The sequence below is a fragment of the Chiloscyllium plagiosum genome, unplaced genomic scaffold, assembly GCF_037043375.1.
Source record: "Chiloscyllium plagiosum isolate Xiang-an unplaced genomic scaffold, Cpla_swu_hap1 HiC_scaffold_24, whole genome shotgun sequence".
Lineage (NCBI taxonomy): Eukaryota > Metazoa > Chordata > Chondrichthyes > Orectolobiformes > Hemiscylliidae > Chiloscyllium > Chiloscyllium plagiosum.
The window spans coordinates 25,190,390-25,262,478 of record NW_028270162.1 but is presented as its reverse complement, the minus strand read 5'-3'; the positions used below and the strand labels follow the sequence as shown (position 1 = coordinate 25,262,478).

The window sequence follows — 72,089 nt, the reverse complement described above, 5'->3', positions numbered from 1 at the left end:
CCCTGTCTCTCTCACTCCTATCGAGAATCACCTTTGCTATCCTTTCCACTACATCTCTGGAAATATTCGGCGGCCTATAGAAAACTCCCAACAGGGTGACCTCTCCTTTCCTGTTTCTAACTTCAGCCCATACTACCTCAGTTGATGAGTCCCCAAATATCTTTTCTGCAACTGTAATACTGTCCTTGACCAACAATGCCACACCTCCCCCTTTTTTTACCATCTTCTCTGTTCTTACTGAAGGTTACAGTGGCAGGACATTGCAAAAATGGATGTATCACCTGATCAATGGCTGGAATATGGGGTGTGACGATGCTGCCCCTTTAACAAGGTTATGTTGTCCTTTGGTTTTTTTTCCAAGATGGGTTGTAAAGTCAAATGGTGCTGAAAATGGCTAACAGACACTGCCCAAGGCAACAATCAGAGGAGGCCTTTAGGCCTTGTTAAAAACAGTTGTACAATGAAAGGGGAGTGGCTAGTTTTCCCAGTTCAGATACTTTCTAGTTTGGTTTAGTTTTAGCAGGGAGTTGGAAACTGCTGGTAGCAGGGAAGCAGCTGCAGTAAAAGGAGGTTCATGCTTCAACAGAGGTCTTACCTGAACTTTCTCTCGGAAATCTCTCCTGTCCATAAGAACCTGTGTTTGAATTTACCATTTGCCAAGTGGCTTGTTCATGGGATGTTTCAGGAATTGGAACAGTGTTGTTTAGTTGTAATTTCAAGTCAGTTGGGTTTTCAAATACTTACGTTATTCCAGATTCTGTTTTCTTTTGTTTGTGTTTCAATTGTAGTGCATAAAAACATTCTATTTTGCTTGAAGCGGAGTTGTTTGACCAGTTGCATCACTCCTGGAATATCCACTTTACGTCTATCATTTTAAAAAATAAAAGTTAGGGTCTGGGCTACCTTCTTAAAATATTTCGAGGGCATCCGGCCTGGTCCATAAGAGAGGTCAAGTCATGAGCCGAAACCTCAATACTTTGACAATGCAAGGAATCATAAATAATTTCTGCTTCTGGTCTTCACCTCTCCTGACTTCTGGGTGTTGAATGAGTATTCTGCACCATTGGTTCATCAGATTGTATGAGCTATCTATACCACTGCTTACTCTTAGGTAGAATTGCTGCCACCAAATTCATTTAGGGGGGGTTCCATGGGGTCTAGAGGAAAATCACTTGGTAGCCTAACAAGAAGGGGCTCTTGTCTGAACAAGATGTAGCTCAAGAAATTTGATAACTAAAAGAGATTTAGGGTAAAGTGCATCCTTCCAGGGTGATAACTAATAGAGTACCACAGGATCAATTATTTACAGAGTATATCAATGGCCTGGATGAGAAAAATAAATGTACTATTACCAAGTTTGCAAATGACACAAAAATAAGTGGGAAGGCAAGTGATAAGGATGACACAGTTATAGCCTGTAGAAGATATAGACAGATTAAGTGAGTGGGCAAAATCTTGGCAAATGGAATATAATGTAGGGAGATGTGAGGTTATGCATTTTGGCAAGAGGAATAAGGAAGTGAATATTATTTAAATGGAAAAAGACTGCAGAAAGCTACAAAAGGATTTGGAAGTCCTCATCTAGGAATCACAAAAAGTTGCCATTCAAGCTGGGAATTTGCGTTGCAGACATTTCGTCCCCTGTCTAGGTGACATCCTCAGTGCTTGGGAACCTTGTAGTGGTTTGAATCTGCTGCTTCCGGTTGTCACTTCCAGTTGTCCGCTGCAGCGGTCGGTATATTGGGTCCAGGTCGATGTGCTTATTGATTGAATCTGTGGATGAGTGCCATGCCTCTAGGAATTCTTAGAGGCATGGCATTCATCCACAGATTCAATCAATAAGCACATTGACCTGGACTCAATTTCCCGACCACTGCAGCGGACAGCTGGAGCTGACAACCGGAAGCGGCAGATTCAAACCATTACAAATACCGGAGGAAACTTCACAGAAGCGCTTCACAGGAGGCTCCCAAGCACTGAGGATGTCACCTAGACAGGGGGTGAAACGTCTGCAACACAAATTCCCAGCTCGGCGAACAGAACCACAACAACGAGCACCCGAGCTACAAATCTTCACACAAACTTTGAACAGCTACCATTCAAGTTTAGTAGGTGGTAGGAAAAGCAAATAGAATATTGAACTTTATTTCAAAGGGAATGAAGTATTAAAGTGGGGAGGTTTAACTAAAATATACAAGGCACGAGTAAGACCACAGCTGGAATTCTGTGAACAGTTTTGGATCTGAATCTAATGAAAGATACACTGGCATTGGAGAAGGTTCATTAGACTGATATTGGATATGGGGGGATTGCCTTATGAGGAGAGGTTGAATAGATTGGGTCCATTCTCGTTGGACTATAGAAGAATGAAAGGGAACCGTATTGCAAGATGCAAGTTTCCTGTAGGACGTGACAGAGTAGTTGCGGAAAGATTACTTCCTCTTGTGGTAGAGTTTAGCACCAGGGGGTGTAATGCCAGAATACGGGATTGCACATTGAAAATAGAGATGAGGAGGTGCTACATTCTCCCAGAAGGTTGTGAATCTGTGTAATTCTTTGCTGCAAAGGGCTATTGAGGATGGATCATATAATACCTCAGTCTTGAATATACTAATCAGTTAGGGAATCCACAGTTATAGGGAAAAGGCAGAAAGTGGAGTTGAGGATTGTCAAATCAGCCATGCTCTCATTGAATGGTGGAGCAGATTGGATGGGCTTAATGGCCTACTTCTGCTTCTACGTTAAATGGTCTTCTAATAATGATGACCAAGTTACAATAATGAAATAGATATTGTTACGGAGACAAATAGGAGGATGGTGGAGCTTACTCCTCTGAGATTCCAATCTATTCACCCAGCAAGACATTTTGCAGCAGTAACACTTTCAGAGCCTTACGTTGTTATACAACAGACATCACCGTGAGAGAGCGTCCAGTGAGAATTGCCAACAGTTCCTCTTCGGTGTTGAGTGTACTGACTGGGGGTGAAATTGTCCTCTCGTGTGAGTTCTCATAGCCCAAGGCAGAAGTGAGATGGTATGAGGATAGGGTGGAGCTGAAGCAGAGTGAGAGATCCATGATGGAGGTGGACAGAGGGCACAGGAAGTTGACCGTTTGCCCAGCTGCTCTAGTGGACCAAGGAACGTATGTGTCCAAAGCAGTTGACATCTCAGCAAAGTTTGAAGGGACCGTGTCTGGTGAGTCCTCAATTAGGCTGCACTTGAACCATTGACATTCTTTCCTGTGATGGGGAGGGCACAGCTTTCATTCAGTTATAACAGAAGACACAGAGAAATCCCAACAGGGTCTCTGGATAAGTTGTCATGCTCCCAGATATCCTGCCTTGTTACAGAGGCAGAGTGAGAGCATTTATTAATTGTTGGCTTCAAGGATACTAAATGCATGGTCAGTAGTGGATTGGTTGGAGGGGAAACATGAAAGATTGAAATCAGGAATGGTTAAGAGGCAAAAATAGGTGGTGCTCAAAGATCCCAGAGAATCTAGTTTAGTATTAGAAACCTGTCAGCCAGGTTTCTTCAATTTCCAAAAAAAGTAAGTGTATTGTAAATAAAATTTAAATACTTAAGGACAAAAGGATAACAAAGGAGAAAATAGGGCTCCTCAAAGATCAACAAAGTGACCTTTATGTGGAGCCGCAGAAAATGGGGGAGATACTAAATGAGTATTTTGCATCAGTATTTACTGTGGAAAAGGATATGGAAGATATAGGAAGTAGCGAAATAGATGGTGACACCTTGCAAAATGTCCATATTACAGAGGAGGTGGTGCTGGATGTCTTGAAACGACTAAAGGTGGATAAATCCTCAGGACCTGATCAGGTGTACCCTAGAACTCTGTGGGAAGCTCAAGAAGTGATTGCTGGGCCTCTTGCTGAGATATTTGTATCATCGATAGTCATAGGTGAGGTGCCGGAAGACTCTAGGTTGGCTAACGTGGTGCCACGGTTTAAGAAGGGTGGTAAGGACAAGCCAGGGAACTATAGACTGGTGAATCTGTCGGTGGTGGATAAGTTGTTGGAGCGAACCCTGAGGGACAGGGTGTACATGTATTTGGAAAGGCAAGGATTGATGAGGGATAGTTAACATGGCTTTATGCATGGGAAATCATGTCTCACAAACTTGATTGAGTTTTTGAAGAAGTAGCAAAGAGAATTGATGAGGGCAGAGCGGTGGATATGATCTATATGGATTTCAGTAAGGCGTTCAGCAAGGTTCCTAATGGGAGATTGATTAGCGAGGCTAGATCTCACGGAATACAAAGAGAACTAGCCATTTGGATACAGAACTGGCTCAAAGGTAGAAGACAGAGGGTGGTGGTGGAGGGCTGTTTTTCAGACTGGATGCCTGTGACCAGTGGAGTGCCACAAGGATCAGTGCTGGGTCCTCTACTTTTTGTCATTTACATAAATGATTTGGATGCAAGCATAAAAGGTAGGTTTGCAGATGACACCAAAATTGGAGGTATAGTGGACAGCGATGAGAGTTACCTCAGATTACAACAGGATCTTGACCAGATGGGCCAATTGGCAGAGAAGTAGCAGATCAAATTTAATTCAGATAAATGCGAGGTGCTGCATTTTGGGAAAGCAAATCTTAGCAGGGCTTATGCACTTAATGGTAAGGTCCTAGGAGTGTTGCTGAACAAAGAGATCTTGGAGTGCAGTTTCACAGCTCTTTGAAAGTGGAGTCGCAGGTAGATAGGATAGTGAAGAAGGCGTTTGGTATGCTTTCTTTTATTGGTCAGAGTATTGAGTACAGGAGTTGGGAGATCATGTTGCGGTTATACAGGACATTGGTTAGGCCACTGTTGGAATATTGCATTCAGTTCTGGTCTCCTTCCTATCGGAAAGATGTTGTGAAACTTGAAAGGGTTCAGAAAAGATTTACAAGGATGTTGCCAGGGTTGGAGGATTTGAGCTATAGGGAGAGGCTGAACAGGCTGGGGCTGTTTTCCTTGGAGCATCGGAGGCTGAGGGGTGATCTTATATAGATTTGTAAAATCATGAGCAGCATAGACAGGATAGATAGACAAAGTCGTTTCCCTGGGGTGGGGGAATCCAGAACTGGAGAGCATAAAAGAGACTTAAGGGGCAACATTTTCACATGTATGGAATCAGCTGCCAGAGGAAATGCTGAAGGCTGGTACAATGCAGCATTTAAAAGGCATCTGGCTGGATATATGAATAGGAAGGATTTGGAGGGATATGAGCCAAGTGCTGGCAAATGGGACTCGATTAGATTAGGATATCTAGTCGGCACGGACAAGTTGGACTGAAGGGTCTGTTTCTGTGCTGTACATCTCCATGACTCTGGATTGAAGACTATTGGCTTTCATTTAGCTCCTGACAGTGAGAGGTTTGAAAGTTATGCTGACTTTCTGACCTCTTCAAATTAGTTGGGACAGCTCAGAGCACTCATTCAGAAGCTTTGGGAATGAGGAGGCTGGAATACAGCAGGCTTCAGTGGCCCCAGCAGTCAACCTCCACAACATCTTTGGAATTCGGACTCCATTCCTCGAGGCCAGTATAAGACAATGCTCCCTCATCGAACAGGATCTGGCTGAAATCAGATGTCTTGTGCCTAACAAGAAATCAGTGTTCTGTCAGGGTGTAAAACTGAGCTATGCTTTAGCCACTACAATGACATTTGTAGGCAACTCTCTGCATTTGGGGAGAGTAGCCACATTGTACACCACTAAGCCATTGATTTATAAGAGGAATGGAGGAAGCAGGGGCAATACAGGTGGACTGTATCCTCAATGCGCTGTGCCCCTAAATTGGCTCAATTAAGGCAACCAGAGAATTAACAAAGTGGGTCTGGCTAGTGAAGCTGAAATGTTGCACAGCTAAAATATTCTAGCTAGTCTAAATCTCTGTTAAATAGTAATCCAGACAGGGAGAGTTGGTGAAATAATTCAGCAGTTATCAGCCTCTCAATGTCATGAAATAAGTCTCTAAGTAATTGAGGGTAGCATGTATAATCTTTGAGCTCTTTATCATATCTTGCTGAAAAGCCAATTCAAAGATGGTATCCAGATAACAACTGTTTTTGCTCAGAGATCACCCAGTGAAACCTGCTGTGTTTGGTCCAAATCATGTTGTTGTTTCAGTCCCATAGAACAACGTGTTGGATCTGCCTAATGAGATACCTGGAGCTGATACTAGGCAGATCTCGATTAATTGCCAGTAATTGGAAAACGTACGCCTTGGGTTCCATAGCCATGGGCAGAACTGATTGAATTGCAGTGGCAGCCTTTGCACATTTTGTACTAAATGCTGTGATAATGTTGCATAGTTAATAATATTTTGGAGCTCGGGCTGAGCAAATGGGACTTGTGTTATTAAGCATCACAGCTTGCGCCTATCTGCCTGATCATTCTTAGCAGACTCTTGCCAGGCAGCAGAATTTGAGCTCCGTACATAATGCCTCTTTGTGAAGTTCGCAGGGTGCTAAGGATTGTACACTAATGACAGCATTGTTCACACAAACACACTGATGGCCTTGTTAGGCAGAATGCTCGACAGCCCAGAAGAGTAAACAACACCAGTTTTTCCTCAATTAGGTAATAACAGAAAGGTGCTGGGTTGGAAAATATTTTCTCTGAGGCACATCCACAGATCCCAACTTCATTTTATGAAGCACATTAACATGTTCACTAAAACAAAAGGGATGACAGTCAGAAACATTATTTCCCAATAATTAGCCTAATGCAATTGTCTCCCCACATGCTTCCAACAGTAATCCAAAAGAACTTAAAACAGAATACACTATCACAGTTGTCATTTCTTTTGGCTGGCACATTTACCCAAAGGCCTGTCTGCCCTTAGTAGATGTAGAAAGATCCAACGGCAATATTTCAAAAAAGTTACACGTGCCTGTGTCCTTAATCAACATCATGGAAGCAAATCATCTGATCTCTATCACATTGCTGCTTGCAGTAGTTTTGATTTGGAGATGCCGGTGTTGGACTGGGGTGTACAAAGTTGAAAGTCACACACCACCAGGTTATAGTCCAACAGGTTTAATTGGCAGCACTAGCTTTCGGAGTGCTGCTCCTTCGGACAACAACCTGATGAAGAGGCGGCACTCCTAAAGCTAGTGCTTCCAAATAAACCTGTTGGACTATAACCTGGTGTTGTGTGATTTTCAACTTTGCAGCAGCTTTGTGTGTGCAAGTTGGTAGCCTTGCTTCCAACATTCCAGTGGTGGTGACTACACTTTAAAAGTACTTTAATTGAATTCAGTGTTCTTTGCAACATCTTACTGTTGTGAAAGTCACTATATAAATGCACGTCTTTTATTAGAACACGAGTTGCCTACTGTTTAAGCAGACGTAGGCCTGGTTAGTACTTAGTTGGGAGGGTGCCTGGGAATGTCAAGCACAATATTCTACCTGGTTATATTTGTGCCTGGATATCCTTGCAGCAGGAGTCCAGCAATGGTATTGCCACCTTTAGAGATAGGCATGCACTGCAGAGGATATACAGAGGAACCTCGATTATCCATCATTCGATTATCCGAATATTGGATTATCCAGTAGGATCGCAAGGTCCTGATGCTTGGTTAAACTATGTTGTCCGGCGTTCGATTATCCAGAATCCAATTAACTGAACAAAATAGTCCCCGCCGTGTCCTTCAGATAATTGAGGTTCTCTGTCATGCTTTATTTCCGGCTCCAACTCCCATTTTGATTTAGTCCCTTCCCTCTCTCCCGTCTGCATTTGCACTAGGCTTTCTTTGGAAGTATTTAATTAGCTACATGAGTGTTTTACTGGTGGTGTTACTAGATTGGGGAAAAAATGCTTTGGTGGCTTTGATGGTGGGGATGTCATTTAGATATGCATAAGAGCACTTCTGGGCAGAGAAGAATTAAAACAAACAAATGAGTTTTCCTTTCCACATGCAAGGATTTGCAATGAAGGACTAAAACCTGGTGCTTTGATGAGCTTGACCTGTCCTAATGGGACAGAATGTCAAATTTGGCTTGATAATACTCCTGTGAATAGCTTTGGGATGTTTTGCTGCATTATAGACAATAGACAATAGGTGCAGGAGTAGGCCTTTCTGCCCTTCGAGCCTGCACTCCATTCAATATGATCATGGTTGATCATCCTTAATCAGTATCCTGTTCCTGCCTTATCTCCATAACCCTTGATTCCACTATCCTTGAGAGCTCTATCCAACTCTTTCTTAAATGAATCCAGAGACTGGGCCTCCACTGCCCTCTGGGGCAGAGCATTCCACACAGCCACCACTCTCTGGGTGAAGAAGTTTCTCCTCATCTCTGTCCTAAATGGTCTATCCCGTATTTTTAAGCTGTGTCCTCTGGTTCAGCACTCACCCATCAGCGGAAACAGGTTTCCTGCCTCCAGCGTGTCCAATCCTTTAATAACCTTATATGTCTCAATCAGATCCCCTCTCAGTCTTCTAAACTCAAGGGTATACAAGCCCAGTCGCTCCAGTATTTCAGCGTAAGGTAGTCCTGCCATTCCAGGAATTGACGTTATGAACCTACGCTGCACTCCCTCAATAGCCAGAATGTCTTTCCTCAAATTTGGAGACCAGAACTGCACACAATACTCCAGGTGTAGTCTCACCAGGGCCCTGTACAGCTGCAAAAGAACCTCCTTGCTTCTATACTCAATCCCTCTTGTTATGAAGGCCAGCATGCTATTAGCCTTCTTCACTACCTGCTGTACCTGCATGCATACCTTCATTGACTGGTGTACAAGAACACCCAGATCTCGCTGTACTGCCCCTTTACATAAATTGATTCCATTTAGGTAGTAATCTGCCTTCCTGTTCTTGCCACCAAAGTGGATAACCATACATTTATCAACATTAAACTGCATCTGCCATGCATCTGACCACTCCCTAACATGTCCAGGTCACCCTGTAATCTCCTAACATCCTCCTCACATTTTACCCTGCCACCCAGCTTAGTATCATCAGCAAATTTGCTAATGTTATTACTAATACCATCTTCTATATCATTAACATATATTGTAAAAAGTTGCAGTCCCAGCACTGATCCCTGCGGTACCCCACTGGTCACTGCCTGCCATTCCGAAATGGAGCTGTTTATCACTACTTTGTTTCCTATCAGCCAACCAATTTTCAATCCAAGTTAGTACTTTGCCCCCAATACCATGCGCCCTAATTTTGCTCACTAACCTCCTATGTGGGACTTTATCAAAAGCTTTCTGAAAGTCCAGGTACATTACATCTACTGGATCTCCCTCGTCCATCTTCAGAGTTACATCCTCCAAAAATTCCAGAATATTAATCAAGCATGAGTTCCCCTTCATAAATCCATGCTGACTCTGACCTATCCTGTTACTACTATCCAGATGTGTCATAATTTCATCCTTTATAATAGACTCCAGCATCTTTCCCACCACTGAGGTCAGACTAACTGGTCTATAGATTTCCTGCTTTCTCTCTCCAACCTTTCTTAAAAAGTGGTACAACATTAGCCACCCTTCAATCCACAGGAACTGATCCCGAATCTATCGAACTCTGGAAAATAATCACCAACGCATCCACGATTTCTCGAGCCACCTCCTTCAGTACCCTGGGATGTAGCCACCTCCTTCAATACCCTGGGATGTAGACCATCAGGCCCCGGGGACTTATCAACCTTCAGACCTGACAGTCTCTCCAACACCAAATTCTGGCAAATATAAATTTGCTTAAGTTCAGGTCCTTCAGCCACTGTTACCTCAGGGAGATTGCTTGTGTCTTCCCCAGTGAACACAGATCTGAAGTACCAATTCAATTCTTCTGCCATTTCTTTGTTCCCCGTAATATATTCCCCTGTTTCTGTCTTCAAGGGCCCAATTTTAGTCTTAACCATTTTTTTTGCCTTTCACATACCTAAAAAAGCTTTTACTATCCTCCTTTATATTTTTGGCATTTTTCTCTGCGTATTTCCTTCTTAATAATCTTCTGTTGTTCATTAAAAGCTACCCAGTCCTCCGTTTTCCCACTTATCTTTGCTATGTTATACTTTTTCTCTTTTAACTTTATATGTTTCTTAACTTCCCTCGCCAGCCACGGCCACCCCTGCCTCCTCCTAGGATCTTTCTTCCTTTTTGGAATGAACTGATCCTGCATCTTCTGCATTATACCCAGAAATATCTGCCATTGTTCCTCCACTGTCATCCCTGCTAAGGTATTACACCATTGAACTTTGGCCAGCTCCTCCCTCATAGCTCCATAGTTCCCTTTATTCAACAGAAATATTGTCACTTCCGATTGTACCCTCTCCCTCTCAAATTGCAGATTGAAGCTTATTGTATTATGGTCACTACTCCCCAATGGCTCCTTCACTTCGAGGTCCCTGATCAATTCTGGTTCGTTGCACAATACCAGATCCAGAATTGCCTTCTCCCTGGTAGGCTCCAGCACCAGCTGTTCTAAGAATCCATCTCTGAGGCACTCCACAAAGTCTCTTTCTTGAGGTCCAATACCATTCTGATTCTCCCAGTCTACCTGCATGTTGAAATCCCCCATAACAACTGTAGTAACATCTTTGCGACAGGCCAATTTCAGCTCCTGATTCAACTTACATCCGACATCCAGACTACTGTTTGGGGACCTGTAGATAAATCCCAAGAGGGTCTTTTTACCCTTAGAATTTCTCAGCTCTATCCACACTGACTATACAAGGCACCCATAATTAATGCATGCAACTGCGGTAGAATATCACTGAATTTTCCCTGTGCTGTGTCTCATCCTAGCACATTGGATAGCCTGACCAGTTCAGAAATATCACAGTAATTTTTCACAAAAGTTACGTACAATAATGTTTCCATATCCAAACCTCTTGCACACAACAAACCAACTATAGCTAGACCAGGTCACAATCAAATTATAATCCTGACAAGCCCTCCTGAAGATTTAGTAATTGTGAAGACAACAATATGATCACAAATTTACCAGCAGCGTGATAAAGAGAGTTACATATGAAGAGAATCACATATGAAGAGAACAAATATTTGAATAAGCAGCGTGTTCTGTCAACACATAGCAAGTATCGAATAACTGCGAGGGGAAAAGACTATAACCCTTGGTGGTGGGAGGGAATAAGATACTAAAAAATATAAGCAAACATTTTGTTCAGGGATGGGCACGTAAATAGATTCCTCCAAATGACAGAAAGTTCACCAAGTTGAATGACGCGAAACTGATTCATAATTTGAAAAGAAAACCAGGAAGTTACCAGAAGATCAGGTCAAGGAAAAGAAATAGAGTATACTTATGTGATACTTTTCACAATGACAAGACTTTCCAAAGCACTAAAAATCAATGAAGTGTACTAGAGGGGTGTTAAGCAATTAAAATAGTTTCAATTATCTATTTGCATGTTATGAAAAATATATGAAAAACAGCATAACATTAACAATTTTAAAGCATTGTTGCAACAATCTAATGAGACGTGTTTCACTGATTAGATTAGTGTTTTTTTTAACCCATCTCTAATTGCTCAGGGTGCAGTTAAGAGACAAATCACATATTGTGGTGGTTGTGCAGTCATAGATAGGTAAGTATGACAGCTTTCCTTCCCTAAAGGGCATTAAAAATAACCTAACTGATTCAATAATGACAGCTGACAGCAATTTCACGGTCATCTTGTGCATCATGTCTCAAATGTTTTCCTGCATTGACCCAACATGGAACATTGGCAGATGGAACTCAAAGTGGGAAAGTGTGAGGTCATGCACTTTGGTAGGAAGAACCGAGGCATAGAATAGTCTCTAAATGAGGAGAAAGCTCAGAAATTTGAAGTGCAACGGGACTTAAGAATCCTAGTCCAGGATTTTCTTAATGTGAACTTGCAGGAAGGCAAATAGAACGTTGGCATTTTTTTTTGACAGGGTTAGAATATAAAAGCAGGATGTACTTCTGAGGCTTTATAAAAGCTCTGGTTAGACCACATTTAGAGTATTGAGAGCAATTCTGGGCCCCATACCTCAGGAAGGATGTACTGGCCCTGGGACGGATACAGAGGAGGTTCATGAGAATAATCCCAGGAATGAAAGTCTTAATGTATGAGGAACATTGGAGGATCCTGATTTGATGGAGTTTAGTAGTACGAGAGGATACCTAATTGAAACTTACAGAATACTGAATGGCCTGGACAGAGTGGATGTTGGGAAGACGTTTCCATTGGTAGGAGAGATTAGGACCAGAAGGCACAGGTTTAGAGGATCATAGAATCCTTCCGGTGTGGAAACAAGTCCACACCAACCCTCCGAAGAGTAACCAGACGTATTCCCTTATTCTATTATCCTATATTTACCTCTGAATAATGCACCTTACCCTACACATCCCTGAACACTATGGGCAATTTAGCATGGCCAATTCACCTAACCTTCATAATCTTTGGATTGTGGGAGAAAACAGAAGCACCAGGAGGAAACCCACGCAGACACGGGGAGAGTGTCTGAATGGAGTTTGCACAGTCACCAGAGGTTGGAATCGAACCCGGGTCCCTGACACTGTGAGGCAGCAGCGCACAGCCACTGAGCCACCATGCCACCCAAAGGGAATACCTTTTAGAATGGGAGAAAAGGAGAAACGTCAGCTGAAGAGTGGTGAATCTATGGAATTCATTGTCACAGAAGGCTGTGGAGGCCAGGTCATTCAGTACATTTAAGACAAAGATAGCTAGGTTTGCGAGTATCAAGGGGATCAAGGGTTACAGAGAGAAAGCGGGAGAATGAAGTTGAGAAACTTAACCAGCCATGATTGAATGGTGGAGCAGACTCGATGGGTTGAATGGCCTAATTTCTGCTCCTATGCCTTACGGTCTTAAAATGGAGGTCAATAAAATGGTCACAATTGCTCAGTGAGAACTGAGAGTGTGGATGCTGGTTAGAGAGAGTATTATAATTCAACCAGTTACATAGCCTCAGAGCTCATGATCCCAAAACTTCTGCTCACAACCTGACTTTGTTCCAGCCCAGTTTCAGGAAGGCTCTGTGCTACTGGATTCCTGGTAGCTCAAATTTCAGTGTATAGGCCAGTACAGTATATACTGCAACCAGATGGGTTTCCAAACCCCAAAAAGAAATCACACTTTTGCATATACCAAGTCTATAAGATGGAGTCCTTTTGAAGGCAAAGTCTGTTAAAATGAATGATTTTTAGTGAATATTGTGGCCTGGCAAAAAGAACATTGTCCACATCATATTATCTAATAACCAGCTGTTGGATAACACAACATGCCAGGAACAGAGTGCCAAGTTGGCACAAACAGACAACTGGGCTGATTTTCTGCTGAATTGGTAACAGATACTTGAGCTGATCAGCTCTGTGACACCCAGAACAGTCAATAAATGAGAAACCAGCTCACATCAGGGACGGGATTTGGAGAACTCATTGGCCTCAGGAGCTGGGGTGTTTCCTGTCCAGTTACCGATAATTTTAAGTCATTTCCCAACCTTGATAATTTGTAAGCAACCAGCGGAATTATTGTCTATCCCACCAGCCGAGAGTAAAAGTCAGTGTTCTGACTGATCTGCTGTGTATGTTCCGTGGAAAGAGTCACAGGAATGCAGAGTACTCGGTTAATGGTGAGATTCTTGTTAGTGTAGATGAACAGAGAGATCTCTGTATCCAAGTACATAGATCCCTGAAAATTGCCACCCAGGTTGATAGGGTTGTTAAGAAGTCATATGGTGTGTTAGCTTTTATAAAACACAGAAAAATACAGCACAGAACAGGCCCTTTGTCCAATGATGTTGTGCCGAGATTTAATTCTAATGTAAAATATAGTAACTTAACCAACGCATCCCTCAACTCACTGCTATCCATTTGCATGTCCAGCAGTCGCTTAAATGTCCCCAATGACTGCTTCCATCACCTCAACTGGCAACGCATTCCAAGCATTCACAACTCTGTGCAAAGAACCTACCTCTGATGTCTCCTTTATACCTTCCTCCTAATATCTTCAAACTATGATTTCTCAAACCAGTCATTCCTGCCCTGGGGAAAAGTCTCTGGATATTGACTATCTATTCCTCTCATTATTTTGTACACCTCGATCAGGTCTCCTCTCTTCCTCCTTCTCTCCAGAGAGAAATGTCCGAGCTTATTCAACCTTTCTTCATAAGGCAAGCCGTCCAGTCCAGGCAACATCCTGGTAAACCTTCTTTGCACCCTCTCCAAAGCCTGTGTGTCTTTCCTATAGCAGGGCGACCAGAACTGGACACAATATTCCAAATGTGGTCTCACCAGGGACTTGTAGAGCTGCAGCAAAACCTCGCGGCTCTTAAACTCGAACCCTCTGTTAATGAAAGCCAAAACACCATATATGTTTTCTTAACAACCCTCTCCACTTGGATGGCAACTTTAAGGGATCTATGTACTTGCACACACAGATCCCTCTGTTCTTCCACACTGCCAAGGATCCGGGCTTTAATCATATAGTCAGCATTCGAGTTCGACCTTCCAAAATGCATCACTTCACATTTATCCAGGTTGAACTCCATCTACCATTTCTCAGCCCAACTCTGCATCCTGTCCATGTTGCGCTGCAGCCTACAGTAGTCCTCTATACTATAGACGACACCTCCAACCTTTGTGTCATCTGCAAATTTACTAACCCACCCTTCAACCTCCTCATCCAAGTCATTTATAAAAACTACAAAGAGCAAAAGTCCAAGAACAGAGCCCTGCAGGACACTGCTCAACACTGTCCTCCAGGCAGAATACTTCCCATCTATAACCACTCTCTGCCTTCTGTCAGCCAGCCAATTCTGAATCCTGATAGCCAAATCTCCCTGTATCCCATACTTCCTGACTTTATGAATGAGCCTTCCATGGGGAACCCTATCAAATGCCTTACTGAAGTCCATATACACATCCACTGCAAGACTTTCATCTACCTGTCTTGTCACCTCCTCAAAGAACTCAATAAGATTTGTGAGGCACGACCTGCCCCTCAAAGCCATGCTGACTGCCAGGGATTTCCCTATTACTCTTCTTGAAAAGAGGAACAACATTCACCTCCTTCCAATCCTCCAGTACGACTCGTGTGGAGAGTGAGGAGCCAAATATCCTCGCCAGCAGCTTAGCAACCGCCTTTCTCACTTCCCAGAGCAGCCTATGTTCTGGTCTGGCCCTGGGTACTTATCAATCTTAATGTTTTCCAAAATTTCTAGCACATCAACTTCATCAATCTTGATCTGGTCAAGACCGTGTCCAAGCTCCTCTAAGTTTTCTGAAAACCGAAGCAAAAAACTCATTTAGGGCTTCCCCTATCTACTCAGACTCCACACACAAGTTCCCTCTGCTATCCCTGATCGGCCCTACCTTCTACCTGATCATTCTCTTATTCCTCACATATGAGTAAAACGCCTTTGGGTTCTCCCTAATCCTTCATGCCAAGCCTTTTTCGTGCTCCCTCATGGCTTTCCTCAGTCCATTTCTGAGCTCCTTTCTTGCAAGTCTGTAATCCTCTAAAGCTGTGCTAGATCCTTGCTTCCTCCACCTTACGTAAGCTGCCTTCTTCCTTTTGACGAGAAGTTCCTCTGTTATCATCATCCAAGGTTCCTTAATCTTGCCCCTTCTTGCCTGTCTCAGAGGAACAAATTTGTGCATCACTCGCAACAACTGCTCCTTCAACAGTCTCCACATGTCTGCTGTGCCCCTTCTGTGGAACAATTGCTCCCAGTCTGTACTTCCCAACTCCTGTCTGATAGCGTCATAATTTCCTTTCCCCCAATTAAATATCTTCCCTCAGTAACTGCTCCTTTCACTCTCCAAGGCTATGCTAAATGTGAGGCAGTTATGATCACTTTCATCAAAGTGCTCTCCCACCGTGGGATCTGACACCTGTCCTGGCTCGTTGCCAAGCACCAAATCCAAAATGGCCTCTCCCTTCGTCGATCTGTCTACATACTGAGTAAGGAAATCCTCCTGAACACACCTGACAAAAACAGCTCCATCCAAATCATCTGCACTTAAGAGGTTCCAGTCGATATTGGGAAAGTTGAAATCACCCATAACAACCACCCTGCTACTTTTGCATTTTTCCAGAATCTGCCCGCCTATGAGATCTTCAATCTCTCTCCTGCTTTTAGGTGGCCTGTAGAAAACTCCCAATGCAGTGGCTGTTCTCAACTTCCACCCATACTGACTCAGTACACAAACCTTCCACAGCAACCTTCGTTTTTGTAGCTGTGATGCACTCTGATTAGCAATGCTACACCCCTTCCTCTTTTTCCACCCTCCCTGTTCTTTTTAATCTTTCTAAACCCTGGAACATCAAGCAACCATTCCTGCCTCTGTGAAACCCATGTCTCTGTTATGGCCACAACATTGTAGCCCCACGTACTGATCCATGCTCTAAGTTCGCTCTTATTTCGGACACTCCTTGCATTAAAGCAGACACACTTTAACCAATCCCTTGGTTTCATCGCATGAGAAACCTTCCTGATAGATTCAGTATGTCCTGTCAGTGTGCCGTCTGCACCTGACCCCCTCTCAGACATGTGGCTCCGATTCCCACCCCCCTGCCAAACTAGTTTAAACCCTCCCGAATCACACGAGCAAATCTCCCACCCAGGACATTTGTGCCCCTTCAGTTCAGGTGCAACCAGTCCTTCATGTATAAGTCCCACCTTCCCCTGAAGGTATCCCAATGGTCTAGGTATCTGAAGCCCTCCCTCCTGCACCAGCCTCGCAGCCACGTTCAAGCTGCATTCGCTGACTGTTCCTCACCTCACTATCTTGTGGCGTTGGTAGCAAACCAGAGATCACTACTCTACTCGTCCTGCTCTTCAGCTTCCAACCTAACTCTAGTTACTTTTCAGATCCTCAACCCCTTTCCTGGCTATATCATTGGTGCCAATATGTACCACTCCCACTCCCCCTTCAGAATCTTGTAAACCCGATCAGCGACATCCCGGACCCTGGCACCAGGGAGGCAACATAGCTTCCAGGAGTCCCGTTCCTGACCACAAAATCTCCTGTCAATCCGTCTAACTACTCAGTCCCCTACCACTAGCGCTTTTCTATTTTTCCCCCCTTCCCTTCTGAGCCACAATGCCAGGCTCGGTGCCAGAGGCCTGACAACAATGACTCCCCTGGTAGGCCGTCCCCACCAGCAGTATCAAAAACTGTATACTTATTGCTGAGGGGAATGGCCACAGTGGATCCCTGGTCTGACTTTCGGTTCCCTTTCCTCACCCTGACAGTAACCCAGCTGACCTTATCCGGTGTCTGGGGAGTGACCGCCTCTTTGTACATCCTCTCAATTTCCCCCTCAGCCTCCCGGAATTGGGTTTCAGAGCCATGAGTTCATGCTGCAGCTGTACAAAACTCTGGTGCGGCTGCACTTTGAGTATTGAGTACCGTTCTGGTCACTATATTATAGGAAGGATGTGGAAGCTTTGGAAAGGCTTCAGAGGAGATTTACTAGGACGTTGCCTGATATGGAAGGAAGGTCTTACAAGGAAAGGCTGAGGGACATGAGTCAATGTTTGTTGGAGAGAAGAAGGTTGAGAGGTGACTTAATTGAGACATAAGATAATCAGAAGGTTAGACAGGGTGGACAGTGAGAGACGTTTTCCGTGGATAGTGACGGCTAGCATGAGGGGACATAGATTTAGGACAGATGTCAGAGTTTCTTTACTCAGAGTGGCAGGGGTGTGGAGTGGCCTGCCTGCAACAGTAGTAGACTTGCCAACTTTAAGGGCATTTAAATGATCATTGGATAGACATTTGGATGAAAATGGAATAGTGTAGGTTAGATGGGCTTCAGATTGGTTTCACAGGTTGGCGCAACATTGAGGGCTGAAGGGCCTGTACTGTGCTGTAAAGTTCTATGTTCTTTGAAGTGGGGAGGAAATGGAAAATCAAAACCCCTAACAGTCCATTAATATCTGAAAGTGATCCCAGGACTACAGTCCTACAGCATATCTTCTATGAGAATGCATGCAAAAATGTTCCTTTTATCAGGCATTGAATGACCGGTTGTGCATTTGCATTGCTCAGTCACTTGGAGAATTAAGCAATGATGGCTTCATCAGGCAGACACTCTGCTGTAAGTATTCAAAACAAAACACAGTTTGGAACCAATCCATCCACAAATAGATTTATTGAAAACCTGAGACGGGCTGGAACACACAACCAGATAAATCAGTAGAAAGCATAGTAAAACTTTAAAAAGAAATCACTTAGCATTAGGATTACCAGATAAACACAGATCACATCGTGCCCCACCCCCAATCCTTCTGAATGACTCCCATTAGTGTAAGTAATCTGATAACCCAGTGAGTTTGCCAGCTGTTTGCTCACTGCAGGGTTGACTGTTACATCATCAGCTTTGGTATGTAGTCACACGGTGCTGCCAAGGACAACAAGTCTCAGGTACATCTCAGAGAAAGGAAGGGTAACTTTGCATCAGCTTCATCTACATCAAGATCTAATCAGGTCAACCAAGGACCAAGAACTTGCAAATGCACTGCTTGCCTAAACAGTTCACTACAGATACTGACATTTTTTAAGCTCATTTTGCTTCTCCTCTTATATAGCACAGGTTCTCATTCCTCCCATCACGTAGCACTTTCATTAAGCTTCAAAAATTAGCATTTATCATCCTCCAAAACATAGTTAAAAAATCAGGGGTTGTAGATTACAACTATTAGCGAATTCTTTCTCAGTAACAACTGCATCTTACCAATTCCAAATCAAACAGTGCAGTCCGATTCACGATTTTCACGAAAATTATGAAGACAATACTCAACACCCCACATTAAAAAGCAATTGCCTCAACAAAAACAAAAAGATGAGGCATCATTTTACCTTCCCAAAGAGCAAAGGAGAAGTTGACAGCAACTTCAACGTCAGAGACAACAGCAGTCCAGTAGACTTCTGTAATGCAGTGGGTCTCCCTTGAGGTCCCTATGTACTTTCGAAAAAGAGGAGTGCAGCACAGATTGGATGGGCTGTAGCTGACTTTGGAGAACAACCCAAATGAAGGCGTGCTAAAGTTGTGGGAAGGTGGCGACATCTTCATTAAGGATCTAAGTAAAAACCTGTTTACTTCAATAAATTAAAAACTCTTTACAAGCAACTGTTTCCCATTTTGATTTAGATTCGATGGGGAAGGATTGTGGATTGCAGGCTGGGGAGGAATGTGGTCAGAGATTACTAATGCATTTGAAGATAGACCCTTTAATCAAAAATGGTTAAGGACTGTTGCTGTTGTAATCAGACTTAAACCTCACTTCTCTCTGCTGCTTACAACTAAACTCTTCTTTTATCCAACACCAAATGGTCAATGCTACTTGTTAGAAAACCACGGAAAGCTCAACTGTGAAGAACAGTCATTTTCTGATAATCAGTGAGGAAGATGACTGGATTGTTGGGGTGGGAGGGTGGGATTATGAATGATCTGCTAACCCAACAGGCATTCTTAGGCTTGGCAGGTTTACTAACCTGCATATACAGTACAGTATTTGACTTTACAATCCACGATGAGATAATTCAGCCAGATTCTACCTTTGCATTTGGAAGCATCTGATGATATAGGCACTAAGAAAGGGAGTGGATATTTTCCTCATTGGTTACTGTGTGACAGTGGATTAATACCAAAACATCACACAACCCATTGAAAGCTGGAAAATCTCTGACTAAACACATTTAAACACCTCCTGCAGAACATCTCTGTCCACATTACACATTTAAGTGGCAAAGTTCAACATTTCCCTTTGAAATAGTGTTTTGCAGGTTGACTAAAATATTGCAAAGTGCTTGTAATAAGGTTAATCCAGCAGCTGTAGAGAGTGTACATCACATAGGATCGCACTCAGAGGACAGTGGTTATCATCTATTTGTGTGCGAGTGTTTGTTTCCCCGATTTGAGGCAATAAACAGTAGGTTAATGGTTAGATCAGTAACACATTTCCATAGAACTCTGAAAAATCAACAGGAAAGAACTAATTTGCACATTATAAATGAAGCAAAGTTACAATCTAAGATTATTCAGTCCATTTCCAGTGTTGAGTTTGAGGTCACATTCATCAGTTCTCTGTAACCACAGTGGTAACTTTATATATTCACATGTGAAGATACTGTCAAAGTCTAGCAAGGTCAGTCCAAGTGGAGCATGCAGCGTCATATGCCTCACAACAGACTTTCTGCCAGAGGTACGCAAGTGTTCAGTGAGAGACGATCAGGCCCATTTATACAGTCACCAGTATTCACGCACAAACAGCAGAGTAATAATGTCATAGCAGACTCACTCCACACTCCTCCCAGTCTGCATAAGTTAAGAAGGAGAAGAGCCTGCATAAGTTAAAATAAACAAAAAGTCGTTTCTATTGCAACTTCCTGTAAAAAAATTACTAAACAAATGAGGCGAGTCACAAAAGCACACAGGAGACATGTCTGTCCTCTTCATGATTTTCTGAAAAGACAATACCCCGGATAAAAAAGGTAGTCGTCCCAACAAAAATAATGATGAGGCACCATCTCACCTTCCCAAGGGGCAAAGGTGAAACTGACAACTTCAACATCAGAGACAACAGCAGCCTAACACGCTACTGTATTGTAGTGGGCTTCCCTTGGGTCCCTACATACTTTCCAAAATGATTCACGAAATAGGAGGCTTCCTGCTCGCTAGACCTAACTTTTGAAGTTCAGAAGAAACACATGCATAGTCTCTATACAGTTTCCCTACAGCTATACCAAAGTTACATAAACTATGAAGGGGAATGTCCCTAATGCAGTTTAGGACTCTTTATAATAATATGGTGCAAGATATTGTAATGTTAATGTATCCAACAGGCTTTGGATGGGTTGAAAGTATATAGATGGAAAGGGCTGCAGCGCACAACTGCTCTAAGAGAAAGGGCCAGATCCCAAGACAGCTCAGTCACTAAAGACCACTAGCAGAATTACTTTTGCTTTGAGCTTGATTTGTGGGAGACACTCGTTACCAAAGCTTTGAGTGCCTTAAACAAGTCACAGGAGAACACCTTTCCCCCAGCACTTTGTGCGCCAATGTAGAGAACATGTCTCCTCTCCTACTCAGTGGGCACTTTGAAAACCAGACTGTCGGGCCCCGCTGCCTTGCGTGTAGCTAATATGCAGTTTTGAACAAGTCTCCCTGCAAGATCCTGCGTTTCAGCTCTTTCCACAGTAGGTCACGCTCCCGCTGGGTTCCTGCCACCATGCCTCTGTTTTCCTGTGCACGCCTGGACAAGTAGGGTAACACCTCTTCCACTGGGCCGTATGGGACATATTTATACACTGGGTAGCCAGCCTGTCCTGTCAGAGACAGAATAAAGGAGGGTTAAGTTTATATATTAAAGAGAAACTCTCCCAGGGCACTAGACAAGTCCAGGTTACATTATTATAGATGCCATTGTATCATCCAATTTTAAAATTTGGGTTTGGCATGAAGTTTTTCTGAGTAGGTCCACTCAAATTCTCCAGCAGTTAACACCACCACCATCACATTCAGACAGTTGTAAAGTCATACAGATGTACAACATGGAAACAGACCCTTTGGTCTAACTCATCCATGCCAATCAGATATCCTACATTAATTTAAGTCCCATTTGCCTCCAAACCCTTCCTATTCATGTACCCATCCAGATGCCTTTTAAAATGTTGTAACTGTCTCAGCCTCCACCATTTCCTCCGGCAGCTCATTCCATACACGTGCCATCCTTTGCACGAAAAAAGTTGCCCCTTAAGTCCCTTTTAAATCTTTGCCCTAAAGCTCAGTCACTTTTTTAAAAGATATCAAAGCCCAATTTTTGTAAAAAGAATATAAACTTTAGTTTGTGTCTAAAATCTCTATAAATTATATTCTAGAATCTCAATCGAGTTGACATTTCTGGGATACAACCCCAAGAAATGGGAAAGCCTGTAGGGGTCAGGATCCTACAAGAATACCTGTCTATTCCATGAAAAGCAAGACCCCAAAACAAGTCCAGCATGGAGTCATGTCGCTGGTAGGAAAGATTGCCTGGACATTGAGTTAACTATTTGAGGGCCTGTTACCCAGCAGTTAGTTTAGGATCAGGTGTCTGTGCTTCACATACCAAGGGGGAAGCTGATCTGATCAGACATCCCCAGCAATTGGCCAAAGTAGACCTTCCGAGATGATGGATGGAGCCCAAGTTCATGCATTCTGCGAAAGAAAGGAAGAAAGAAAGAGTTAGCAACTAACGAATAGAAATTCAAACCAACACACCTTGAGCAGAGGTTCTCCAACGGCAGAGGAGGGCAGGGCCATTGGAATATTCAGTCAGTTGGGTTACAATCTCAACAGACACCCCCTATTCATTAAAGCCTTGGTTTTTGGGTTCCATTAACTAAAGTCAGGGACATGAAAGGGTGAAATCAACTAGGAGACAGTGAGGTCTGCAGATGCTGGAGATCAGAGTAGATTGTGTGTTGCTGGAAAAGCACAGCAGGTCAGGCAGCATCCGAGGAGCAGGAAAATCAACATTTCGGGCCGGAGCCCTTCAGGAATTCTTGATGAAGGGCTTTTGCCAGAAATGTCGGATTTTTCTGCTCCTCAGAAACTGCCTGACCTGCTGTGCTTTTCAAGCAACACTCTCTCAACTCATGAAGGGGTGCACCGGTACTAGACCCAGCTAGAAAACGGGAGAAAGGCTATGGCCAAACCATAACGAGGGCAAAAAAGAACAATGGGAATCAGCAACAGGAGAAAGAGTCTCAAGTAGCATCATCTCGCCACCCCCCCGCCCCACCTCCCAAAATGTCAGCAAATAGCCAACCAGATTTCCCAGTGGGTCTCTTCGGAATCTTTCATTTTTGCAGTGGGGAGCGACAAATCAGGAAACCAGGAGGCATTCAGCCAAAACACCCGAAGGAAAGCCACAGCTGGCTGTTTGGACATGTCCAGTATTGGGCGCCTCTCTGATGGAGGAAAATCAAATCCCTGCTGAGTGCAATAAAATTGTAGGGTTCCCGCAAACCAATGTGATGGACTATGCCAAGACTTAAAACCACTGAAAGAGGATGGCAAGTAGAGTCAGAGAGATGTATCGCAGGGAAACAGACCCAACTCATCCATGCCGACCAGGTACCCTAACCTAATCTTGTCCCATTTGCCAGCACTTGGCCTATATCCCTCCAAACCCTTCTTGTTCATATACCCATCCAAATGCCTTTTACCACTTCCTCTGGCAGCTCATTCCATACATGTATCACCCTCTGTGAAAACGTTGCTCCTTAGGTCCCTTTTACATCCTTCCCCTCTCACCCTAAATTTATGCCCCTAGTTCTGGACTCCCCCACCCCAGGGAAAAGACCTTGTCTATTTACCCCATCGATGCCCCTCATGATTTTATAAACCTCTGGAAGGTCACCCCTCAGCCTCTGATACTCAAGGGAAAACAATCCGAGCCTATTCAACCTCTCCCTATAGCTCAAATTGCCCAACCCTGGCAGCATGCTTGTAAACCTTTTCAGAACCCTTTTAAGTTTCACAACATCCTTCCGGTAAGAGGGAGGCCAGAAGGGCTCACAATATTTTAGAAGTGGAGCGAGGGTGGTTTAAAACAAAGCAATCGCAGACTTGTTACAGCACAGAAGGGGGCTATTCAGTCTCCAAATCACCTGGTGCTATATTCCTGCCTTCTCCCTGAACATTACTGCTTTTCAAGTAACAGTCTAATTCCTTTCTGAATGCCTCAATTGAAACTGCCTCCAGACAGTAACAACTCACTACATGCAAAAGGTTTTCCTTATACTGTTTTGCTTCCTTTCCATCAAAATCTGTGGCTTCCTTTTCTTGATCGTTTTATGAGTGAGAGCATGGCAGCTTAGAACTAGGATGAACAGAGTTGCTGTCTCTGGTTTGTTGCCCATGCCACGTGCTAGTGAGGCGAGGAATAGGGGAAGAGAGGAGTTGAACATGTGGCTACAGGGATGGTGCAGGAGGGAGGGTTTTGGATTCTTGGATAATTGGGGCTCTTTCTGGGGTAGGTGGGACCTCTACAAGCAGGGTGGTCTTCATCTGAACCAGAGGGGTACCGATATCCTGGGGTGGGCGGGGGGGGGGGGGGGGGAGTTTGCTAAGGCTATTGGGGTGGGTTTAAACTAATCCAGCAAGGAAATGGGAACCAAAATTGTAGTTCGAGTATAGAAAAGGTTGAGAGTAGGGAGGTCCAAAATCAAGTTTCAGGGACACAAGATGGCACCGGCAAGTAAGAAGTTGGTTTGAAGTGTGTCTATTTCAACGCCAGGAGCATTCAGAATAAGGTGGGTGAACTTGCAGCATGGGTTTGTACCTGGGACTTTTGATGTTGTGGCCATTTCGGAGACATGGTTAGAGCAGGGACAGGAATGGTTGTTGCAGGTTCCAGGATTTAGATGTTTCACTAAGAACAGAGAAGATGGTAAAAGAGGGGGAGGTGTGGCATTGTTGGTGAAAGACAGTATTACAGTTGCAGAAAGGATGTCTGGGGACTCGTCAACTGAGGTAGTAAGGGCTGAAGTTAGAAACAGGAAAGGAGAGGTCACCCTGTTGGGAGTTTTCTATAGGGCTCCGAATAGTTCCAGTGATGATTCTCGATAGGAGTGAGAGAGACAGGGTAGTTGTCATGGGGGCCTTCAACTTTCCAAATATTGACTGGGAGCACTATAGTAAGAGTACTATTGATGGGTCAGTTTTTGTCCAGTGTGTGCAGGAAGGCTTCCTGACACAGTATGTGGACAGGCCAACAAGGGGCGAAGCCACATTAGATTTGGTACTGTGTAAAGAGCCCAGCCAGGTGTTAGACTTGGAAGTAGGTTAGCACTTTGGTGACAGCGATCACAATTCTGTTTTGTTTACTTTAGTGATAGAAAGGGATAGGTGTATACCACTGGGCAAGAGTTACAGCTGGGGGAAAGGCAATTACGATGCAATTAGGCAAGATTTAAGAAGCATAGGATGGGGAAGGAAATTACAGGGGATAGGCACATTAGAAATGTGGAGCTTATTCAAGGAAACGCTACTGTGTGTCTTAGATAAGCATTTACCTGTCAAGCAGGGAGGAAGCTGTAGAGCACGGGAGCCGTGGTTTATGAAGGAAGTGGAATCTCAGGTCAAGAGGAAGGCGCGGCTTATGTTAGGATGAGATGTGAAGGCTCAGTTAGGGTGCTTGAGGGTTACGTGGTAGCCAGGAAAGACCTAAAGAGAGCTCAGAAGAGCCAGGAGGACACATGAAGTTGTTGGCGGATAGGATCTGGGTAAACCCTAAGGCTTTCTACAGGTATTTAAGGAATAAAAGAATGACGAGAGTAAGATTAGGGCCAATCAAGGATAGTAGTGGGAAGTTGTGTGTGGAGTCAGAGGAGATAAGGGAAGCACTAAATGAATATTTTTCAACAGTATTCACTCTAGAAAACGACAATGTTGTCGAGGGGAATACTGAGATACAGGCTACTAGACTAGGTGGAATGGAGGTTCACAAGGAAGAGGTATTAGAAATCCTGCAGAGTGTGAAAATAGATAAGTCCCCTGGGCCGGATGGGGTTTATCCGAGGATCCCTGGGAAGCCAGGGAGGAGATTGCCGAGCCTTTGGCATTGATCTTTAAATCGTCATTGTCTACAGGAATAATGCCAGAAGACTGGAGGATAGCAAATGTGGTTCCCCTGTTCAAGATGGGGAGTAGAGACAATCCAGGTAATTATAGATCAGTGAGCCTTACTTCAGTTATTGGTAAAGTGTTGGAAAAGGTTATAAGAGATAGGATTTATAATCATTGAGAAAAGAATAATTTGATTAGGGATAGTCAGCACGGTTTTGTGAAGGGTAGGTTGTGCCTCACAAACCTTAATGAGTTCTTTGAGAAGGTGACCGAACAGTAGATGAGAGTAAACCGGTTGATGTGGTGTATATGGATTTCAGCAAGGCATTTGATAAGGTTCCCCACAGTAGGCTTTTGTACAAAATACGGAGGAGTGGGATTGTGGGAGATATAGCAGTTTGGATCAATAATTGGCTTGCTGAACAAAGACAGAGGGTTGTGGTTGATGGGAAATGTTCATCCTGGAGTCTAGTTACCAATGGTGTACTAAAAAGGGTTGGTGTTGGGTCCACTGCTGTTCATCATTTTTATAAACGACCTGGATGAGGGCCTAGAAGGGTGGGTTAGTAAATTTGCAGACGACACTAAGGTCGGTGGAGTTGTGGAAAGTGACGAAAGATGTTGTGGGCTCGAGAGAGACACAGATAAGCTGCAGAGCTGGGCTGAGGGGTGGCAAATTGAGTTTAATGCGGACAAGTGTGAGGTGATTCACTTTAGTCGGAGTAACCGGAATGTAAAGTACTGGGCTAATGGTAAGATTCTTGGTAGTGTAGATGGGCAGAGAGATCTCGGTGTCCAGGTACACAAATCCTTGAAAGTTGCCACCCAGGTTGATTGTTAAGAAGGCATACAGTGTTTTAGCTTTTATTAATAGAGGGATCGAGTTCCGGAACCATGAGGTTATGCTACAGCTGTACAAAACTCTGGTGCGACTGCACTTGGAGTATTGTGTACAGTTCTGGTCTCCACATTATAAGGAGGATGTGGAAGCTTTGGAAAGGTTGCAGAGGAGATTTATTAGAATGTTGCCTGGTATGGAGGGAAGGTCTTACAAGGAAAGGCTGAGGGACTTGAGGCTGTTTTCATTGGAGAGAAGAAGGTCGAGAGGTGATTTAATCAGAAGGTTAGATAGGGTGGACAGGCAGAGCCTTTTTCCAAGTATGGTGACGGCGAGCACGAGGGGGCATAGCTTTAAATTGAGGGGTGATAGATATAGGACAGATGTCAGAGGTATTTTCTTCACTCAGAGTAGTAAGAGTATGGAATGCTTTGCCTGCAATGGTAGTAGATTCGCCAACTTTAAGTACATTTAAGTCGTCATTGGACAAGCATATGGACGTACATGGAATAGTGTAGGTTAGATGGGCTTTAGATTGGTACAACAGGTCGGCGTAACATCTGAGGGCCGAAGGGCCTGTACTACGCTGTACTGTTCTATGTTCTATGTACTTCCACCTGATTTTGAAAAAGCTCCATCAGATCCTCCTCTCTGTCTTCTCTCCAAGGAAAACAGTTCCTTACTTCAATTTATCTTCAGAACAAACCCCTCACCCTAGAAAGATTCTCCAATGGCCTTTACATCCTTTGTCAAGTGTAGCACCCAGATATGAACACAATACTCCACCCAAGATCGAACTGGTGTTTTGCACAAGTTCAACATTAGCTCCTTGTTCCTCTAGTCAACATTCCCACTAATAAAGCCAAAGATGCTTACAACCCGACACAATAAAACCATTAGCAACCTATGCACACATACACAGTCTCTCTATACTTGTGCCCCCTTTATCTCAAATTGTCTCTGCATGTTCTTCCCACAATGAATCAGCTCCCATTTCTCTGCATTGAATCTGGTCTGCAATTGGTGCACCCACTCCACCAACATGTCTGCATCCTTTTGAAATCCTACACCGTCCTAACAAGGACAAGTTTGTTTTTAAATTTTTGACACTGTCACGAGTAACTTTGAAACCAGTAAGAACCCTTCCATGGCTGGCGGAAGCTGGAAAGCAGGTGAGGGAAGAGGCATCACAATATAGGACGACTTCTGTTATCCAAATTTCAGATTATCCGAACAAGATCTCAAAATCCTGATGCTTGGGTAAACCGTGTTATCCAAACATTCGATTACCCGAACATTAGGTTATCCGAACAAAATACTCCCCGTCCGTGTCGTTCGGATAATCAAAGTCATCCTGTACATCAAAACAAACAGGCACATAGCCTCGAGCTGTGAGGGTGTGTAAAAGCAGTCATAATGTAACAAAAAAAAAAATTCACTCCAGAATTACTCAAAAAGATGCATGGCCCATGAAGAACCCCATTACCTGTGCAGTGTATAGGCGACTGTTCTCTCATTGTGCGATGCCACCATTACATTGGCTTTCTTGTTCACTTTGATTTCATCCAGGATGTAATCCAAACATCTGAAATGCACAACAACAGCAGATCAGAAGCTCCAGGAATCCAGCACATGCCCATCATATATAAAACAATAATAGGGAAGATAAGCATAATGACATGTGGACACCCGTAAACTGCTTACTTCTGTCAGTTTAACTGTAAGGTGGGGCTTAGGAGGGAAGAAATTATTCTCCTTAGCAGAGTTAGGCATTCAGCCCTTTGAGCATGTTGCATCATTTATTTTGATCATTCAAATAAAAAGCCTGCTACTCTTTTTCTCCCCACAACCTTTGATCCCTTTCGTCCCAAGTGCTATATCCAACTCTTCCAAAAAAAGAAATCATTCAATGTTTTGATATTGACTGCTTTGAGGTAGTGAACTCCACAGGCTTACCTGTGAATAAATATTTCTTGATTTTAATTGTAGATGGTTTACCATGGATCATTAGACTGCAACCCATGGCTCTGGACGTACCCACCACAGGGTAGATGCAGGAAGAATGTTCCCAATCTAGTTTTGTTAGGATTTTCTAGCTTTATATGAGAATCTCCCTCCTCCCCATCATTCTTCTGAACTCTAGCGAACAACGTCTGAACTGATCAAAAATTCTTTTCATACTTCAGTCCTGCCATCCCTAGAATCTTTGCTGTACTCCCTCTACAGCAAGAAAATCCTTCCTCAGATAAGGAGACCAAAACGGTGTACAATATTCCAGCTGTGGTCTCACGAGGGCCCTGAATAGTTGCAATAAGACACCCCTTCTCCTTTACTCAAATCCTCTTGCTAAAACGGCAGACATATCATTTGTCTTCCTTGCTGCCCACTGCACCTGCGTGCTTACTTTCAGTGACTGGCGAGACCCAGGTGTCATTGCACATTGCCCCCCCTCAATTTAGATTGAGAAAATAACCGACCATACACATTTGTCCATTTTGTGCAGCATCTGCCTACTCACTCAGCTTGTGGAAATCACACGGCTTCCTCCTCGCAGCTCACCCTCCCACTCAATTGTGTCATTTGCATATTCAGAGACTGTACATCTGGTTCCTTAATCCTTCATGAATAGTTGTAGTCCTAGCAGTGATCCCTGTGGTACCCAATGAAACACTGCCTCCCATTCAGAAAAAGACCCATTTATTCCCGATCCTCGTTCCCTGTCTACCAACCAGATAAATAGACAAAGTCTTTTCCCTGGGGTCGGGGAGTCTAGAACTAGAGGGCATAGGTTTAGGGTGAGAGGGGAAAGATATATAAAAAAAAAAGAGACCTAAGGGGCAACTTTTTCACGCAGAGGGTGGTACGTGGATGGAATGAGCTGCCAGAGGATATAGTGGAGGCTGGTACAATTGCAGCATTTAAGAGGCATTTGGATGGGTATATGAATAGGAAGGGATATGGGCCAAGTGCTGGTAGGTGGGACCAGATTGGGTTGGGATATCTGGTCAGCATGGACGGGTTGGACTGAAGAGTCTATTTCCATGCTGTACATCTGTATGACTATGACGTTGTAACTGGGGTGGGCGGAGACTTGATTATGTTTGCTGCTTTCGCGGGACAGTGAGAAGTACACATGGAATCAATGGATGGAAGGTTGGCTTGTGAATATAAGTTACCTATAATTAATTTCACTCTCCATGTACCTGCAGAAACTTTTACTCAGTCAGTTTTTACGTTCCCACAACCCAGGTTGGGTAACTTTTGTCCTACAGTTACCATACAAGCACTGCCATTGACTTGCATGTGTGTGTTTGCTCAAAAAAAAAGTTAAAAATCACATAACACCAGGTTTATTTGGAAGTACTAGCAACAGGATGAAGGAGCAGCGCTCCAAAAGCTAGTACTTCCAAATAAACTTATTGGACTGCAACCAATGTGTGATTTTTAAAACTTTGTCTACCCCAGTCCAACACCAGCTCCTCCACATAAAAAAAAACATGAAATAACAAAGTGATCAGTCCACAACCAAACCAGGGGTAGGTTTGGCAGACCTACCCCCAGAGCTGTTAACTCCCTTGGTTAGAAGAGGCCACAGTACATTCACGTGGCAATCAAAGAGAGAACTCCATAGACTTGACTAATTATACAATTGTTCCTCCTCACCACCTGGGGCGATTCTGGGGATCAGCCTAATGTGCACCAAAACATACACCCCGGAGGGGGAGGGGAGACAGGCATGCATGATGGAGGACTGGTGCATGGCTTGGGGTGTGGGGGACAACACACACACACACACACACACACATACACACGAGGGGGTGATGTCTGAGATATTGTCGACTCAAGTATGCAAGACAGGAAGTAGCATTGGGGGAGTGGGAGCGCGGCCGAAAGAGGGCCAGCACACACCCAAAGCATGTAACCATGTACACAGGTATGTTTACAGTTTACATCGATGATTTAGAGTTGGGGACCAAGTGTTGTGTGTCAAAGTTTATACTGCAGCTCTACAGGGTACTAGTGAGGTCAGAGCCAGAGTACTGGTCTCCTTACTTGAGGAAGGATGTACTGGCATTGGAGCATGTGCAAAGGAGGTTCACCAGCTCGATTCAGGAATGGAGATGGTTGGCTTAGGAGGAGAGATTCGGTAAACAGAGACTATACTCATTGGAATTTAGAAGAAGGAGGTCTTGTAGAAACATATAAAATTATGAAGGGAATAGATAAGATAGAAGCAGGGAGGTTGCTTCCACTGGCAGGTGAAACTAGAATTAGGGGGCATAGCCTCAAAATAAGGAGGAACAGATTTAGGACTGAGTTGAGAATCCCTTGTTGTAGGTTAAGTCAAAAGATATATAGATTTTTGAACAGCCAAGGAATTAAGGGTGATGGTTAGCAGTTGGGTAAATGGAGCTCAGTCCAGGAAAAGATCAGCCATGATCTTATTGAATGGTGAAGCAGGCTCAAGGGGCCAGACGGCCTACTCCTGCTCTTAGTTCTTATGTTCATGAATGAGGTGTTATGCAAGTGCAATAGAAAGCACAGTGAGCACCCCAAATGATGGGTTATGGGTGAGGCTGAATCAGGTGTGGGGAAAGATCATTCATCAATCTTGTACAGTATCAGGATGGGAACCTACCTGTGATACATGGCATTTGTATCTTCGTAGGTTTTGTTGATGGGATCCTCATATCCAATCTCTCTGGCACGCTTGCGTTCCTGGGCCATATATGCACCCCTCACCAATTTTGCCCCAAAGTACCAGTTTTCCCGGCGAGACAGTTCTACATCCATAGACACATTATCATAAGCTTCCTGGAGTGGTTGAAAGGCAATAGAAAATCCATCAGAATGTCAGTGAGGCTTTGGACAGCAATACAGTAACAGAATCAACTGATGTTAAATTCTCTACAAACAAGACTTAGTTAAACATGAGCCTTTCAGATACAGCCTCCTCATAGTTACTCTGCCTATGAACTATCCAAACTCCAGTGATTTGGATTTGTAAAAGGATCAAGAGGGCATAGATTTGATGTAACTGGTTTAAAAAAAAAAGCAAAAAAGGCATAACCATAAACTGACCTCCACCTGACCCACTGACAGCCCTTTCTGGTTCAGCTCTCATGGAGGGTTTAGTCTGCACCATAATTAACCAAGAGTCAAAAGGCTGGAGGTTCCAGTTCATTTTCAGAGTATGGTATATAATCAAAGCTGGCAATTCTGTGTAGTACAATCAGCATTTTACTGAGACATTAAACCAAGGGCCAGGTTATTCTTTCAGCTGGATGTAAACAATCCAACAGCATTAATTCCAAGAGTAGCAGGGTTCACCCTGGCGACTGGGAAAATATTACTTGCCATTTGAGGGATCTGGTTGGGTGAGAAATCAGCTGTCATATATCCCACAAAGTGAGAATACTTCACTGGCTCAAAAGCACTTCAGGGTGTCCTGCGGTCACACCCCATTTCAATGCAAGTTTTTTCTTCTCTCAAGGATACAGTTCCATGTGCATTGGTAGCCCTCAGTGACATTGTTAAAGCTTCAGTGTGATCATCCTCCTACCAACAGTTAGGACCTGGAGAGAGTCTGCTCAGGAGCCAGCCATCAAAACACATGGGCTTTTCCTCTGTATCCAGCAAGTTTCAATCTGTGCACATGACAGTGACAGCAGCAGACAAAGGAAGGATGACTACTCCCCCTGTCCCAGGGGGAGCAGAGTGCAGCCTTACCTTCAGGTAACACTGGTAGGTGTTGAAGATGACGGGCTTCTCAATGTTAAACTTCCGCTGCATCTCCAGGGTCAGTCTGCTGATAGCTGGCTGGAAATAGGTCTGCTCAGCATCAACCATGAGGCGGACCCCTCTCTTCAAGGCTTCCTACCATGGGTGGGAATGTCAACAATTGTTTTGAAACAGAGGTTACAACATCTGCCTGCTCCCTTCAGTACAATGAAACCAAACTTACAGAGCCAAGTTAAGCTTTCGGCTGTTTCATCCTAAAACTAGCATTTAAACTTATACAAAATAGTGACAACTGGCTTGCTGCCAATGGAAGTTCTTTGTTTTAGGAACAACACATGGATTAATACAAGTGTGGCTGGGAATTAACATATTGCAATTCAAATGAGCTGGCAGTTTCACTTTCAGTCACAGACTCCAATGCCCTTTGAATATCTCCTACCTTTGCTAGGATATCCATTCTCTGCAGCATCCTTTTCATCTGGAGATCCTCCTCCTCTGTGAATTGTAGGAGAAGTGGTTCAATCTCACCAGTCTGCAACATAACCATAAGCAGCCATTAATCCAACAGTCAGAGCCCTCACTTGACATGGATATCTAGGCATACACATTCAGAAAGCACCTTCTGAAACCATATGTCATGAAAAGAGGATCCTTACCTCACAAATTGTCTATATATCCTTATAGACAAATTGAACTTCTAAGTGTAACAAGTATTATTTCTTTAAAATGGCCACTGGTAACGAGATATATATTTCAAACTGGTGGAATATGGTGTTGATTACTTTTGAGCAAGCTTTTTAAAAAAGGTCAGCTGTCCTTCTGATCTGGAGCAATAATCTAATGTGGTATGTGTCAGAAAGTGACTGATAGTAAAACACTTGGAAGAATAGAAGAATGTTGATACTGTAGGATGTATGACAGCAGGAGTAAACATCAAAGAGCATTAGCTTGCTTATGGTTTAGAATAATCAAGGTTTATTTTAGCTTAAAGAACCCAGAGATTGAAAGTTTTAGGAGATACCTGACTGGGGTAATATGTTAATGAAGATTTCCTCCCAGAAATGGGTATAGGCCAATGTAGGGAAAATTCAGTTATCTCAAATATAAAAGTTTAGCTTGTGAAACTTCCAGACCAGAAGTGTTTAGTTAAAAATCAATCTTTATTAAAAGACTAAAAATGTCAGCCTTCAGCTTCTGAACATTCACAAAGACAACTTTAGAGTTCACATTACAGATCTGGAAAGAAGTTTGATGTAGACGGTTAGTATTTCTGGATTTGAAAACACTGAAGTGACGGTGGTGTTGGGGAACGGATGACACTTTGTTTTGCTGCATGTTTAAAATATCTTTTGAACTATGTTGTTACATTTAGGTTGCTTGGTTCGTATAATTTTATTTTCTTCTTTTTGTGTAATAAATGTTTTGTTCGATTGTTAAAGAAGATTTGCAGTCTAATGTGCCTGTGCTTCAGTAAATGACTGAGCTGAAAATGTGTTGCTGGAAAAGCGCAGCAGGTCAGGCAGCATCCAAGGAACAGGAGAATCGACGTTTCAGGAAGAAGGGCTTATGCCCGAAACGTCGATTCTCCTGTTCCTTGGATGCTGCCTGACCTGCTGCGCTTTTCCAGCAACACATTTTCAGCTCTGATCTCCAGCATCTGCAGCCCTCACTTTCTCTCTTCAGTAAATGACCACCACTTTAAAAAACAGATATCTATTAAGCCAGATTTCAACATGGGACCAGATTTGTTCAGTGCGTTCATAACAAACTCAACTGCCAAATTCATTGCTGCCCAAAATCATTTGGGTGGCATGGTGGTTAGTACAGCTGCCTCACAGCGCCAGAGACCCGGTTTCAATTCCCGGCTCGGGCAACTGTCTGTGTGGAGTTTGCACATTCTTGTGTCTGTGTGGGTTTCCTCCGGGTGCTCTGGTTTCCTCCCACAGTCCAAAGACGTGCAGGTTTAGGTGCTTTGGCCATGCTAAATTACCCATAGTGTTAGGTAAAGGGGTAAATGTAGTGAAATGGATCTGGATGGGTTGCTCTTCGGAGGGGCTGTGTGTCCTTGTTGGGCCAAAGGGCCTGTTTCCACACTAAGTAATCTAATCTACTGGAATCAACCAATTTAACGGTCGCAACATTTGTCACAGACAAGCTACAAACGGATTTTTTTTTGTTTTTTAGACCGGTCTCATGTTGCATTTTGTCTTTTTTTTTTGGTTTTTAAGGAATTCATTCATGGGATGTGAGCATCTCTGGCAAGGCCAGCAGTTATTGTTAATTCCTAGTTGGCCCTAAGAAGGTGGTGGTGAACTGCTTTCCTGGACCACTGAGGTAGTTAATAAACTCACTCTTCCTTTAACTGAAAAAAAAACTGCTTAAGTTCTGCTCCTTCTAAGGCAAATCTGGGCTGGGAAAAGGTATTCATTTGAAAAGGAATTTTTAAAGAATTAATCTTGTTGTGACCAACCAAGGGAGATGCTGAGTCAGGGGGAGCCAGTTCATCCCGCCTCACTCAGCAACATAACCTGTCGCAGGCAGCAGAAGAAAGTGGCTGAGCAGAGGCTGATAGCTAAGTTCGGTACTCATAGGGAGGGCCTCAACCGGGACCTTGGGTTCATGTCACATTACAGGTGATCACCATTGCACGACACAGACACAGAGACACAGAGACACACACCCTCACAGACTTAAGTCACTCTGCACTCACTACACACACACACACACACTTTCTCACACCCACAACCCCCACCCCAGACAGACACAGACCCACATGCACACATATATTTTGTGGGGTGAATTTGTACTTGCAGAGTTACATTGCACTTTGCTCAATAACTGCATACATTCATGTAGAACTCTGAGCTCAAAAACTGCATGAATCTATGTAAAACTCTGTTATCTCACTTTTTAGATTAGAATCAATCTAAACATCAGGTCATAGATAGAGAACACAGGGGGCTAACACCTTCTTGAGCGAGAGCGGGAGGAAAAGGAAACAGCGAAGCAGACCTTCTCCTCCCAACCCCCCCCGCCACCAAACTCCTGCCAACTTGACCTGTATTGTAGGGTGGAACAATTTAACAAGCTCAAAACTATAGACAGCAACAGGCAGAACTCGCTAGCTTAACTTTCAGACATTATTTCAGTTGGATTTGGTCAGAACCCGAGCGTATGCTGCTCTGAAAGACACTCAAAGATCTGTACCTGCAGGTTTGGAACTACAAAGAGTTTGGCAACTTCTGTCCTGTTGTCAATCAAATTGTTCCAGTCCAACAGGTCTACAGTGCTGAAAGAAAACAAAAAAAAAAACAGGAGAAAAGGGCACATAAGTCAGTGCTATGGATAAAGACATGCCCATGTCAGTAATCTGTTGCATAATCCAACACTCGTGATGAACATCCCACAGGGCATGCAATAGTGATGAGACATCGATGCCTGTTAACCATTCATCAGTTTGGCTTTTGCCACTTCCTCTCAGTCAACTTTCTTCTCTCCTCGCACAGGCAAGTGCTGTTTCTGGGACACGAACAGCCCTCTGTAATTCACCCAAGTGACCAAGCAAGTAGTCATGCAGAGAAATGTGGGGTGAAACATTTTGGTTGGAACAATAGAGGAGAAAGAGAAAAAAAAGATATGATTTTAATGTGGGTCGAGCAGCAAAGGGACTGGGGGTATACGTGCACAAATTGTTGAAGGTGGGGTTCAGGCAGCTAAAGATGTAAGTTTTAAAAGGCAATAAAGTAGAATCATCAAGTATTAAAGGACATAACGCTGAATCCTTAAAAAAAAAAACACCAGTTTGCCTCAGCTGGAAAACTGTACTACACTTTAAAGGATGTGAAGACAGAACAGAGGGTGCACAAAAGACTGGAGAATAATTCCAGGCAAGGATAATATATTTCAGTTATGAGGATCGATTGGAGTAATGGGGCTGTTCACCCTGCAGAGGAGGCGGTTTGAGAGAAGATCAAATGGAAACGTTCAAAATCACGAGGGGCCTGGACAGAGCCGTTACAGAGAAACGGTTTGCACTGGTAAATGGGCCAAGAACCAGAGATCAAGGATTTCAGGCAATTAGCAAAAGAAGCTAAAGGTAATGGTATTTAGGTCAAAAAAACACAGCAAGTGGTTCAGATCCAGAATGAACCTGCTGAGAGTCTAGTGGAGACAGATTCAACCTTATCTTCACAAAATCCCTACAATGTGGAAGCAGGCCATTCAGCCGATCGAGTCCACATCACCCTTCCAAATAGCATCTCACCCAGACCCAACCTCCACCCCTATCCCCAGTAACCCTGTATTTCCCATGGCTAATCCACCCAACTTACACTTCCCTGCACACTATGGACAATTCGACATGGCCAATTGGCCTAGTCTGCACGTCTTTGGAACATGGGAGGAAACCAGAGCATCCGGAAGAAACCCACGCAGACACTGGAAGAATGTGCCTGTGTGGAGTTTGCACAGTCACCCAAGGCTGGAAACGAACCCAGGTCCCTGGTGGTATGAGGCAGCATTACTAACCACTAGGCCACTGTGCCACCCTGTTTTTGAAAAGGAATTGGATAACAGTCAAAGAGAAAAAAACCTGGAAGATAACAAGGAAAAAGCAGGAGAGTGGAAATAGCCAGCATGGATACAACAGGCCAGATGACTTGCTTCAGGGTTGTAAGCATTCTATTGAGGAGAGAACCTGGATGATAAATGTCTTTAGACTACTCGGCTAAACAGGAACTCAAATTCACAACTTGATCCTGGCTTCATTGACCATTTGCAAGTACTCTACAGCTGCGTTCTCTGAATAAGTTTTAGGAGCAGGAATGGCTGATTTTACCATTCTCTGCAACAAGAGCAGTTTGGTCAATTGTAACGCGTGGACAGCTTGGCTGAGATCAGCTAAGTCAATAGAGTGGCAGCACGGTGGCACAGTGGTTAGCACTGCTGCCTCACAGCGCCAGAGACCCGGGTTCAATTCCCGTCTCAGGCGATTGACTGTGTGGAGTTTGCACATTCTCCCCATGTTTGCGTGGGTTTCCTCCGGGTGCTCCGGTTTCCTCCCAGTCCAAAAATGTGCAGGTTAGGTGAATTGGCTACGCTAAATGGCCCGTAGTGTTAGGTGCAGGGGTAAATATAGGGGAATGGGTCTGGGTGGGTGCGCTTCGGCGGGTCGGTGTGGACTTGTTGGGCCGAAGGGCCTGTTTCCACACTGTAAGTAATCTAATCTAAAGAGCCTGAAGCCTTGCTAACTCATCTGAAACGCCACCAAACTGATAGCTGCACTCAGTGAGCCAGTGAGCTTTCCTTGGGACGGAACAACCCAGAATTTGCTGGAATGGAGCAGGTCTTGCTGTATCCGTTAGTTAGACTTCCTCCCTCACCCTTTGCCTCAAAAACCTGCCACAAGTGTGAACGGATAATAAGAGTAACGGGGCACACTAACTCTGGGGAGGAGAACAATTCAATTCCTTCATCAACAGGGTGGGAATGCAGACTTAATGGGCTGAATGACCAAATGTGGCTCCTAGTTACATTGAGATGTAATGGTTGAGGAAGAGATAGAGAATGACACAGGGAAATCAGATAAATTGGAGCCAAATTAGAGACTGAAAGGAGAAACTTAGTGAAAAGTTTTGTTCAAAGTTGTTACAATTTCTGATGACAAGCTGCAGGAATAAGAATCCAGATTTCAATGACTACATGACAAATTAGTAACCCTAGATGATAGGGGAGCTGTGTGGGAAGCAGAGCATGCGTGCAGGGAGCAGTTGACCATAGTATTAGAGTTTGACCAGAGTTTGATCATACCTGTCAGTATACCTGAGGATACCTCTTTACGCTGGAGGATCCCCTCATGTGACTGATTGATAAAACCCGTTCACGCGCTACACCTCCTCCTGCAATTGCACTTCCCGAAGCGGCCTTCAGGTGGGTACCACGATTCGACCTCGTGTCTCTGCTGTGTGATCAATGTTAATGTCAGCACTGCTGGGTTACGGCCTATCGAACTTGCACAGAACATTCTTAAAAAGCAAAGGATGTCAGTAAACAGCACCTACTCCCGCACACAGAGTGAGATGCACAGAAGTGCGTTTGAACCAGGTGCTTACCCAGACAGTCCAATCTTCTCTCCATTAAACCAGTCGGTGATCTCTTCCAAGGTGGCTATGCCGAGTTTAGCCAAGCTTTGCTGTGGGCAAAAGCAAACAGAAAATGATCTTAAACTTTATTCGATGTAGACGACAGAGGGAAAAATAATCCTAACAGGCCTCCCCTCAAAATCCCAGAAAGCTGCTTCATTGCCAGAACTGCAATGAGGCTGGTACTGAAGCAGTTATGTCTCTTGGTCAACAGGGCTATAATATCGTTAATAGGTATACTCAGTCACTAGCCTTCTGTCAGTCTGTGGGCCAAAACTGGCAAAAGGTATTTATATACAGAGTTGGTAACACACCATTTTCCTCTTCCTGGAGGGTGGAATGGAATCCAGGTCCCTGGCACTGAGACAGTAGTGCTAACCACTGAGCCACCAATGGAGTAAGACGACATGTTATGATAGTGATAGCGCATGCCTATTAAAAGCATATTGACATAGTGACCATGGGGCATAACAGCTTCAGTACCAATTAGCTTGGACGTAGATTTAAAAACAGAAGTCGGGGGAAGAAGGGATGCTCAACTCCACAGATGCTGCTGATTTCTAAGGTAATTTCTAGCTTTGTTTCAGATTTACAGCATATGCAGTTCTTTGAAATTGGTGGTTGGGTACAATTTCAGCACCACCTTTTATCTCCCTTCCTACCAGGAGGCAATGAATGCCAATTTTGACAGAAAACTTATTGTTTTCAATACATTTCAAATCATTGAAGCAGATTCTCCATACGGGTTTGTGCCTCCAGTTTCTATCACTGTCCATGAAGTGCATCTCTAAAGCCCACCATGTAACAACACCTGTTGTTGTAAAGATCAATCTGGGTCACTACTGTCCTTTAGGGAAGGAAATCTGCCAACCTTGTGTGGTTTGGCCTACATGTGATACCAGACCCTCAGCAATGTAGCTGACTATTAACAGGCTTCTGGCAATTAGAGATGGGCAATAAACGCTGGCCCAGCCAATCAGGCCTGTACATAACAGAATAATGAAACAGGGCAGAGACCCGGCACATTAACATCTGCTCCAGTGTGCCACTTCAGTTTACATCAAATCGGTCCATTTCAAACCCTAAGCTTTTGGTTTTAAAGTGAATAAAGGGAGATAAAAGGTGGTGCTGAAATTGTACCCAACCACCAATTTCAAAGAACTGCATATGCTGTAAATCTGAAACAAAGCTAGAAATTACCTTAGAAATCAGCAGCATCTGTGGAGTTGAGCATCCCTTCTTCCCCCGACTTCTGTTTCTAAATCTACGTCCAAGCTAATTGGTACTGAAGCTGTTATGCCCCACGGTCACTATGTCAATATGCTTTTATTAGGCATGCGCTATCACTATCATAGCATGTCGTCTTACTCCATTGGTGGATCAGTGGTTAGCACTACTGTCTCAGTGCCAGGGACCTGGATTCCATTCCACCCTCAAACTCTGTGGTGTGCCCACGTAGGTTTCCTCCCAGTCTAAAGATGTATAGGCTATGAGGATTAGTCATTGGGAAGCAGGGTTACAGGGTAGGATAGGGCGTGGGTCTGGGTGGATGCTTTTTGGAGGGTCAGTGTGGACTCGATGGACCGGGTGGCCTGCTTCCACACTGTAGGGATTCTACGTTCTTGCCAGAGGAATCTTTGAAGCATGACAGTACTGGAAATCTGGTGCTTTGTCTAATTTCACAGGTTAAACACTAACACAGAAACTACATGCCTGAGGAATGCAACATTTGCATATTTAGCTCTGTTGGATTACTCACTGCCACTCTATGTCCAGTTACAAGAGCTAACATAAATATCACCACCTCGGGTAAAATGCCTCTACTGGAGGCAAAAGTCCCATCACATCGCAGCTCTTTCTCTTTCCCACCCAGCAGCCCCTCACTTTGGCCAATCACTCGCTGACCCACCTGCAGTCGCTCCATATCCAGCTTCATGTCCACTGCTGCCTGGCCAGCCTTTCCTTGCTCGGCAGCGAGCTGGCGAAAAAAACCACGCCATTTAACCAGCACCTCGGAAAACTGCAGCTACAAGGACAGAAGCGAGTAAGGATTAACTTTCAAATCAGCTTTTCAAACAAACATACCCACCGTCCACCATTACCATAACTGGATGCACAAACATCCCTTGCTTTCCTTGCAGCATTGTACAGAACAAAGGCTCCTTTCACCAGCTTTGTTGCTGATGAGACCGTTACAGCTCAGGGGAATATTGCTGAGGTTTGATGATTGTTCCACGCATCACCTTCTCCTCTGTTATTACTCAGCCTCTAGTCAAAACCTTTGAAGTACAGAAATGGACGGCATAGTGGTTAGTACTGTGGCCTCACAGCGCCAGAGACCCGGGTTCAATTCCCGCCTCAGGCAACTGTGTGGAGTTTGCACATTCTCCCCGTGCCTGCGTGGGTTTCCTCCGGGTGCTCCAGTTTCCTCCCACAATCCAAAAACGTGCAGGTTAGGTGAATTGTCCATGCTAAATTGCCCATAGTGTTAGGTGAAGGGGTAAATGAATGGGTCTGGGTGGGTTGCTCTTCGGAGGATCAGTGTGGACTTGTTCAGCCGAAGGGCCTGTTTCCACACTAAGTAATCTAATCTAATCTAATCTAATCTAATCTAATCTAATCTAATCTAATCTAATCTAAAAAAAAAGATGAGAATCCTACCAGGAACTGTGGTCTCCCCAGTGCTGTCAGTTTGATGGCAGAAAATCCATCCTCGGAGCTCCCACCTGTGAACAGTACAGAGCGCAGCTTTAAATCCAAGAACTGAACTAACGCACCAGCAAGCTCTGTGCTGAAAATCACCAACAACAGTATGGATAGCACCAGTGAAGGGATAACCCACTGAACATGAAGAGCCAACACCATATCATTCACAATTGCCAACAATTAGCTGCTACCCACCAACTGTATTGACATGGGAAGCAATACTCAAACTACTGCAGGTTGGAGAACGAGCCATAGAGAAGTAAAACATCAGCACTGAGTATATCCACAATGGGCCCCACATCACTGGGAGCCCACAGCACCTAACCAAGTCGAGACATACCAGATGCTGCAATACACTTCAGGAAGGTGTCCATAAATTGGTCGCATTTGGACTCATCTGCGTAGAAGTATGTCCGAGCACTAAAGACATCTTCTCTGCGGTCTCCGAATCTTTTATGGGGCCGGAATTTCTTCTCCCTGTGAACGCCATCTGTGGAGGGGAGAAACTATATAACAGAACAGTCGGGAAAGGCAGGGTAAGCATTGCATGATTTAAAAAAAAACTGCAGGTAACTGCAACGAGCAGGCCGTTCATTTTATGACCCTTTTCTCTTGGATGGCAGCTTTCAGAAGCATTGACCATGCTTCATTGTGTTTGAGTTTCAAAGATGAGATGATTGCAGATAAGCCCAATACTCCCACAATAAGTTTTGATGCTCACACACAGGACAGCAGGAGCTATTATGACTCGGAGGAATGAAATCCACAAATTATTTCTTTCTCCAATGCGAAACTTATTTTCAAATCCCCTCCCTATCCCTGGGGTATGAAGCCTAATTACAGTAACCGAACTGCAGTGCAAGCAGGAACTGGCTTATGACCATGGAACAGAACTGGGCATGGTCTGCATTACGCGGTTAAGTACACCTGTAGTCTGTTCACTTACAGATAATGCATCCAACACATTTTTCTTTTTTCAAAAAAATCACTTTGGAAGAGCAGAGTCTGTTTCTAGACTTGGGTCTTCACATTGGTGACGCATGGAGGGACCTTGTCATTCATCCCAGATGCTGACTGGACAACACCATATCACAACATTATCCATTTGTCAGCAGCCCAGACTAGAAGGACATCTCCATGGATGAGAGAAAGCAGAGAGCTATCGAAGCTGGATCACAGTGTATTCAAAGCTGAGATAGACAGGTTTTTATCTCCACAAGAAAATCAAGGTTTATGGAGGAAGGCAGAAAAGTGGAATTGAGGACTCTGACACCAGCTGTGATCTCACTGAATGGCAAAGCAAACTCAATGGGCTAAAACAGCCTTTTTCTGATCGTGCGTCTTATGTGAATCATTGGTTGGCAGCTAGAAGCAAGAACAGTGGCTGATTTTCTTACCTTGTGCTTACCCGCGACTCTACTGTGTTTAGTGAGTAACTGGAACTATCTAAATCTGTTGAGGAGCCAGGGGAAAACATTTGATGTCAGTAGGCATCAGTGTGGGGTGGGAGAAAATAAAGAAAAAACTCAATCAGAAGGTAAGCAGGGTTTCTGAAATTGCACATTATATCTTAACTATAGCTGCAGAAGGTTCATGTGACTGATAGCTGGTATTGGGGAATTATCTTTTGAGGTAAGGTTAGACAGAATGGGCCTGTATCCACAGGGAATATATAAAGGACTGCGAGGCGATCTTATTGAAACGTATAAAAGATCCTGTGGAGGATTGGCAGGAGGGCTGCTGTGAGGATAGTTCACTTTGAGAGAGAAATGAGAAAGTTTAAGTATTTTTAAGAAAAAAAGATGTCTTGATTATGGAGGAGAAGGAACCTCTTCCTTCTAAGTCGCACGTAAGAAAATTTTTAAAAGCCATTTCCTTCAAAATCATGAAAACATCTTACAATGAGATCCCGTGTCAAGTTCCAGAGGCCTAAACTTGCCCAGTGTAAAGCGAGTCTCAGACTTACCTTTAACTTCCTTTTCTCCTGGAGACTCGCAGGACCTAAAGAGCAAAAGAGAAAGAAAATGAAATTGGTGCATTGAATTCAAACGCAGCGAGTGTGGGAGAGAGTCAAATTAGCATCAATGCTTGTGGAGTGTTCGACAATTGATAGCTCTCATTACGAAGGGCCCGTTTCAATGCCGAAGGACTCTGAGGCCAGTATCCTGTACAACAGGGAAGGGAATTTGTCATTCTGTATAAACACACACAAACTACTCGTACAGCCAGAACATTGTCAAATCATCCTGGGTCTAGGTCTTGAGTACATTCCTCCAGTGGGCAGAAAGTACTATACATGCTCTTATGTATTTTTCCCCACAATTATGTAACTATTTTGAGTTTGTTCCACAGGCCTAGACTAGAACATGATAAGTCAGCTGCCCTCCGTATTCATACAAGCCTTCAATAAAAAAAAACCTATCAAAGCTGGAATTCCCACTATTTGAATTATCTATGACCTTCTCACATGACTCTCATCTCAAGTCACAAGGCAGCATGTTGATGTGCCTGCCCATACCAGTAACCACAAGGACAAAAACAAAACACAATTGCAGTGTGGGTCCAACTAACCCAAAGACTTGCAGCAAGAAAGAGGCAGGAAAACTCAGGCAGTGCATGAGAAACTGAAATGGGGTGCTTTATCCAACTGGTTCAAGTCCATGTCCTGACTGTAAAGAATTCAAACTATTCTGCTGCTCATGAACCAAGGGACTGCAGCTACATTTTCTCCTGCAACCCTTCAGGACTTTCTAATCCAAATTGGCACTTACCCAAAACAACACATTCAGATTTAAAAGATCCTTACTCTTTTCAAATCTCATTTTGTCACTTTCGCTGGACTTTAAATTGTGCCGTTTTCTCCCCTGGGTTCAGCAATTCATGCCTAAGGCGTAATCCTCAGAGTGGGTCATAACTCGTCAATAGGTAGGTGAATGTAACAAGCCCAAGAGTCATATAGAAAGCCAAAATCTATTTCATTTGCTAGTTATACCAAGTGGACACCCTCAACTCGAACAGCAGTGAACAAAAAAAAAATTCTTCAAAATCTGACTGGAAAACTTAAAAGGGACGTATATGTGATTGCTGAAAAAGATTAACACATACAAACACAAAACCCATTAGATGTTTACATTCAAATGGTTTGGCTGGATTCCTCACTCTGGTCCATGTCCAAGCTCAGCATTTGTATTGCTATATTTATACAACTGTTGTCATGCACTGAGTAAATTGGATTTATTAATAGCATATGTACCATGTCAGAAAATAAGCTGCTTGACACATTATGGAGAGGAATGTTCAATTTTCATCACAATCATGCCCTAATCTAAGGGTTGGGCCATGCAGCCAGGCTTAATCAATAAAACCTGATTACCCAGTTACTACTAAGCATCTGCACCAATTTACACAACTTCTGCATGCAAGTGTCAACGAGAAGTCTTCCCGATGACAGGAAAGCTATTTTAAAACGGGAAACTTCAATCGACCAAATATAAACATGTGAAACCTAAGTGGCTTAGCTTCAGAGTTGGCAAAGGAGTATGTCATGAGCCAGTGCACCAAGGAAACACGAGGTAGTGTTCATTTTCACCCCATCTCTAAATCAGCTCGGAAATGAGCTGATTAAAAAAGGTAGGAGAATTAAGAGGACACCCATCACTGGGTGGCACGTTGGCCCAGTGATTAGCACTGCTGCCTCACAGCACCAGGGACCCAGGTTCAATTCCACCCTCAGGTGACTGTCTGTGTTAAGTTTGCATGTTCTCCCAGTATCTGCCTGGGTTCCCTCTGGGTGTACTGGTTTCCTCCATAAGTCCAAAGATGTGCAGGCCAGGTGGATTAGCCATGGGAAAGGCAGGGTTACAGGGATAGGGTGGTGGGTCTGGGTGGGATGCTCCGAGGGTCAGTGTGGACTGGATGGTATGAATGGCCTGCTTCCACACTGTCGGGATAATGATGATTTTTCCATCACAGACATTTTTTAAAAAGGGATTTGACTCTTTCCAGAAAAGCACCAAATTAGTAATTCATCTATCCTTAAATCAACTCAACACCATTGAACAGTACAACACAGGAAGAGTCCTTCGGCCCACGATGTCACGCCGAACAGGACTGCACATTAAACTAACTCCTTCTCCCAGCCCTTGGTCCATGCCCTCCATTCCTATTGTATAGATTCTGCCTTTTGCTACTTGCTATGGCATATGAAAAGTAAGCTTTGAAACTCTTACCAGAAATGATAGCCAACTATGTAAATTCACTAATTAAAAAGCTACCATAAAAATCTGAAGCTTTAACAGTGCCACTATGTTCTCTCAGACCCATTACTATATCTGACATGTACCAAACAAGTCTCCTGATAGCTATCAATATGCACTCAATGCCAGCCAATCCAACCCTTGACTTTCCTACGATCATGCAGCCTAATGTTAAAAATGACTTTGCGTGTTCCAAACCACAAACCCTCAAGAATCTAAGCATAAACCCACCTACACAGCCAGATAGCTGGAATGGAGCTTGTTAAATGCAGCATCTAAACTGGTCAAATATGATACTTGTGAAGCTATTGTAATGCCATATTGCTGTCAGAAGGCTGGGTTCAAGACCCCTTGCTGCAGAGGTGTGTTGTAACACATTTGAACCACAGTTTGTGAGAAAGTATCTAAACTGGTCAATTAACTAGAACAATAGTTTCCAATCTATGCGATATGGATCTTCATAAGTTTAATCTATTACACAACATGACAGTTAGTGAAAACAACAAACGCTGGAGATCACAGCAGGTCAGACATTATCCATAGAGAGAGCAAGCTAACATTTAGAGTCTAGAAGACTCTTCAGAGTTGAAGTGATGAAGAGTCATCTAGAATTGAAACATTAGCTCTCTCTCTCTCTCTCTCCATAGATGCTGTCTGACCCATTGTGATTTCCAGCATTTGTTGTTATCCGTACAGATTCCAGTATCTGCAGTCATTTGTTTTTATATGACACAATTAGTCGTGTCTATTCCTTGCATAAACATCCAACTGTAGGGTGGTTATTTGATCAAAATGGCTTTACAGGAAATCAATTAAATACTCCGGGTGGCATCGTGGCTCAGCAGTAAGCACTGCTGCCTCACAGCGCCAGGGTCCCGGGTTTGATTCCCGCCTTGGGCGACTGTCTGTGTGCAGTCTGCATATTCTCCCCGTGGGTTTCCTTGGGGTGCTCCGGTTTCCTCCCGCAATGCAAAGATGTGCAGGTTAGGTGAATTGGTTCTGTTAAATTGTCCCATAGTGTTAGGTGCATTAGTCAGGGGTCAATGTAGGGGAATGGGTCTTTGGAGGGCTGGTGTGGACTTGTTGGGCTGAAGGGCCTGTTTCCACACAGTAGGGAATCTAATCTAATCATACTCAAATTTGGAGTGAGGGCAAGTGTAAAAATAGGCAATTATCCCTGGGCTGTTTCAGGTAGTGACTTACATCTCATCATCAGGATACAAGAACACCGATGTATCTAGGAATATTCCTTACAGAAATTCTGCACACATACATCAGCCTCAAGTATGAGTATATGTATATATTGAGGGAAGAGCAAAAACTACAAGTGACAGTGTGTGCATTGGGCTGGTGAATGAGAGCAAGTGTGTTTGCGAGAGAGACTATGGGTGCATGCGAGAAAGAGAGTGTGCATGTGAGTGAGGTGGGGATGGAGGGATGGGTGGTGCATTTCAGGAAAAGGAGGAGGAATCAGAGACCAGAGCCCAAAAAAAGTGTGTTGCAGCCCAAGCTGTAGAATCAAATTCAATCATTTTAAATAATGTAAAATTCTTATGTTCACTATTTGCCTCTGAGTTAAGTTGAATTCAAAAATTTATTTAGTTTTAATGCAGAAAGATAAAGCAAAAGGACCTTTTTCTAAAACACATTCAATGAACAAGCACAAAGTGCCCTATGGTCACACGCACGGCCACTGAAGAGAAATGGAAACTTTCTACTTGGAGCCAAGCCATAGGTTGTGCAACAGTCACATATTTGGCACAGTTGAATAATCTCTCCTCTTAATTCGCCCATTCAACATCACCTCCCCTCCCCATCCCCCAAACTCATCTCTATCCAACCAATGAGAAGAGTCCTACCTCCAACATACTTGTGGTCACACATTTAGATGGAGGATCATTTTTAAAGAAAATAAAAACAGGATTCCTCCCCTCCACCTTATCCTCTTAAAATTTCACACACCGTATTGATATGCTTCTCTGAAAGGTATAACATTGCATAGGTTGCTGATTTCAAAGGCTTATAAAAATCCAGGAGCCCGATCAGTAACTGAAACACTATGTCTATAACCGGAGCAGGGACAAGGTAACTAAATCAGCACGGCTCCCCATCACTGTCCTGTTGCTGGGCAAGTTTCCCCAAATAGTGGGCAGGAGGTGAACATGTGCTCCACGGAGACAGATGATCAATTTGCATCAAGGACCTAATTACAACTTAATGATCTAATTACATTAGATCTTGCGAATGGCATATCAGCTGGAAAATCTTTGAGGCAGCTTTCCTCCCCAGGACGTGAAATGGCAAATTTCCCATTGTCCCAGTGATTCCCCAGGCAGAAGTTTGCTGTGCAATCGACTGGGCTTTAACATGGACTGAGCTCTACAAAAAAGGTTCCTGGATTGGGGGGTAGGCAGTGGTACAGACGGGAAGTCATGAGACTAGCAATCCCCGTCCCCAGCCTAATGCTGAGGACACGGCTTCAAATCTCAGCAGGACAGATAATAAAATTGGAATGCAATGTATAAAACTTGAATTAGGAAGCTCACCACATTACTATGGCTCTGATTCACTAACGTCCTTGTTACCTGGTGACTCCAGAATCAGAGAAACATGACTGACTATGAGAATGTTCTAACTACTCATTTAGTTGTGTCAAGCCATTAAAGAAAAACCTAAAAAAAAAGGATGAAGCACCTAGCATCAACCAAGACACCAGAAATGACAATAGCACACCAAGTCTGTTCAACACTGAAAGTCCCCGCTACTAACGTCTGGAGGTGTGTGACAAACTTGGAAGAGGTATCCCATTGCTTCATGGCACCTTGGCCCAACAGTCATATGCTCAGGCTAACTTTCCCAGCCCAACACCATCATCCCCAGGTATCATCGCCTTACTAAAGGCCAGATCCACCAGAATAAGGAGGATTGTATACACACAGTCAGGTGGGAGTGCTCCAGGAGCCCTCAGTATTGATTCTGGATCCCATTATGTCTCATCAGGTCAAAGATATACATAGACCTCTGCTACTGACCACCAACTTTTATTTTAGTATCAGGTCTACACTCAGGTTAAGTGAACATTAACAGGTTTTATTGAACATATTTGTTTACAAGGGATGGTAAGAGCACATCTTCTGGAACATAAGAGCCTGGCTATAGCTCCACATGATCTGACATCACTGTGGCATAGCTCGAGTTCTGCATGTTCAGCAACTAATCAAAGAGTTAATGTTTTTATTTATTCACTCCTGAGATGTGGGCATTGCTGGGCAGGCCAGTCTTTAATGCCAGTTTCAAGCTGCTCTAGAGAATAAAAGGTACAATTTATTCTGATCCACACCAAACTCCATATCATGATAAAAGAAAATTTTATGGACTATTCATCTTTAAAATCACACTGACGAACCTAGCTTGGACTTTGTTTTCCCTGAAAACAATTAAAAATGAGCTGCGAAATGCTAAAATGACCAAAATCACCTGCTCATGAATTTACAAAAGGGGTCTCTAAATAACATGGTTTAAATTGTCTGCCACACCTAAAACAACTGTCCAAGGGCAATTATCCAAACAGTCAAAATTATTAGTTGCAGGGTATGGCTCACAATGAGTCTTAAATGCTTCTGGGACAAAGCTTCAACCACAGGTTTTGACTGAACTAATTTTTACAAATTGGAAACTTGCTACGCAAACAGCCGGTTTAAATCTCTAACCTGGGCAATCTGTTTGGTCAGTAGGAATAACATGAGAATCATAATCTCAGGGTTGTGAATGTGAGCCCCACACTGGGCGCAGTCTATTTGCTGTCTCCAGAATCTCATGGTTAGAGCACTGGTCTTGTAAACCAATAGCAGTGAGCTCAATTCTCACTGGGACCTGCAAGAATGCACACAGACCACTTCCTCCATTCCAACATCGAAATGCTTCAGACACCCGGTAGGAAGGGGAGCAGGCAGGTCGGAGGATCTCATTGTGGGTCTGCTCCTGGGCCAGGCCCGGCTGGCAGCAAAAAGGACCAAGCAGCAGGCCATGGAGGACAGTCATTTCTGCTGACTGCCGCGATGCCATTAGGGACAGGTGGGCACCACAATGGGGGTGGCAGCGGAGTGCTTTATTTCCCCCTCCAACTGTATTTTGATTTAATCCCTATCCTTCCCCTTCACTTGTTCCCCCACCCCCATGTCAGCTTTGACTTAACTGTGCCTTGTTGGTTACTGGTTCCCTAACCACATGGGCGATTTCCTGCTGGTGGCAATATTGAATAAAGTATTTTGTACACACACAAAAAAAATTATACCTCTACCTATTTATTTTCAAGGAATACTGGGGAAACTCAGGTAATGGATCTCTGAACTCTCTTGGAAACTGATTTCCCTCATTGCAGGCCAACAGTCAGTATTCAGATATCACAACCTCAAGATCAACATTGGAGGGTTTAATTCCTTCAGTTTAGAAGCAGGATTTTTTTCTTTAAAAATTGCACCAGCCCGAACCCTATAACTTCGTGTATTTGCATTCTAGGTGTACATACATGCATGCACTTTGCAGAATTCAGGAGGGGCTTTTAGATTTTAAAATATAGAGGAGTTTATAGTTTAGGAGTGAATAATAGCATTAACTCAAAAGAAATCTGTCTGGCATGCCCCTGATATTTAATGCATCAGGAAGTAAATATTAAATCTGCAAGAAAGACTGTTTAAAATTTTATAACAGTGTTGGACCAACCTCAAGAGTGAGAGGATAGGAGTTTATTCACCTGTTTAAAATTGGTAGCAACATGGCCTTCACTAAATGAAACAGCGCTGCTCCACGCTGAATACCACTTGGGAGACACAGGGAAGGTACCAAATATATTCTGGGTATGTGTTGTACATGCGTGGGGGGGGATGGGATAGGACTTCAACATCCATCACCAAGAGTGGCAGGACAACTCCACTGAGACCTAAAGGATATAGCTGCTGCACAGTAGGTAGTGAGGGAAGAGGGAAACATCTACTCTGCACTCAACTTGCTGCAGATGACTCTTCCACAATTTGTAGAAGTGATCAGCACACAGTCCTTGTGGAGACAAGGTCCCACCTTCACATTGAGTATACCCTCATTCATGTTATGTTGCAATAACATTGTCTTGAAACGGAATAAATTTGAACTGAAGAGGAGGACAAAATGGTGCATATGCCACTCACGGCATCAGACATACATAAAAATTAGGGGTCAACGTGAAGCTCGAATGAAAGATGGATTGGTAGCGGAGCAATATTATCAGCATTCAGCAGCCACGTGATCCCACAATCAGCGAGTCAGATTGAAAGTCTGCAGTCATGCCACATCTCAGCCATGGTGGTGAATGGTGGCATCGATAGAGGCCATAGAATGACGACACAGTTCTGCCACCCAGAACAAGCCAGTAGATACACAGGAAGCGCTACCTGCAAGTACCCCTCTAAGCCACATGCCATGCTAACTTTGAACTTTATTGCTGTTCCTTAACGGTCACTGGGTCAAAATTCTGAAGGTCTCTTTCTGACCATCTCAATGGCAAATAAAAATGGGCAAGAAATGCTGGCCTAATCAATGATAAGCACATCAAAAGAAAGAATTTGAAATCTCGATTCCCAAGTTTATTAACCTTCCTGAACCTTGTCCATTGTCAGAGTTACTAAGCTCCAAGAACTTGGAGATTTTTTTTTATCTCATGCTGTTCAGAGATGTTATGATATAGGATCAGACAGGACTTAAACACAGGCCTTCCAGCACAGAGGTAGGGACACTACCGCTGCACCACAAGAAGCCTTAATGCTCCAGAATTTAATGAAATGTCTGGATGACAGGCAGTGGATTGGGAGGTCACCCATTAAACCACCGAACCAGTCGTCTGGCAAACATACACAGGTCTAATTCCTGCTTTTCAATTCATAGAATCCCAGTGTGGAAACAGACCTATCGGCCCAACAAACCCATACCGACCCTCTGAAGAGTAACCAACCCAGACCTATTCCCCTATCCTATTATCCTATATTTACACCAACTAATGCACCTAACCTACACGTCCTTGAATATAATGGTCAATTTAGCATGGCCAATTCACCTAACCTGCACATCTTCAGTTTCCTCCCACAAGCCGGAGCACCCAGAGGAAACCCATCTACACATGTGGAGAATGTGCAAACTCAACACAACAGTTGCCAGAGCCTGGAATTGAACCTGGGTCTCTGGCGCTGTGGGGAAGCAGTACTAACCACTGAGCCACTGTGCTGCCCTAACAATTCGATGTTGGAGACCCAAAGGTTGAGAAAAATCCAGCCAGTTTATGCTTAATCAGCTGATTGTAAACCTGGTTAAACTGGGTGCATTCCATTGCCGATATTGTCCTTTAGCTGTGACAAAGGGAAGAAAGCCCTGAGACTTCCAACTAGGAACAGTGTTTGTATATACACCGATTGAGGCCAGGCCACTTTGGGCTTGCAGCTGCCTCAAAAATATTGAGGAGACTTGGGTGTTAAAAGGAATCAGTTCTTCAGCTTCTCCCACGGGAGAAAATATTCCATCTATTAATGTCGATGCCAGGTCCATTCCAAACAAAATGTCAAATTAAAACAAAAACTTGCATTTTACACAGCGCTTTTCACAACCTCTGGACTTCCCAAAACACTTCGCAGCCAAAAATGTATTTCTGAAATGTGTCACTGTTGCAAAGCAGCCTGTAAGCGGATTTATTCATTTTAAGAGCCATTTACATTTTGCCGATACCCAGATGTCATTACTGTGATACCGTCAGGTCTCCTTGGATAAAGCAATACAGAGCAGAAATTGAAGCGTTGTAATAAAGCAAAGCAAAGTTAGTTGACTGCCTTGTGCAGAAGTGATTGTGAACTGATCTATACTCTCAGAATCTGTTATAGTTTTTGTTGAGTAACAATTCAACTATTTAAATTCTTCAGAAATTCAATGTAAACCGGAGAGTCTGGGGTTCATAAGAGTGGGGGTAGGCCATTAAGCCCCTTGAGCCTGTTCTGCTATTCAATGGAATCATGGCTGATCTGTGGCCTAACTTTACTTCCCTGTCTTTGACTCATACCCTTTAATACCTTTGCTTAATAAAAATGTATCTATCTCAGATTTAAAATCAACAACTGATCCTGCATCCATTGTTTGTGGAAGAGAGTTCCAAACCTCTACCACCCTGCGTATACAAGTGCCTCCCAACCTCCCTCCTGAATGGTCTGGCCCTAACTTTGAGGCAATGGCTCCAGGTTCTAGAATCCTCAACTAGTGGGGACAGTTTGTCTTTATCTACTGTGGTCTTTTCTCTTTTTAATTAATAAGATGAAATTCTTTGTAGATGATGAAGAGTCTTCTGAATCCAGAAGGATTTGTGGATATTCCAATTACACACAATGTGCAATAAAAAGTATTTTGTCAGAGACCACACCCCATTCCCAACATCCTAGTAACATTTGAATTGCACAGTGGAAATCCCACTTCTCTTGAACTTTCAAATTAAAGATTTTTAATTTTGTGAATAAAGGAATTTTCTCAGCTCATCACATCTCTGGCCTGCACCCAATTTCCCCACCACCTCCTGCTTGCTATGCTCACATTGTGTAAAATAAAGTGTTATAATTTACCGCATAGTTGTGCTTCAGTTAGGAATAAATGTTAATTTTTGACAAGAAACACAGTTCATTTGTAGATGGTAATCAGATCACTGAATATGACTGTAACATAGAAGAATGAACTTTTTAAAAAATTCTACAGAGAAATTTAATATAAAACATGGGATGATCAAGTTATTTTTCAAAAACAGATTCAGGCTGGACTATGAGAAAGGGATAAATCTAAGTCCAAGTCCAAGTCCAAGTGTCTGCTCTTACTTCACTTGCAAGAGGGAAAAAATCATTTTCAACTGTGAAGATACGTGGAGGAGGAACTGTGTAGTAGTTATTTGTGGTTTAAATCTGAGGATGCGACCATCAGGCCTTGCCATTACACCATTAGACTTGCTCCAACTTCCAGTGATTCTGAGTGGTACAGAATGAGGATTGTTTTGAAATAATTTCAATTTAGAGGCAAGCAGATTTGAACAAGCTCAAAATGAAAGATGCATTAATGAGAATGAACTGTCTAAGGAGGCTGAGACAGACGAGGATGCGATTTCATGAGGAAAGCCAAACTACCAGAATTGCCAGAGTATAACTATTTAAAAAAGACCAAAAAAGTTGGAAAGTTCAAATGAGCAACCAGATACCATGGTCACAAAATATAGCTCTCAGTATTTCAGAGTTATAAGTGCCGTTTTCCCTCTGAGTTAATAGCCCTGGTTCACAGGCACTTCAGTTACTGGAGACACTGGATGCCATGTTGTTGTGGGCTTTAGGTGACCCATCAGATTCATGTAGGGTAGGCAGATCGTGGTCAGGCAGCACGTTAACACTGATTTGACTCCAGTGCTGCCCTCTGAGAACTCAAAGCTGCAGCTACCACAATTGTAGCAGAGTTAGTGGTTTCAGAGTTACTAAAGCCTTTTGGAGTGCCAAATGCTGAAGGAGTTTGTGTTGACTTCAAGGAATTGAGACAAATCACCTGCTCCCAGACACGTTCAGTAGTTTGGTGTGAGTGTGCGAGCATGCAAGTGTTCAACAGACAGCTTCAAGAGTTGCAGAAAAAGCCTCAATAATCGGACATCCACACCACACCAATCCTCCAACCCACTGCAGGCCACTCATACGCAGAGTACCACCACAGACAGCTCCCACCTACACTCCCACACTGCTCTCCTCTAAACAGAGTGTAGGATCAGCAGGGGTGTAATGGCCATGAGTTCAAGAATGATGGACTGCCTTGCTTCTTCACCTCGGCCTTCTCGCTCTTTCACAACTTTCTAAGGAGGCTCTAGCTCTTATCTGAAAGAAGAGAAGCCAAAAGGGTATGTTTGTGGGGAGGAGACAAGAGGAATGCTCACTTTACACCATCAGCATTTGTAGATGAGAAGAGATCATGAGTTGATGGGGAAGTGGGACTGGAGGGCAATGCTTAGTTCTCAGATCTTAGTTTCAGCCCAGCCACTGACCACAGCCTCTGGAGTATCCAACATGGAGGGCCACTTATCCAGCACAAGGCTATGGGCCTGCAGCCAGCACCATCTCCCTGCAGTCATGTGCTGCAGCCAGCGGTTGGCACCGTCTTGACTTGTGAGAAAGACACAAGTGCGTCAGTCAGTGTAATGCAATGCCTTTGGCTGTCATGGTTCAATAGCTGGCAGCATGTACAAGCTGAGAGAATGTAAGCATGAGGTTTACTAAAATGTGAGAGGATGAGGTGAAGGTATGAATGCAAGGTTGCAACAAATGTTGTTAGTGGTAAATGATGGGGCATGTGTATGCACACTGAGCATTGACCAACCCTAATGGTGAAATTAGCAGCATTTGAAAATGAAGTCACTGATTTCTCAAATTGTCAAGAAGTCACAATGTCTTGCAGCACTCTCTCCAAGTCAGCATGGTTCAACTGTTTGCATCTGCTCCACAGCTATCTACTCCCAATTCATTCATATGGTTCTTACTAAAGACTTTCTATGGATAATGGACTTCTCTCTCCTTGAAGATCTTCCTCAGAGGGGTGGAGCACAATGCCAGAGAATCTCAAAGTATCTTCTTGCTTCCAAAGTACCAGTGAATCAGTCTTCCTCTCATTCGCTTCTACGACAGACTCCAGCATCTCCTCCAGTCAGAATGCAATCCTCCTTTGCAGACTAGTGTTAAAAAGGGCACATCTCAAACATGTGCCCTTTGATGAAGTGGGTAACTGATTGCAGTGCTAACGTGCAAATCAGGAGATGGCATGAAGTTTGCATGTTGCCTACAGCAAAAGCCATGAACATGTCAATGATCCCCCGCAATAATCATAAACATCCTTAGAGCCTGTGAAGGGAAACAGGTGTGTGATGATCCCACCCAAGAGCAATACATTGCAATCATTCAAAAGGGACACAAAACACAGTTACAGTAACCTCCTTAATAGAAACTATTACACAGTCAGTTCAGGCTCCTCTCAGGAGGTTTTGGGATGTAGCAGAACAGTTTCTGACATTGTCCCTTAGGAATCAAAGCAAATAAAATTTTGCAGAATACCATTTATCCACTTCAGCCACCATTTAAAGTTGACACCAAATCTTTGGAGCACAAGTTTCCTTTTCTTCTCCTTAAGTGAGTTTTAAGAATGAGCATCACTATCACAATGCAGTGTTAACACATGTCTAATTTTGGTAAAATGCAAACTTCACACAATCAGCTGACATACATTCTAGTTCCTGCCACCCAGGGTTAAATGCACTAACGCTGGTTATACACCTGGGTACCCAGGTGTGAATGATACTTAAAGCGAGCCTGTGCTGCCATCTCCATACTCTGCCTAATATTTTTACCTATGACTGCCCTCCTCTACTTCTACTTCAGCCCATCTGCTGTCAAATTCCTGAGGCCCACCTGAAGACATGTCTAATTCAACTCACTCCTGGCTGTTTCGCATCCTCAAACTACATCACATCCAAAACTCAGGTACCTGCACGAAGCTCCGCATGCTCACTGATCAGTAATGCCCCCAAAATGTGCCCCCTTTAAAATTCTTGTCTTTGTACAAAACAGAAATCCCTGCATTTGATTCTATAATTTTTCCGAGTCCCACAAAACCCTGTCCCAATCCTTCATTGCTTTGACTCGAACTTCCTATGAACCACTCCCTTCAATCACAGCTGTCATACAATCCCTACAGTGTGGGAGCTGACCATTCAGTCCATCGAGTCCACACTGACCGTCTGAAGAGGAACACCCTCCTCCCCGATCCCTGCATTTCCCATGGCTAATCCACCTAGCCTGCACATCTTTGAACTTTGGGAGGAAACTAGAGCACCCAGAGGAAACTCACTCAGGCACAAGAAAAAACGTGCAAACTCCACAAATCAATACTAACCACTGAGCCACTATGCAGCCACTGTATCATCAATTACCCAGGAACTCAGCTCTGGATGCATCTTCTTGCCATTCCGTCTTGCATTTGGCACCTTTTACCAGACCCTTATTTATATTTACACTTTTTTAAAAAAAATGTCACCACCTTGAAGCACTACCTTTTCTGTGAAAAGTGGTCATTAATAAAGGATTGTTGTTACTGAAGCAACAGTTTAGAATGTGTCTTATGTCAGTCAATTCCCACTCACCAAGCCCACCAACCCATACTGTGTGAACAAACTAAGTAAAATAATCAGTTCAATCTTCAAAGAGTACAATCTCCTCCAGCCTTTTAAACCTCTCAGCACCCATCAGTGTAATTTCTGAGTATCTCCCTCATTACTGTTGTACAGCATTCATGAAGTTACTCTCTGAAACTGTCTCCCTAAAACTCCCCTGTCTTTCTTGTTTTAAAATGCTCCTTAGAAACACCTTTTGATTTAAATTTTCCACCACATCTCAAAACCCTCCCAACAGCATCTGTTTCTTGTTATTTGGGTGAATCTAGCGCTCACCGCATTGGTGTCATTTTGACTCAGAGGTGAGCTTTTAACCACACCTGCACGCCATCTGAAAATGACCTGCACTCACCTCTGTGACATTCACCCTTACCTGAGCTCATCTGCTGCTGAATGCCTTATCCATAGTTTTACTACCTCTGCATTTGATTGTGAATACTTGTCGAGGAATGGCTAAGAACATTCTACCCTCCACAAAAACTTACACTCATGCAAAATTCTGTTGTCAGTGCCTTCACTCAGAGTCCTGTTCACTCACACCTCGGTTAGTTCTCTTTTGAGTAACACCCCAACATTAAAATTCTCATCCTGGTTTGTAATCTTTGTGATCTTGCTCCTCTCTAGCCCCATAATCTCTTCCAACTCCGCAACTCAAAATAACTGCACTCCTATAATGTTGGCCTCAAGCATCTCCAATTTCAATTGCTCCACCATTGGAGACTATGCTTTCAGCAACCAAGTCCTAATCTTTACAACTCCCCCTCCAAAACTTTTCACTTGTCTTTCCTTCAAGACGCTTCTTAAAGCTCAGTTCTTTGATCAAACTTCCAGTGACCTGCCCTCATATCTCATGACTCGGTGTCATTTTGTACTTTGCAACAGTCCTGCAAAGCACCTCTGGAGTGTTTTGGTGACACTGAAGGCAAGTTGCTGTTCTTGTTCTTAAGAGCACTTTGAGACACTTTACTGCTGAAGGACTGGTCCTGAGAAGCCAAGAGGGAATGAAACTGTGTCAATGGTATCAGGACAATGGATGGAAGACACCTGGATCAGTTAAATCAGAGATGAAAACAAACAGGAGTTAAAATGGTCAGTTTTTGGTTCAACATTTCCCTGCAACTTCATCCATCTGTGATGATAGAAGCTGGGAATAACAATGCAAGAGGCAGTTGCACTTACAGATTACTGAGAGAGCTACCAGAGCATTAAGAGAGAAATTCTAATAAGAATTTCAATAAGAATATGCATAGCAGTTCCAACAGCAGTGATAATATGGGCTTCAGAATGCTTCAGGCTGATCAAAACACCAGACACAAAAGGCAGAAGTTTTACAAAGAAAGTGTATGACTGAACCCAGCTGCAGTAGAACAGGAGGTCTGGCCAAAGAAGAGGAATGAAATAAGACACCTCTCAAGCTAATCAGAACATAAAATAATTAATTCATTGTAGTAAAGGTGGTTAAACAGGATGAAAATGAGCAAAGCATTGCCGCACCAACTGAGCTCCTTGATGTACAGAGCAAATTAAAAACATGACTGGTTTGGAACTCACCCTCGAGTATGCTGTTCTGATAGACTGTAACAAGAAACAACATTACACAATTATCACTGCTAAGGTTTAATGCTCTGTGAAGAACACAGTGAAATATCTAAGTTGGTTGCTGTATGCATTCAGGTAAAATCAGAAGCAACAGAAAAGCCAAGGCAGTTAGTTAGAAATTGCTTCTATTTTTATAGCCAATGTGTCTTGAACCCCTCAATGTATTCATTGTCCATGCTGCTCCCCATTACTTTGGAATGTTTGCTGTTGAGGCGGGGCACCTCACGAGAAATTTGTAGAGAAATGATCCAGAATGTCATGAATGTGTGTGTTTTGGATTTCTGGGTTTAGAATGGTTTATCCTGCTGGCCAAACTACCTATCTAGAAATCAGAAATGATTCAGCGCAAAAGTGGGCCATTTGGTCCATCTCATTCATGCTAACACAAAGACAACCCGATACCCTTTCTAATCCCATCTTCCTCCACATGGCCTATAGCCCTGCAGCTTACAGGACTTAAGATGCAGACCCAGGTACTTTTTGGAAGAGTTTGGGGTCTCTGTCTCCAACACCAACTCAGGTAGTAAATTCCAGACACCCACCACCCTCTGCATATAAACATTTTTCCTCACATCCCCACCAACCCTTCTTGCACTTAGCTTGAATCTCTGCCAAGGGAAACAGGGTCCTCCTAAACGGGATCAGAAATTGCCGGAAAAACTCAGCAGGTCTTGCAGCATTTGTGGAGAGAAAGCAGAATTAATGTTTCAGTTCCAGTGACTTTTCTTCAGTTCTGCTGAATGTTTCCAGCAATTTCTGATTTTGTTTCGGATTTCCAGCATCCACAGTTCTTTGGTAGTTCTGTTTAAACAGATTCTTCCTGTCTACCCAATCACTTCCCCCTCAAATTTCGTATACCTTGATCATGTTGCCCCTCAGCCTTCTCTGTTTGAAGGGAAACAAGCCCAACTACTCCAATCACTCCTCGTAGGTACAATTCTCCAGCCCTACCAACATTAGAGTAAATTCTTTCTGCACTCTCTCCAGAGCACTATGTCCTTATGTCCTGTTACCTAAAACTGCGCACAGTACTCCAGTCATTACCTCATCAGCATCTTATACAGTTTCATCATTATACCCCTGCTTTGTATTCTAAATATTTATCAATGAAGGAGAACAATGTAAATGCTTTTTTTAAAAACCAGCCTTACTTACCTCTACTGCTATCTTTAGGGACCTGTGCATTTGCACACTAAGATATTTCATATATTCCCGTTTATTGTGCATTCGCTTTTATTGTTGGACTTCCTAAATGCACCACTTCACAATTAAGAGTTGAACTCCGTCTGCCATTTTCCTGCCCAATCTACCAAGCCTTCATATCATTTGAGATTAGAGCCATCTTCTACACTATCCACCACAAGGCTAGTTTTTGTTTCTTCTTCAAATTTCCCAATTGGCGCCGCATGTTCAAATTGTGAATGTATAAAAACTGCAGGGCCCCAACACAGAGTCCTGCAGAACACTCGCTTTCCACTCGCGTGGGCAGCTATTGACCGTTACCCTTTGTTTCCTGTTATTAAGCCAATGTTGGATCCATTTCCCAGTCTGCAGAGTAGGATCTTGTCAAATGCTTTATTAAAACCCACGTAGACAACTTCCAATGCACTAACCTCATCGATCTGCTGGCCAGTTCCTCAAAAGAATTTAATCAAATTTGCAAAGTATGACCTTGCCTGAACGAAGCCATGCTGACTATTCCTGACTAGTCCATGCCATTCTAAGTGACAGTTTATCTGAACTCTCAGGATTGACTTTAACAATTTGCCTATCACTGAAGTAAGACTAAGTGATCTATAATTGTTTGGCATTTCTTTTTCACCCTTTTTAAACAACAGAACCACAATTTGTATTTCTTCAGCCCTCCAGCACTTCACTTGTGTCTAGTGAAGATTGGAAAATAATCCTCAGAACATCGGCTATTTCCTCCCTGACTTCCTTCAACAGCCGAGGGAACAAGGGGAGGTGATAGCCTAGTGTTATTCTCACTATACCATTAATACAAAACCAAGGTAATGTCCTGGGAACCTGGGTTCAAATCCCACCACAGTAGATGGTGGAATTTGGATTCAACAACAAAAAAAAACCAAAACAACTGGAATTAAAACGAAAGATGACTGTAAATTTGTTGTCAATTGCTGGAAAAGCCCATCTAGTTCACCACTGTCTTTTAGGGAAGAAAATGGCCATCCTTATCTGGTCTGGCCGACATGTGACTCCAGACCCACGGTTGAGTCATAAATTGACCTCTGGGTAATTAGGGATAGATAATAAACACAGGCTGAGCCAGGGATGCCCTCATCCCATGAACTTTTTAAAAATTCATCCAGCCTTGGTGATTCATCCACTCAACTATTCTAACCCCTCTAGCATTTCCTCTCTCGACATGACAACTTTGTCCAATATTTCACACAGTTTCTCTTAGATTATTATATTCATTTTATCCCTTTCTCCTGTGAATGGAGAGCAACAATATTAATTTTAAAAATTATTCCCATATCCTCTGCATCTTCACACAAACTCCCTTCTTCATCTCTGGTCAGTCCCACGCTTTTCCTGAACTATACTTTTGCTCTTTATTCACAAAAGAAAGGGATATTTTTCACCTTCAATGCCCCTTATATTGCTTGAAACCCAGTTGCTATTGAGATTAGTTAAAATCTGATACTATTGTTGTCTTAGCCCTACAGGCAGAAATTTATCTACAGAGAAAGTGAGGACTGCAGATGCTGGAGATTAGAGTCAAGAGTGTGTTGCTGGGAAAGCACTGCAGGTTAGGCAGCGTCCGAAAAGCAGGAGCATCGACGTTTCAGGCAAAAGCCCTTCATCAGGAATGAGGCTTGTGTGCCGAAGGGGTGCAGAGATAAATGGGAGGTGGGTGGGAATGGGGGTGGAAGGTAGCTGAGAGTGTGATAGGTAGGCGGAGGTGGGGTTAATGGTGCTAGGTCAGAGGGGAAGGTGGAGCGGGTAGGTGAGAAGGAAGATGGACAGGTCATGACAGCAGTGCAGAGTTGGAAGGTTGAAACTGGGATAAGGTGGGGAGAGGGGAAAGGAGGAAACTGGTGAAGTCCACATTGGGACCCTCCAACCACACTGCATCAAAGTGGAATATGAGGAGTTTTTCCTCCAGGTGTCGGGTGGTTAGGGTGTGACTATGGAGGAGGCCCTTGGCAGAGTTTGTGGGGGGGGAGAAAGGAGGAGGAGAAGGAGAAGTTGAAGGGTTCAGCCACAGAGCGGTGGGGTTGATTGGTGCGGGTGTCCCGGAGATGCTTATCTAGGTGTGTTCTTCTATTTCCCTCTCACTATTGCGTAGTCTGTAGTATACTCCCAGTAGTGCGACAACTCTTTCTTATTCCTAAGCTCAACCCATAAAGCCTTATTTGTTCACCCGTTTACAATATTATCCCTTCTTACCTCAGGTGATTGATTTTTAAGTAATACTGCTGCTCTTCTTCATGGTAACCCACTCTCCTGCCTGAAAACACTATATCCAGGGATATTAGCTGCCAATTTTGTCCCTCCTTTAACCAGGTTTCCATTATAGCAATGACATTGTGCTCCCTTAGTTCATCTGCCTTGTTTATAATATTCCTTGCATTGATTGATACACAGTTCAACTCTGTTAATTTCCTTTGCTGAATGCATTTTAAATCCTCATTTCTTTTGTCTTTCCAAGTCACTGACTACATCACAAACTAACATTCTACCTTTCCTTTCCTGATCTGAATTTGACCCATCTAAGGCTACACTTTGGTTCTGGATGTAAGTTTGCTCGCCGAGCTGGAAGGTTCGTTTCGTCACCATACTAGGAAACAGTGAGCCTCTCCTGAAACATTGGTGGTATGGCCCGCTTTTTATTTATGCATTTAGTTTTCCTTGGGTTGGTGATGTCATTTCCTGTTCTTTTTCTCAGGGGGTGGTAAATTGTATCCAAGTCAAATGTGTTTGTTGATACAGTTCCGGTTGACTTGACACAGAATGGATGTTATCCCAGTCGAAAATGTGCCCTTCCTCATCTGTATGTAAATATACTAGCAAGAGTAGGTCATGCCTTTTTATGGCTAGTTGATGTTCATGTATCTCGGTGGCTAGTTTTCTTCCTGTTTGTCCAAAGTAGTATTTGTTACAGTTCTTGCACAGTATTTTGTAAATGACATTAGTTTTGCTTGATGTCTGTATCGGGTCTTTCAAGTTCATTAGCTGCTGTTTTAGTGTGTTGGTGGGTTCGTGGGCTACCATGATGTCAAGGGGTCTGAGTAGTCTGGCAGTCATTTCGGAGACATCTTTGATGTAGGGGAGAATGGCTAGGGTGTTTGGATGCATTTTGTCTGTTTGTTTGGGTTTGTTGCTGAGAAATCGGCAGACTGTGTTCATTGGGTACCTGTTCTTTTTGATTATACTGTACAGGTGATTTTCCTCTGCTCTTCATAGTTCTTTCGGAGTCATTGGTCAAAAAAGCAGTAAACTAGCCACCGGTATATATGAACATCAACTAGCCACAAAAAGACATGACCCACTCTCACTAGTATCTTTACATACAGATGAGGAAGGACACCATTTTGACTAAGACAACACATCCACCCTGAGGCAAGTGAAACAGAGACATGCATGAGAATTCCTCACGCATGGCATACCACCAGTGCTTCACCAGAGGCTCACTGATGTTACCTAGTATAGTGACAAAACATCTGAAAACAAACCTTCCAGCCAGCGAGCAAACTTACATCCAGAACCTCAACCTGAGCTACAAATCTTCTCAAAATTCGCTACAATTTGGTTCCCATCCCCCTACCATACTAGTTTAAAACCTCACCAATTGAACTAGGAAAAGCCCCCATAAGGATATTTGTCCCAGGTCTGCCCGGGTGCAACTTGTCAGGCTTACACAGCGCCCACCTTCCCCAGATATGGTCCCAATGCCTCAAAAATCCAAATCCCTCTCTGTACACCATTCCTCCAGCCATGTATTCATCTGATGTATCCTCTTATTCCCGCTCACTAGCATGTGGCACTGGGAATTAACTTGTGATAAATTAAAATGCAGAACTTCAAATGAAGTTATATTCAACTTTCAGATCTTAATTCCTTTGTTTCCCAGTCACTGGTACCTACGTGTACCATCACCACTGGCTGTTCACCCTCCCATTCCAGAATGTCCTGCAGTCACTCAATGATATCCCTCACCCTGTCATCAGGGAAGCAATGCCCCATCCTGCATTCATGTCTGCAGCCACAGAAGCACCTGTCTGTCCCCCCTACTATTGAATTCCTATCACTCTTGCCCTGCAGCTCCTCACCTCCCTTTCTGTGCAGCAGAGCCACTCAGGAACTTGGCTGATACTGCTTCCCCACCCACCCACCTCCCCAATGCCTAACTCACCCAGAGAGGTTTATGAACCAGATTGAACCAGTTGTTCAGTTAATCAGCTTCATTTGAGAGTGACCCAGCAGACTCTTGTTTCAGGGATGCAACTAAAACTACACCTAGTCAAACACAGCAGCTTTTAGGTACTAGTTGAGAGAACAGTTTAATTTCAGGGCTCATTTTCAAGGTAAGTTTAATCACCACTTATCCCTTGAAACTCCCTGCTTTTACCCAACTCCAAAGCACATGAGCTACAACATGCTCAGAAAGGAATGTTAACCAACATTCACTCATATCAAACTCTCAACCAGACAGAGAAACATTCAGTCATACAATTCTAATGACTATGTTGTGCATGCCAAGCGTCAAAGAATATGGAATAACCTGCTTTTCCAGTCGTTGCAGCCAGTTCTGTGTTTAAGGCCAGAAAACATTGTCATATTGCAACAGAGGTTTTGTTCTTTGCCACTATGGCCTGTTTGAAATTTGTTAGATGCAAAGACAAATTCAGGAATTGCCTTATTGATGGATAAATTCTAAATCAGGAATAGGCTCGAGTTAATTAACATGTGTAGAAATGAACTGAGATGATTTTAAATCAATTTAACTCCCATCCCTACCTCGAGCATTTTTCACCCATAGGTCTTGGTGGGAATGGAGCAGAAAAAGCATTTAAAAGATGTAGAGAGAAAATGTGTCACCAACAGGTCACTTTTGACTGCAGTGGACGGAGGCATTCGTGCAACATTCTGGCAGGATGCCTCATTGAAATGCAAATGGGTGCCCCATAAACAAGGGGCTGATTTAAAATGCACTGCTGCTTGGGGGGGCAAAGCGGCATGCTCACTAGGCCCTCTCAAGGATCTGTTCCTCGTTCTCCTGTTCCCAAAGGCCTCCACCCACCCCATCGGTCTCCCTCCCTGACCTGCTGCAATTATCAAATTCCTGTTCTCCTCGCCTCCTTGGATAGCCCCTAGACTTCCTCATGCTGAAATTTTGGTTGCAAATTTTCCTTTCAAATTCTCAGCTGACTGCCAGACAAGAAACAAAAGAAATGGTTAGTGAGATTGCGGTGTTAAGTTTAATCAAGACAACTGTGACCACTGGCTGCAAATATTTGAGCCTATATGCAGCCTCAAAAGCTTGATGTGCAATACATAGCTTCAATCGAGCATATGTCCATGTTTTCAATGAGCAAGGTAGGACAGAATATACTTGGGACCAGTCACCAAACAGTTAGCAAGGTGTACATAGAGTAGTCTTTAACCTTTATTTGATCAGTAATTAACCTGATTGAGTAAACAATTAGGAACCGTACGTGGAGTTAAACAAAGTTAAACGTAGTGCAGACTGAATCATGCTATTTGTAAACAATATGTTCTATTTTGAAATTTCACTAATGATGCAAACGATATACCTGAGTCTATCAGTTGTTCCCGATAAATTTCCAATGTTAGTTTTTGATATGGATCGTCAAATGCTGGAACACAGCGCAAGGACACTAGTTTGATAAGGTCATTTGTACTATATATTACTGAGCAAAACAGAACACTCTAGGCAAAAAATTCCAATCATATGGTCAAGCAGAGATAGCTAAACTTTCAGAAGTTACTTATTGCTGGGACAAGTGAACTGGTGGTGCTTGGAATGCACTTCACTGGAAGTGAATAAATGTTGATATCAGCATGAAGAATATTCACGTCTGACTCAATTACTTCCAGGAACACACTTCAAAATATTTGCTTCCTGGGTTTTCAACATGACTAGTCTAAGTAAATTAGGAATGTTGATTGAGCGTAACCAAGCCCAACACAAAAGAAATTCCAGCCCCTTTGAAGAGTGCACTGTCATCTCACAAAACTCCCTCCCACCCCAGTTATAATCTCTTCGTCAGGCACAAAATACAGAGCTTAAAACATGCTCATCAACAGGTTCAAGAACAGCTTCTTCCTTGCCGTTATTAGACTTTTGAATGGACTTCGCAAATTTCAAATCGAATGCTGATCTTGCTTTTTGTGTACCTTCTTTGCAGCAATAACTTTGCATTCTTTGCACAGTTCAATCACCCTGTGATCTTTTTATGTTATGATCTGCCCGTACCGCATGCAAAATAAAAAAATCTTTTCATTGTATTTAGGTACATGTGACAACAATAAATCAAACTGTTGATCTGGAACAATTTGTTGAGAAGTTACAAGCCATCATTGTAAAGAATTCCTGCAGTTACAGTCCCTTTTCTGGTGTTGTCTTGCCCTTATCTGATCTAGCCTACAGTGGTTTGAAACTGACTTACTCCATTTCCTTTTTCTCTGCTTCCTCTTGGGTCAAGTCTTCTTCGACACTGTAATCTAGAATGGAGCCCACTCCAAAGGAGCGATTATGCTGGATCAACGGCTTGATGTCATCTTGGTCCTTTCCAGCGACAAACTGTCCATAAAAAGTCATCCTCATGACTTTCTCGAAGAGCCATTTCCCAAACAAGAGTCGACTGAGATTGATGAGCTGCAACAATAATCAAATAGTGTCACGGAATAGCAAATGACTGCACATTGCAAATTCCAAAACAAACATTCACCAACACAATGAACACTCCCATTTGAGAGGACATACACCTCATACTCCAGCAATATTTGCAAAATGACATTGACCTGCAATACAGACAGGGAGAAATTGATGAATTGCAGAAGATGGGTTCCATATTTTTCCCTCAGTGAAGCACTGGGACTCATGCCAACAAGCACTTTTGTTTTGAGTTACCAGGGAGCTGTTTGTCCAGATACCAGTGCTGCCCAGAGATATGCACATCCCCACTCTCCTGAAGCCAGTGTTGCTGCTCATTTCCAAAGCATTCCTGACGAAGGGCTTTTACCCGAAATGTCGATTTTCCTGCTCCTCGGGTGCTGCCTGACCTGCTGTGCTTTTCCAGCACCACTCTGATCTAAACTCTGGTTTCCAGCATCTGCAGTCCTCACTTTTGCTAAAGCATTCCCCTCCCAACCAGCCAGTGTTGCTGCCTATTTCTCCAAACTCCTCCCACCAGTCTTACTGCCCACTTCCCCAACAACATTGCCCACAGGCCTCTCTCCCCAATCAATACCGTTACTTGTGGACCAGAGGTCCTAGAGCTAAGGCATTATGCAAAAACATGACTCCACAGCCAATCGCTGGCCGGAGCTCAGCTATGAGTTACTATTGCGGTCACGTAGGCCGGTGGGCCTGTTTCTACTATTTTCCAATCATCTTGTTATCACACACCACTGGAGCAGGGGGGGGTTTTGAACCCAAACCTCCTGATCCATTGGCAGGGACACTGCCACTGTACCAAAAGAGGTCAGGCATTCTCTATAACAATATAACCCTGAAAACTGAATAATTAACAGATTGGCACCAAGAAATGACTCAGGAAGGTGAATCTGAAATCATTCTATCTGGATTTATGCAGTCCAACAAGATAAATGCCTTCAATTCTTTTCCCAATAAGTGAAATAGACCAGCTGTCAAATCCTTTCATAGTTTTGAAACTTCCGATTGGATCATCTCATTGCTTCAGACCCGAATCTAATGGCAAGTTTATTTTTGTTTCTCTAACTTCCCCGGATAATATAAACCCCTGACACTTAGAACCCACTGGAATGAAACAGAACATGGGGAAGCAAGGCAATTCGGCGTTGGAGAGGGGAAAGCTGTATTTCCCTGGGATGTTTGAGACCATGCTTTATGTGGTGTGGGTGCGCCTGAGCTTCCACCATTCACAAGGGTGTGCGCTGCCCGAGGGAGGGGCTGTTTCCAGGAAACCTGGGTCATTTCTTAGCAGACAGTAAAATTCAGCAGATTAAAACAGGGAGGAAAGAAAGAACCAGTTTTCTTTCAATTTGTATTCTAGATTATAAATATTGCACCACATAGCTTCTTGCCTTCTAGATAGTCACTCGGTGAATCTTATATGAATTATTGCAGCCCCCAGTCTGCAGAGCCCTCTCACCTCCTTGTGCCGGTCCACTAACACACTGTAGGAGCACAGCCGGAATACCAACAGGCTCCGTACCAGCTCCGCGCTGCTCTTGCTCCGATACGCCTCACGGTAGTTGCCGAAATCCGGGATGAGAGCGGCGGTGGAGCCGGGGGCAGCGGGCGCCTGCGAGCGGACGCTCCCCTTCGGGGGCAGGTAGGGCCGGCGGCGGTCCGGGGGAGGCTCCTTCTGCTTCGGGGAAGAAGTAGCGGCAGCGGCGGAGGAGGAAAACCTGAGGAGAGGGCGGCAATGCGGGAGGAGGAGGCTGGCCATCGCGGCTGAGCAAGGAGATACCGCTGGTGCCCAGATATTCTGACACACCGCGTCCGCCTGCTTCCGGGTGGAGCGAACCCCCTCCACTGTATCCATTTCCTGGCCAATCAGCCGCCAAGGCGCCAAGCTTCCATTCACAAAAACAACCAGCCTCAGCCCCGCCCCCTCGCTGTTTTACTCCCCCTCCACCTGGAGGAGAGAGGTCTCAGCTTCATGTCCCCTTCAACCTTCCCCCTCCCCAGAGTGAGCCTGAGTACCACTGGGTGTCAAAGGCACCAAAGCTTGGAATAAAAACAGAAGATTACAACATCACCTGTTAATATTATGAGCAAGGTGGACAATAGGGAACCAGTAGATGTGGTGTACCTAGATTTCCAAAAGGCCTTCAAGGTGCTGCTGCCTAAGATAATGATGCATGGTGTTACAGGTAAAGTACTAGCATGGATAGAGGATTGGTTGACCAACAGGAAGCAAAGAGTGGAGCTAAATGAGTGTTATACTGGTTGGCAATCAGTAACTAGTGGTGTGTCTCAGGGATCAGTGTTGGGACCGCAATTATTCAGAAGGGAAAAAGTGAGGACTGCAGATGCTGGAGATCAGAGCTGAAAAATGTGTTGCTGGAAAAGTGCAGCACGTCAGGCAGCATCCAAGGAGCAGGAGAATCAACGTTTCGGGCATAAGCCCTTCTTCAGGATTCCTGAAGAATCGTGGGCGGCACGGTGGCACAGTGGTTAGCACTGCTGCCTCACACTGCCAGAGATCTGGGTTCAATTCCCGCCTGAGGCGACTGACTGTGTGGAGTTTGCACGTTCTCCCCCTGTCTGCATGGGTTTCCTCCGGATGCTCCGGTTTCCTCCCACAGTCCAAAGATGTGCAGGTCAGGTGAATTGGCCACGCTAAATTGCCCGTAGTGTTAGGTGTAGGGGTAGGGGTATGGGTGGGTTGCGCTTCGGCGGGTCAGTGTGGACTTGTTGGGCCGAAGGGCCTGTTTCCACACTGTAATGTAATCTAATCAAATCTAAAAATGTGTTAAGTTAAGATAAATATTTTTGAACAATAAAGGAATTAGGAGTTATAGCGAGACAGTGGGTAAGTGGAGCTGAGTCCAGGAAAATGATTTTATTGACTGGCAGAGTGGGCTCGAGGGGATAGATGGCCTATTCCTGCTCCTGGTTCTTATGTTCTGATCAGAGAAAAACCAGAGTTAACGTTTCAAGTCCAGTTCTGAAGGAGGATCTGAAACAGAAATTGTTGATGAAACTCAGCATCTGGGGGAACAGAGAGCAGTTTTTGAGTCCAGTGACTTTTTTTAGAAGGGTCTTTTTTTTAATCTTCACAGATGCTGCTAGAGCTGCTGAGTTTCTCCAGCAGTTTCTGCTTTTTTTAAATCTCAGATCTCCAGGGTGCGTAGTTGGTTGTTTTTATTACACTAAAGTTTGGGGTCGGCCCTGTATTTCTGCACTTTGAGAATACTGAAGAATGGAGAATGGCATAAAAAAAAGGCCATTTAGCCCATCAGGTGACTGCATGTCAGATCTCTAAATGAACAACTGATGCCAAACCCTGACCTCCTACTGTTTTAAAATTGACCTGTGCAAACAAACTAAGGAGGCAGGTCGCCTCTCCCCTCTCGGGGTACTGTAATGAAAAGCAAAATATCAAAAGAAACTTATAAAGGTAAATAAAGATATCATAATGAGGATTACTCTCCATTCTAACTGAACATTCTCCCCTTTCAGATATCAATCACTTCTGGGATGACTTGATTGAATCTGTCTCAGCCAGCGCATACTGGAAGCCAACCACACACTGCTTGAATTAATGTTACCAATGCTTCTTTTGCCAAAGGCCATCAATCTGTGTCCTCTTGTTCTTGATTCTGGGAACAACGGTTTCCTGTCTGTTTTCCAGTTCCGACTGGATTTTGAACGCCTCCATCAAATCTCCTGCTGCCTCACAGCACCAGGGTCCCAGGTTCAATTCCAGCCTCGGGTGATTGTCTGTGTGGAGTTTGCACACTCTCCCCCTGTCTACGTGGGTTTCCTCCGGGTGCTCCAGTTTCCTCCCATAGTCCAAAGATGTACAGGTCAGGTGAATTGGCCATTTTAAATTGCCCATAGTTTTAGGTGCATTAGTCAGAGGGAAATGGGTCTGGGTGGACTTGTTGGGATGAAGGGCCTGTTTCCACACAGTTGGTAATCTAGTCTAAATTCAAGTGCCCAGAACAATTTCATTTCGCAAAGTGACTTCTACTTCAAGGCATAAAGAATAAAATCCAAATTTGCAGTAAGGCCAAAGAAAAATGATCAAACTAATCCTAATACTGTTTCTGGTGTCAATTCTAGGATGTTACCGGATATGGAAGGTTTGAGTTATAAAGAAAGGCTGGATAGGCTGTGACATTTTTCACTCGAACATAGGAGGTTGAGAGGTGATCTGATAGAAGTTTACAAAGTAATGAGAGGTATAGATAGAGTTAATGATAGTTGTCTTTTTCCCTAGGGTGGGGAAATTTCAAGACTAGAGGGCACATTTTTAAAATGAGAGGAGAGAGATTTTGAAAAAAGACATAAGAGGTAAATTCTTTAGACAGGGGGAAGTTCATGTGTGCAATGAACTTCCTGAGGAAGTGGTGGATGCAGGCACAATTACAACATTTAAAAGACATTTGGATAGATACATGAATAGGGAAGTTTGGAGGGATATAGGTCAGAAGCAGGCAGGTGGAACACGTTTGGTTTGGGGTTATGATCAGCATGGACTGGTTGGACTGAAGGAGAACATGGCAGGTCTTTGGCCTAACTGTATTGATCTGCTTTTGGCCCATGTTTCTTAATACCTGTGCTTCACAAAAATTTAACTATCTCAGATTTAAAATTAACACCTCTGAATGGACAGAATTACATATGAGAGGCAGGCAGTTGATCAGAGTGATCCGACCAAACACAATCATCTCATGGCCCCTCACAAAATCCAAAGCTATGGCTGGGGCTGTTAATGGCCACTTTCGGGAACAATGATCTCATGTGAACTGCCCACCGTCCCCTTCCCAATCCGCTTACTGGATGGCAAAAGACCTGGAGAATACAATGGAGTGCAGCTAGGAATTGAGAAGTAACCGCTATAAACAATGGAAGCAAGGCTGTGGTCTCTCATACTCAACACCAAACCATTAAATATATAGACAGAGACCGGGAGAGGGGGGGGATGATGTGACAAGTGACATATGCCTGCATTCTCTATGCTCATAACCTAACATTTATCTAACATTTATACAGACCTTGCCAAATTTGAAGGAAAAGGATTTAGATGTTTTCTTTCTACTTTATTCTTTTGAGGACATAACAAAACAAAAGAGGTGGCTGATGAAAGACTAGACAATACACAATGAAAGATTGAGCACCTGCAATGTATACATGACTGTCGGAGGAGATTTATATGGATTATGATACAAGAGAAAGGATTGCCATGAGCATGTATCAATAGTTCCTGAGGCAAAAGTTTCAAAATCTGAGGGAACAGCCTGTGCATACATGTACTGGATTTGAAAGGCTAAAGCAAAGTAATCTTGGCAGATGGATACGAGACTGAGCAGGAAACACCGCACATGATTTTCTCATAGAAATCATTTTGTTTTAAGAATTTAAAAACTAATTACTTTTGTATGAAGTACTCAGGTTGAAGATCAGAGGATTGCCACTTCTAGACAATCAGCAATAATGGCTGACAATTATGAGCTGACCCATAAAAATAAACTTTTTACTATTAATCCATCAAGAATAGGGGATGGGAAAGTGAAAGGAAGGGAAGTAGTCAGGGTAAAGAAAGGATAGCTGGAATTCCCCAAGATCTCATCGTTGGATTAGAAGGAAATGTGCTGAGGATGGAGATGAAACTCAAAGATCTAAATGTTTTGATTGTAATAAAATGCAACACTTTTATACAGAATCCTGGCATTTTCATGGGAAGCTTATGTAACTTACTGAGGTTTTCCAGAGTGAGTCTGAAAAAGGAACTCAAATTGTAGCTTCAACTATAACTGTGAAACTAAAGATAAATCCTGCTGAGTATAGAACAGATGAAGAAGGTAACTGAGAAATACAGATGGCTTTTGCCAAAAGGAAAGATCAACCCTTTTTTTTCAGATGATGTACCTAAACCAATAATAATATTAAGAGGCACATGTGCCAGATCTCGCTTGGGATCATAGTATGCCAATGATGATAGCTGTTCCTTCACTTCCCGAAAGGCTATGTTCTGGTGAGATAATTTCCCAGGCTGACCCTTTTTCAATAGAACAAAGAACAAAGAAAAGTATGGCACAGGAA

General features: G+C 43.5%; 1 protein-coding gene across 1 annotated transcript; it reads right to left on the bottom strand.

Annotated features, from left to right (window-relative positions):
• Positions 1-18,108: 18,108 nt before the first annotated feature.
• On the bottom strand, positions 18,109-68,046 carry LOC122562624 (proline dehydrogenase 1, mitochondrial-like). Its single transcript, XM_043715625.2, has 14 exons — positions 67,462-68,046; positions 65,773-65,981; positions 42,984-43,018; positions 41,358-41,507; positions 40,973-41,037; positions 40,221-40,337; positions 38,282-38,361; positions 35,379-35,460; positions 32,611-32,703; positions 32,160-32,306; positions 31,069-31,244; positions 27,916-28,014; positions 22,086-22,174; positions 18,109-21,303 (listed from the first exon to the last, which is right to left on the bottom strand). Exons 1-14 carry the CDS (start codon positions 67,855-67,857, stop codon positions 21,116-21,118), a joined length of 1,926 nt encoding a protein of 641 aa, XP_043571560.1. The 5' UTR covers positions 67,858-68,046; the 3' UTR covers positions 18,109-21,115.
• Positions 68,047-72,089: the final 4,043 nt, after the last annotated feature.

What these genes read in the sequence shown, in the direction of transcription:
- LOC122562624 (XM_043715625.2), bottom strand. Translation starts at nt 67,857, where the DNA reads ATGGATACAGTGGAGGGGGTTCGCTCCACCCGGAAGCAGGCGGACGCG. An exon ending in TAGTGGACCGGCACAAGGAG is followed by an intron (nt 65,982 to 67,461) that starts GTGAGAGGGCTC and finishes TTATTGTTGCAG; the next exon opens with CTCATCAATCTCAGTCGACT. An exon ending in TGGGGAGACCACAGTTCCTG is followed by an intron (nt 40,338 to 40,972) that starts GTAGGATTCTCA and finishes CTGTCCTTGTAG; the next exon opens with CTGCAGTTTTCCGAGGTGCT.